At 41.0% G+C, this 72,089-nt stretch overlaps 1 long non-coding RNA gene and 1 pseudogene across 1 annotated transcript; both read left to right on the forward strand.

Moving 5' to 3' along the window:
• The first annotated feature begins 17,876 nt into the window (after positions 1-17,876).
• On the forward strand, positions 17,877-18,434 carry LOC118995923 (ferritin light chain-like; annotated as a pseudogene).
• A 7,055-nt stretch (positions 18,435-25,489) lies between these two features.
• LOC118995913 (uncharacterized) lies at positions 25,490-40,143 on the forward strand. The gene is made up of 3 exons (XR_005068391.1): positions 25,490-25,576; positions 35,698-35,779; positions 40,080-40,143. It is a non-coding gene; the product is annotated as an uncharacterized LOC118995913 (long non-coding RNA).
• Positions 40,144-72,089: the final 31,946 nt, after the last annotated feature.

The raw sequence follows: 72,089 nt of genomic DNA on the forward strand, positions 1-72,089 counted from the left end.
GTAATGCATGTTAGGGAGGTAGTGAGTGACAGGCAGAGAGACAGCACCTCAATGTGTCGTGACTTGATGAGACACTAGAGCACCAGAAGGTGAGTTTCTCTCATCTTCCGGAGGGAGGAACTTCAGCCCAGGGAAGCAGAGAGTTTGGTCCAAGGTCTCCCATGACTTACCTGTGTTTTTGATTCACTTTCCTGAGTTTCTGCACCTGACTAAGCTTTAGCCCCTCCCTCAGGCTTACTGGCTGTCAACTTAACTAATCTCCGTGAAACTCAGTCTTCTTATCCTAAAATAACACCTTTCAGGATGATTGTGAGCATTATGGGAAAACCAGGTGTTCAGTGCTCCTGATACCGTCACGTTGGATATACACCCTCCTGAGCGACCCCCAAGTTAGCAATCTCCTTTGGGAAGTCACGGGGACTATTAGGAATCACGTGCCCTTCCTTAACTGTGTAGGTTCTCCTTTCTCTGAACCCAGATAGGTGAAGATACACTTTGCTGAGGTTGTTTGGGTGTTTATCTCAAATGCCAATGATGACTGGCTCTGATAAACAGATAAACAAACTCAGGCCAGTTGTTGTCTCAGAATACTAGTCCTGTTAGTTAACAAAAGAATCAGTCTGTCAACAGGACCTCCTGAGCAGGCACCTCATCCAGAGGACCCCAGAGGCACAGGTGTGGCAAGTACTAGCCTCTCAGAGCCCAAGAATCAGAACCATCGCTCCCTTCTCTAATCTAGTAGATGGCCCATGGTCTTCTGATACTCATTCCCTTCTCAACTTTGGCTCTCCCCCACCCATACATCTTTAAAACCTGATGCTCAGAAAGGGAAAATAATTGTCCAGTGTCATAGAGCAAATCAGTGGTGAAGGCTGCACAAGAAATCTGACTTTCTAGAATCTGGGGAAAGTGATTTGTTTCTCAGTCACAGACACTTCTGTGCAAAGAGCTAACCACCCCCACTGTTCAGTGGGGTTGACCACCTCCTTGTTAAACTGTCTTAGGACTGTGGGGGTAAGATTTCATGTGTTTCTCTGCAAAAGTAAACATTCCACCAAAGAATGGATGAGGGTGTGTGACAGAAGCTGTGCATCTGAGATAGAGCAAGACAGGAGGGTAGGCATAGAAGATGGGAACTGAGATATAGGTTGAGTCAGGAAGAATACAATCAGAAACTGAAGTTTAGAGAAGGAGAGAGGTGGAAAGATGCGGAAACACAGATGTAGGGAGCCAGACACAAGTGGCACAGAAAAATTGTGAGGAAATAGAGCCAGACGCTTAGAGAACATGAGAGAAAAATGTACTCTGACTAGAGAAAGAAGTAGCACAGACGATGTGGAGGCAGAAGACACAGAGAATGGGCGAAGCCAGCAGCCAGCAGCAGGGGGCATCAGAACTCCACGGATATCCGAAGATAGTCTGGGGAAAGAGTGCTGGGAGAGAGTGAGGAGCATGAGAAACAGGAGAGAGAAAAGGGATGAGAAACCCCTTTTGTAACTCTGACGTTAGAACAGTGAATGGCTCTTCTTCAAGGGTCCTGTGTGCAGCAGAATGGCTAACTCCCCCAGGCATCTTTCTGCTTCAGATTGGCACTACAAGTGTAGAAGTGGTTGTTATAACTGATATCACAGCCTTTCCCCCCAAACAAAAATGTGTCCAAAGGACTAGGCCTCTTCTTGGGTCACCTGATTTGCATATTCACTTACAAATGGGATATCCAACTGGAACTAGCTTAGCGAAACATTCCCCTCTAACTCACCTCCCTCAAAAAGAGAGTTATTAAGAGCATACTTGGAAAGTTCACAGAGAAGGAAGTGATTTTTTAAAAAGTGAGCCTTGGGGAGAAAAATCCAATCAAAACATTGTTTTTTGGTTTTGTCTCCCCCCTTGCCCAGTTCTTGTCTAAGTAGGCCTTATTTTTTTTCCAGCCTTCTCTCTGCAGACCTCCCTTATCTGAGGTATCTTTCTCAATCTCTGACTACTTTCAATTTCGGTTTTAAAAAATTCCAGAGAAGGTTTCTGACTGGCTTAGCAGTTGATCATGTGTCTACCCTTTGAGCCAATCAGAGTCACCAAAGGGGGGCATATTTAGATTGGCCCAAGCCTGAGTGACACACCCACACTTATGTAGGGCTGGAGATGAGGGAAGATGCATGGGGTAAAAGGATCTGCTGTAGAAGGAGGGATTGGAATCATGACCCCTGAAGCCCCACCAATGCAGGTCTACTAAGTACATCTTGAAGAAGTAGGTTGACTGTGTTAGCTCTTTTCACCATCTGTCAAATGGAATCTGTCACCTGCCTCGCCCACCTCCAGGAGTCATTACGGTGGTCTGACTGAAATACACACCAAATCATAACTCCTCCTCCTAATAGGTGTGCAGATTAGGGCACCATCTAAAACAGACTGAATGTGAGTCAGAAGACTTGGGTGCTAATTTGACTGACATACATATGACCAGCAATATGAGTATGAGGAAGTTCCTTATCTTGATGCATTTAAATATACTTAACTGTAAAATGCAGGGGTTTCCTGAGTCAGCGCATTTATTTTAACCTTTTTGTTGTTGTTAAACACCTCTGACTTTCACAACAGAGGAAAGATAGGTGCGTTTACTGTCCCACTGCCTCGGTGTCAGGAGGTTCATGAATCTTCTACAAGCTTATCCTTAGACCCCAGCTACAAGAACCCCTAGATTATATCACGTTCAAGGCGATATCTGACTCTATTCAACTGAGTGAAAAAGGGGGGCTGCATTCTTAGTGGAAAAGACAATTCTGCAAATCCAACAAATGTACATCCCTTTTGGGTTTAAATCCTATTACCAGAAATATCCTGTGCATGTCTCATTATCTCCTTCCCCTGGATTACTCCTTCTCTCCCTGTTTTGCCTTTACCACCTCATCCTTCCTTCTCTACAGGTAGTCAAGTGTTGGTCTGATTGAAGTTTCTTTTCCATCTGTGTTAGCAGCAGAAAGTGTTGCTATCAGGGAAATGGATGGGACATATATCATCTCTTATCTCCATCTCCAAGAGCTTAAGTGATTTTGTCCCCCTAACCAAAATAAATCAAAGGCGAGGAATTTTAATTGTAGTCACCGGGTGGTGAATTTAATACTTCCACCAGTCTCTGTGCTGACAGCATTGTCAGAGCTGCTTGCCTCCCTGGGCTGGAGGATAATGGGATTGCGAGAGTAGGGACAGAGGGAGAACTCTGCAGATTATGACGGCAGCTCCCTAATGGGTGGAAACTGTCAGTCCGGGCCTGTTAAACATAAAGGCCAGAGAAACGCTGCCTGTGTCAGGGTTGTTCCATCATGACCAGTTTCACCAGGGGACTCTAGGGGGCTGTTCACACAGGCATTGCCCACACAAGTCTGAGGCAGATGCTATGCATCAATAATTTTCCTCTGATCAGTCCGTTTGGAGGAGTGGACAGAGCTCAAGCTTGGACCTCAGAGAGATCTGGACTTATAGCTGCGCTCACTATTAATTGCTGAAGCTTTTCAACTAGTAAACATCTATCTAGTACCTATTGCATGTCTGATGTTCTCTAGATAGTGTGGATTCAGCAGCAAAAAATAGCAATTCAGAGACAAGTTAAACACACACTTAGCCTAGCAATCCGACTCCAGAGTATGTACCTAAGAAAGAGAAAACAGATTCACAAAGACTTGTACCTGGATGGTCATAGCAGATTCAACCAAGAATTAGTAATAGTCTGGAACTGACTGCAACCCAGATATCCATCCTAGGTCCATAGATAAATAAATGGTGGTATATTCATTAGAGTGGAATACTATTTAGTAACACTAATATTCAGAAAAACATGAATGAAACTCGAAAACACAATTTTGAGCAAAAAAATCAGATACAAAAGAGTACATATTGTGTGATCTCATTTATATGAATTCTAGAAAAGGCAAGATTAGTCTATAGTTCTAGAAAGTAGATCAGTCTGTTGCCTGGGATGGGGAAGAGGAAACAGAAGTTTTGGGGGTGATAAAAATGTTCTACATCTGATTATAGTAGATTTGTCAAAACTCATCTAACTATACTTTAAAGAAAATGCATTTCCTGTGAAGTATAATTCTATAAATTTGGGTAAAAGAAATTTATTCCTAGTCCACACAAAGCTGTGTTCTACTATTGCAAAAAAGTAAATACATTGAAAATGTACCTAATAGCATAGCAAGTGGCAATAGGCATTGAGATGAAAAACAAAAGGGCTTGGTGGGTGGCAGGAAAGGGAGGGTTGCTTTTTCTGTGGAGTGATCCGAGGAGACCTCTCTGGTAAGCTGACATCTGAGAAGACCTGGATGAAATGGAAATGCGAGCCATGTGAGGAAAGGTGTTTTGGACCAAGGGAGGAGCAAGTGCAAAGGCCCTGCGGCAGAGACACCAATGAAAGGCAAAGACATGAAGTAATAGGGTTGAGCAGAGTGGGCCGAATGGAGAGTAGTGAGGCTTGACTCAAGGTCTTGGAGGTAGAAAATAATCAGGCACAGCAGGCCTTTGGGACCATTGTTTGACTTTAGCTTCCTGACTGTCATGGAAAACCATGAGGATGTTTTGACTGGAGGACTGACCCAAGTTAACTGAAGTTCTAAGAGCTGCATAAGAGATGTGGTTAGGGAGACTATATGGAAGGCTAGGCGAGTGATAATGGGACTTAAATGGAGGTGATGGGATATAATCAGATTCTAGATGCATTTTGAGGGTAGAACTAACTATAATTTTTAGAAGGACTTAATATGGGGGGAGGTGAGAAAGAGAGCCATCATGGGGGCTTTCCACATTGACCCAAACAACTGGAAGGCTAGAGTAAGATTGTGTGACATTTGTCAAGACACTTAATTATTGCCATCTTCAGCTCTGCTTCACAGAGCTCCACAGTGGGGTCAGAGAGAATATAAGTGGAGCGCCTAAAAGAGGACGACTTCAATATCTTAATACGTATTTGTGCTCCATTATTGAGTTGGAAGTATTCTATTTTGTAGAGGACTTCCAATTGTATTGTTTCATGATTATAATTCCCAAATATCTGAGAGCATCATTGTATCCATTTTGCAGGACTAATTGGCACTTAGTGAGGTGAAGTAACTTACTCAATGTCAAATATTGTTGACCAGTGCTAGACCCCAGCTCAGGTCTCCTAAGGTCACATAAAGTAAACGCTGGTGTCCTGACTCCAAACTAGCTGCCTTCTCTGAATTTCCAAGGGCTTCTGTAGATGTTTGGTTGAATTTAAACAAACATTTCTCAAACATCAAACTTATCAAATGTCAATACTAGGGAGAAAATAAATAAACCATTGTCATTGAACTCCATGCATCTCTCTTCGTTTACTCTTCTTCAGAAGAAAGTCATACTGATAGTAACTAAAAACACACTTAATATCTCTTGACCAAATAAATTAACATCCTGCATTTTTTCTGGCATAATATCATCTAATACTCACAGCTTCCCTATGAAGCAGATTTTATTATCCCTGTTTTATAAATGAGAACAAGGTTTTGAAATTTTAAGTAACATATAAGATTAAACATCCAGTTATCAGAAGGATTTTTAGATTTGTTTGACTGGAAAACTGTTTACCTATCACACAGTGTCGCCTCTATCTATTCCCTAATTATCCATCATAGTAGAATATAAGCAGAGAAGAAAGAGGATGCCCATGGCATCCTTAGGTGAAATGCCAGCCCAAGAATGTTGAAGAACTCAGTGGGTGATGAGTGTCTGAATCCCAAGAAGTTCTCAGGTCTGTGGCTGACCGCAACCAGGTCAAGCTTTGGCGAAATGGGATATCCTGTGAATTCTGAGTCTCCAGCACAGAGGCCAAGGGAGTTCCCATGGCCCCCCAAAAGTGAGAAGTTGCTCAGCTCAGATTTGGAGCTTCCTGCTGCCTTTGTGGAGACACCATTAGGCAAATGAGTTGGTCTGAGGGAGGCTGATAAGGCTCATGAACAGAACATGTGAGTCTTTCCAGAAAGGGTCTTTTGAGGTAGCCACAGAACAATATAGCTGCTGGCCTGAGATAGGAAAGGCCTTGTAAAATAACCAAATGAGGGCCTCTTCCTTAATTCCTTAGAGCTGAATTTTATCAGGAAGAGCACTTGTGCTTACAGAAAGCTGCAATCACTCATGGTAGGACACACATTCTCAGAGAGACTGCAGTTGCTGAGCAGGTCTAAATATTCAGGATCTTGTATGAAGACATGTTTCTCACTGTGCAGCCTAGCCTGCCTGTTCTGTTCTCACAGCTTCTTTTAAGTTTCATAAGCACCTGGACCACTGCTTGCCAAAGACTATCCCTTTGTTCCAGATGGTTTGAGCTTTAAGTGATCTATGAAAAGGATGACATTAGCTACTCCCGTCTCCATCATGCTAGCATTATCAAGTATGTAGCAAATGCACATGTTTGCCTGCCCACCCTAGCCTCTCAAGTCTGGTGGATGGAAATCTTGGTGTCAAGAGGATTGACTCCTCAAACGTTTTCCTCTCTCTGAGTTCTTCTCTTGATCAATGGAAGAACAATGGGTTTGGGACCAGAATACTCAAGTTCCAAACCTGGCTCTTTTATTTAAATTTTAGGTAAGTCATGGTCTTTAATTGGGATTCGGTTTTCTTATTCCTGAAATGAAGACAGTGGCCTTATGTCACAGGGCTACAGAAGGGTCTATTACAATAATTTTAAGGTGCTTCATGTAGTTTCTGGTATATACTCGTAACCCTAGCCATATTGTACTTCTAATTCTCAGATTTGCCAGATGCTCTCTCATTCTAAGGCTCCCCTTACTCCTGCACCATTGCTTCCTCTCTGCACCCTCAACACATCTCTTCACCTGGCTCTCATATGTTCATCTTGCCTGTATAAATTTAGACATTATTTCCTCTGGAATATCTTGCTTGATCATTTCCCTAAGTTTGGCAGAGAGGCTGCCAAAGTACTGTGATCTTCCCTATATAACTTTTATTAAAATGATAATATTCTTGGTCATCTTCTGCACTAGATATGAATCCATGAGAGCAAGGACTGACTGTATCTGTTGTAGACTTATGTCAAACATATGTGTTTTTCAGAACTCTTCCCATGTTTTATCAACTTTTGACTCTTCCAATTAAAATAGCATTCTTATAGAGTTGTATTAAACTAATCATAAAAATAAAGAATTATGTTCAAAAAGGTTAAGAAACTCACTCAAATTACACTAGCTATTAGATGCTTTGATTACCTAACACCAGCTATAATTCCATCCCAGTTATGTGTAATTCCAAATAATAAAAGTAAGCATTCATTAAGAACATTTTAAAAGTGCCACACATTGCGTTAAGGGTTTATACTACAACCATACTATACAGGTATCATCACAATCTGTATATTACAGACATAGCTATTTTTAAAAAAACTCACACAAGGGTACTTGGATGACAATAGAACCAGATTAAACTTGGTTCTATCAGACTCTGGAGCCCAAGTTCCCCATCAGCAACTCACACTCTTTCAAAGCCTTGGTAAGTTCCATTGCAGCAAAAAAAGTATTTCTTTGCAGCAACAGAGGTTTTGATTTTTACACTTAGAAATAAACTCGTTTTCTCTTATTCAACTCTCAACAGATAATAATTTCCTGTTCAATATCCTTATAAATAAAATCCCTGTCACTTGAACGTGGCTGCCAAGAAATTTGAAAGTTTTACTAAGAATTCCATGAAATGGGAAGGTTCTGAGTAATGAATGAATCACAGAGAATGACTTAGGTATCCAAACTTTTGGCATCCCTGGGCCACACTGGAAGAAGAGTTGTCTTGGGCCACACATTAAATATACAAACACTGATGAACACTGACGAACAAAAGAAAGGTTTAAGTAAATTTATGATTTTGTGTTCAGCCGCATTCATAGCCATCCTGGGCTGCATGTGGCCCATGGGCCAAGGTTGAACACCCCTCTCAAAGGCTAATTCTCACCTTTGATTGAAAGTTTATATTCAAAGAAGGGGATAGCCAAGGATAACCAAGAATTCTTCAACTCTTGCACCCAAGAGATGTTTGGAGGGTTTGGAACTTGAGACCTAGGGGAAAAAAGCCACTGGTTGTGTGTGTGTCTATGTGTATGTGTTCATTCTTATGTGAGGTATGTGAGTTGAGTTTAGTGATGGGAGAGAAGTTGGTCACAATAGCTGTCCTCAAATATTAGAGACTGATAGGTGGAGGATATGAACAAACAGGTCTTTTCTTAATATAAGGAAATCGTTTAAATCGGTTGGCGCTCCTACTCCACGATGGAATGGGTGGGATTCTGAAGTCATGAGCATCCTATAGCTAGAAGTATTCAAGCAGAAATTACTAGCCCTGGCTGGTGTAGCTCAGTGGATTGAGCACTGGCCTGCGAACCAGATGATCGTGGTTCGATTCCCAGTCAGGGCACATGCTTGGGTTGCAGGCCAGTTTCCGGCAGGGGCCAGTTCCCTGCAGGGGATGCACGAGAAGCAACCATACATTGATGTTTCCTTCCTCTCTCCTTCCCTTCCCCTCTAAAGATAAATAAATAAAATATTAAAAAAAAAAGAAATTACTAGAGATTCTCCATAGAGTGATCACATGTTACCAATCTGGACTTCTTACATGAGAAGGAGGCATATAAATAACTTTATGAATGCTAAGGGACCAAAAGTCACCCTATGCATACACTTAGTGACTTCTCAGGTTCCTTTCAATTCTAATATTCTGCTATTATATTAAGTTACTAACTTTGAATGATATTGTGGGTAAACAATTTTGAGGAGGAGTTGGCTAGATAAAAGTGAGAAATGACCTAATTTAAGAGTTTCATTGATTTGACCGGCTGGTGCACTGTTAGGTTGACTGCGGGGTTGTTTCATGACCTCACTCATGTATAGCAGTTCTTTGGGGTTGTTAACCTAGGCCCTTCCACTCTCCTCCATGAAACCTCCCCACCTGGCTACCTTAGGCTTCTGCACATGGAGGTTGGGTTATAAGAGATTGTGAGAGAAAGCTGAAAGCCTTCTTGAGACCTTCTTCAAAAATCACACAACATCTAGTCTTTTGGTCCAAGCATGTCACAAGCTAGTGCATATTTAAAGGAGTTCAACATCCCCAAGCAGTAGAGAAACAAACTCCACCTCCTTATGGGTAGATGGGCAGTGTCACATTGCAAAGGTACATGGGTAGAGGAATTTGTGCCATATTTTTAAAAACACCCACACTGGAAAAGGGGACATCTGTTTAGCATGTTACCAAAATTCCTCCTGACCTTGTACCAGTCAAAATAATTATCACTATGATAGACTAATGATGTGTTTTTTTCCCCCCAGTTTCCAGGGTTCTGTAGTATCTACCATTTTCTCTTTGGCCGACATAGCATTACATCTTATTAAATGCTGACTTAGGGTGAATTGTTTCATACATTTGATCTTCAGATTCCTCATTTATAAAATAGAGAAATTAATCATGGTATGTTTTATGGTTATTGTATTGTTGCGTCGTTCTCACTATGCCCAGTATGGCCAATGTTATGAGATTTTAGTGACCTGATACCTGATTTTAGGTGTCAACTACCAGGAAAGGAAAGAGCAGAGGATCATATCTTCTGAACACCCAATCCTCAAAAAAAGGATTAAGAACCATTTCACTGTGTGAGTTGTGAATATAGTTAAGACTTTGAAATACTGGTTTTTAAAGAATATCGCATTGGTTTGTTATAAAAGAGTAGATTCTTAAGATTATCCCAGAAAATCTAGCTGGTCTAATTACCATGTTGATTTTGGTGTCAATCAAAAGTAAACAGTCTGAGAATGCTGAACTGCTGTTTAAATCTTAAAGCATGCTTCCATGGTTTGTCTACTCACCGAGCACTAAAATTATTTAAAGAAATTTAAAATCCCTTAGGGAACTTGTTTAAATTTCTCAGGGACAGCAAAGAGTAATGGGAAAGAATGATCATTTATCATACTGTTCCTCTGTCCCCAACACCTTACCTTATAGGATGGCTCACTAAATCTCCTCAGTGAAGCTGTTACAAATGCCGAGGCTTGTCACCACTTGCTCAAGGGTTCAAGTAGTGGGTATCAGATCACTGATTCAGACTTAGGTTTCCTAACATCAAAGCCCTACATTCCCAGTATTCAATGCTACTTCTCAGAAAAGCAAAGGGCTTCAAGATGTTACCCTCTTGTAGAAGAGAAATCCTGGGAAATTGAGTATGAGGTGATGACTGTCAGGATGTGGTAGACCGAAACCTTTGGGATCTGTGGGAAGAACAAAGTGAGTACCTAGTGATACATTCTGTTCTTCAACAGCTGAAGTAAGAGCAGGAAAGATAACAGTAAAAGATCCCTTGATTTTTTTTTCAGTGGCCTCGTGGTATCTGCCACATTTTCTTCCCTCTCTCTACATCTTAGGGAACCAGAAGAGAAAAATCTTTTTGAACAGAGAGCTCCCCCAATTCTATTGGTCACATACATATTTCACTTCTTAAAAGCTGCCGACAAACAGCGAGATGCGTTTTAGTGCCAGCCTACCATAAATTTATTTGCTTGTTAATGCAGCCTCCTCGGTTCATGTTTTTGCTAACTAGGAGCATCGAAATGTCAATCTGTCCTCAGGGATGGATCAACCTCATGATCTGAAGTCGGTAACAAGATTAGAGTATGGACTGTTCGGGGACGCACACTGCCTCCAGAATCGCGGCATGCTGAAATGTTAGTATCATAGAATCCTACAGTAATAGAACAAGATTTGCAGAACCACAGACTGATAGAATCTGAGAGGTAGATGGAAACTTAGGGTTTACCCTGCCTTGTTTTGTGTTTTCTTCACCCTCCCCATAGCTTTAATCTCCTTTTATATGGACAGATGAACCCCAAATATGGCATTGCCTTAGCATAATAGCAAACATCCTAATTCACTGAAAGACAGAAAGAGGAGATTGGGTGAAGTTGCAGGATTCAATTTAACACTGAGAGGCTGTTGGTACAAAACAAAGACATAAATATTTTTTGTTTGTGTATTTAAGTGTATGTTTGCTTCTCTCTTCCTTATTTTGGCAGAAGGATCTTTACTGCTCTTTATTTGGAGAATTATCCCTCCCCAACTCTCTGAGGATATCACATAGGAGAGCTGATCCAGTTTCCTGGTTCCCGTCTGACAATTGGTTCATTTCACGTCCTTGGTCATAGTTCATGAATAATCATGGCGTCCTAGTCAGTCAAATGAGAGTGAACATTGGGCTTTGCTAGAACATGTAAGAAAAAAAAATTTTTTTCTTTTCCCTGAAGATACCGATCTAGTGAAATATCAGCCTGATATTGTAGTGACCTTCTGGTCACCTTGGAATGAAAGCCTGACTAAGGATGAAGCCCGACTACCAGAGAGGAAGGCAGGACTGAGATGTTAAGAGACAAAAGCCTGGTGAGGAGGAGACCCCCACACTCTGCAGCCCTCCTCAGTGAGGCAGGGATGTGTGGCTAGGTCAGGTTGACACTCTGTGAGCAGAAGTGACATACCCTTCAAGGAAGCGATGACTTGCATATCCAAAAGAGGGGGTAACTGAAAGTTAACCTACGAATACCATGTAACCCAGCCACTCGCATCCCAGGTATCACCCAATACAAATGAAAGCATATGTCCATACAAAGACGTCTATGCAAATATTCATAACAGTAAAAAACTGGAAGCAACCCAAATGTTTATCAATAAGTGAATGGATTAAAATTTTATACTCAGTTTATAAAATGGGACACTATCCAGCATTCAAAGGAATAAATAATTGATACACAATATGGGAGTGAATCTAAAAATAATTATGCTGATTTAGAGAATCCAGATGGAAAAGAATACCAGATGAATGATTCTATTTATAAAAACTTCTACAAAAGGCAAACCAAACAGCAGTAATAGAAAGTAAGGTCCATGGTCACCTGAGGACGGAGGTGAGGGGAGAGGATTGAGTTAGGGAGAGATGTATGATTAACCTTTGGGAGGCAATGGACGATTACTGTCTTAATTGTGACAATGGTGATTGTGGAAATGCATATGTCAAAATGTATCAAACTGTACAATTTAAGTGTGTGCAGTTTACTGTAAGTCTATTACACTAAAATAAAACTGTTAGACAAAGGAGGTGGAGCCTTCGTTGGCCTGAGTCCCCCAGCAGAGCACAGGACCCCTCCCACCAACAGCTAACCCATATTTGCTATGTGTCTTGCTGCAATAAAGCTGCATAACAAATCATTCCAAAATTCAGTGGATTGAACACTGACCACCTATTATCACATTTAAAGGTCTGTGGATTAATCACAACTTAGTTGGGTTGTGCTGAACTCCAGGATCCAGGCTGAAGTTTGGGTTTAGGTCTGTTCCATGTGCCTCTTATTCTCCTTACAGCAGCAGCTATTCAGGCCACGAGACATGTTCTGTGAATCCCAGTCTGGAGCCAGCTACATGGGCAATAGCTCCTCAGCCATATTCCTTTCATGGCACATCACAGGAGTGTGAGAGCCCAAGCTGAACTGCATACATGTGTGTGTGACCTCTGCTCATGTGCTGTCTGCCAGTGTTGCATTGGCCAAACAAGTCATGGTTGAACCCAACTTCAGTGGGATGGAGAATACACTCAACCCACAGTGGGAGGGGAAGGAAAGTGACTATTTATGGAATGATAATTGAAACTATCGGTGTTTGCACCATAAGCCAAAAAGCAATCCTCTGAATGTTAAACCACTGAGCTATCTGGGGGTTTATTATCACATGAATTTCTTTCCATCCTAAGAATAACACCAAATGTGCCCTGGAATCCAATGCTGAATGGAAGTTTTAACTTTTACAGCCAATACATGTATTTACTTGATTCCCTTTTGAGTTAGTTTTTTTTTAAATTTGAGCCCAAAATCTCTTTAATATTATAGTTGCATAAAACAATATCTAAGGAAGAGCAGAGCTCAATAAAATAAATCATATGTATCATTATTTGAGCACCTGCTATGTGCCAGTCACCCCCATAAATTATTTCATTTAAGCCTCATTATATGCAGCAAGGTTGGTATTATATACTAGTTTTTTGTTGAGAGGACTGAGGTTCAACAGCTCAAAAAAAAAAAAAAAAAGATGGAGTTGAGAAGTAGAAGCAGGTCTGTCAAAACCAGGATATATTCTCTATCCAATTTACCATGATTTTTGCTCATGAGGTGAAACAAAACATAACACCCAAAGGCATTTACAATATTTCTGTCTCCAGACAAAACTGTAGCTAGTTTCTTTCCAAGAGATCAACATCTTTTCTTTGTTTGACTTTCTCCTACCACCTTTCTCAATTGTTATTCAGTGCTTAACTACCCTCAGACCCTCATTCTTCCTCACTGAAGAGGAAGTGAAGTAAACAGTGTCTCATGCAGTAAATGTGCTTGCTGTTCGGTCCCCAAGCCTGACCTTCCATGTAGTGGCTGTGAGAACACCACCGGAGAACCACACGCACATTCAGTACCTCCGTTGTTTCTTTTATAAAATCAGAGTACAGTTGATCTCCTGCCTGTCTGGTTTGACAGTTAAATATAATAAACTGAAAGTAGTTTCTAAATTGTAATGTGCTTTAAAATGTTATGTAGAATTAATATTGTCATCTTAATTAAAGTTACTAATAATGATTCAGAGAAACTAATCTGTCTTGGTAGACTTTTAATTGTTAGGATAGCTGGTTTTGTTCAGGGGGCACTTACCGATATGAGATGGCATTCTTGTCAAACAGTTCTTACTTTAGATCATAGAGACGGACACTGTCTCTGCCTTCATATAAGACAGTAACTTCTGCTATATCTGGTAGGTTAGATACTGTATCTAGCCCCAAGGTCTCTAATTACCCACAGCTCTCTCCAGCAATCTGTAGCTACTCCATGGTCACTAGAAGGTCTCCCCATAATGGCTTGGATGCTTTTTCTTTTCTGTAAGAGGTCTTTATTAACTCCTCTGCCTCTGCTGGGTCCTGGAGGCCAGGTAGGTGATTAATAGCCCCTGAATTATGATCTAGCTAGAAAGGCTGTTGGTGGAAATTTATACTCAGAGTGGTGAGCTAGAATTCTTTCAACCCAGGTACTCGACATTCATTGCACAATTTAATTGTGAAGAGTAGTAGTTAATGAGAGCACAGGGGGAGAGGGTAAGACAGGAGCTGAGAGTCTGGGCTGAAGGCCAGTGCTCCCTGCAGTAAAGTTACATCTGGGAGGGATGAATGTGTCACAGAGTGGACAAATTGCAGCATTCGAAGGGGGTTTTCATCATCGTTGTGTTTTATCAATAAGGGAACTAAGGGACAAAGAGACTAAAGAGTAAACACAATGGTAACACCACCACCAACTGCCTTTTTGCTTTAGTATGTTTCATAAATCAAGCTCTAGGTAGGAATCTTTACAAGCATGGAAGCACACGAAACTGATCTCAAAACCAATATGGGGAAATTAGACACTATCATCTTTATTTTACAGATGAGAAATTTGAGGCTCAGGAAGATCAAGTGAGTTGCCCAAGAGTATGGAGCATGTCTTGGTTTTGGGATTGTAAGCAGGGTCTATCTAGACTTCAGTATCTCTGCTCCTTCCAGTGTATTCAGACATGCTTTTCCTATTACTCTTTGCTGCTACCACCAATATAGAGTTTGTTGTATGCCAGGCACTACGTATACATCTTATCACTATTGTGTCCATTTTATGAATGAGGAAACTGAGATTTGGTATGGGTAAGCAATATTCTTCTTGCTGTCCTGTGGGGAGCAAGAGGCAGACCTGGGTTGCTAACACAAGTCTGTCTGACTCCAGGGATATTTATCTCAGCCACTGCCATGCCCAGCTTCAGCTGCCACTAATCCACAACATTATCACCATATACCCAACACTATGATTGAAAACTCATCTTTTAAGACACAAGACTATTGAAATGCTGCCCGAAGATGTTAGGATGAGATGAGTTGGGGGCAACAAGGGCAGCATGTAAAAGGATGCCCATGCCTCTGTTACCATTGTGCCAATATACACAATCCAATGTCATGACAGAAAACCTATTTTGATAATTGACCATAACACATCAATTCATGGAATACACAGAAATCAAGAGGTCAAAGTAAACTCACTTCCTCCATTGGATGAATCCTGGTGCTCAATAAAACCACATTGTCCTTCTAGCTGATTGGAAAAGTGGGTGAACCAGGCTGCCAAAATGCATGCAAACCTCTGAGCCTTGTTAGCTACCATGAGTAAATTGCAAAAATAAAGTGTCTTTTTTACTTGCATATGAAAACAAGAAAATGAATGTATTTTGCATAATTGCGACAAAGGGCCCCCACTAGCCATTTCCATTTGCAATTTCATATTTCTATAAAGTTTTATTCATTCTCATTTGCAAATGAATTTCCTGTTTGTGAAGAGAAGACTCAGTGCTCTGACTGGTGCCAGATTGTTAGGAGGAGCCTCTGCTCCCAGCAACGGCCTTTATGCTGACCGGGAGACCTCTGAGCTCGTCTGCTGGTGTTCCCCTTTCCTAGCTGCCCCTGCCTATTATTGCAGTTATAATATTTTTCCTTCCCAATTGCCCAATTGCCTTACTTCCTCAGTAGACACTACAAATGTGCTAACATTTATATATTCAACAAATATTTAAGAAATACCTAGTACATGCCAATAACTGTTCTGAATACCAAAAGTACAGCAGTCACAAATCAGACAGGAATACTTGCATTATTGAATGAAAGATCCAGACAAATATTTGTGTTGTTCAGAGTAGATGTTTGGGGGAAGCATAAGTAGCATTAACACTCCGTGACAGTGGAAAAAGCAAGCACACAGGTCCTGATGTGAAAGACCTCAGGGAGCACTAATGAAACAGGGAGGTGCATGGCTGGAGTGCAGTGGGCAGAGGAAGAGTGGTGGGAGGTGGGTCTGGACCGGCAGCAGGAGCCAGAGACCTTGTGGCTCTTGCAGATTCTATCGGGTATATGAGAGACAGCATGTTCCCATGAAACAAACTAACTAAAAACTAAAGATCCATAGAACATTTCTTTGACAGGCAAGGGAGACTAAATTCCTTTGAAAGGTGTTTGGACATTAACCAGATTTCAAAATTCATATCACTTGTATTGTTTATTCTTCAGTGTCTGTAAACTGTGGTGGGGATTTACGTGACTCAGGGTCCGTGAATGCTCAAAGCTGATCTTGAGCCAGCCAGTGCTCAGTAAAGATAGATCCAAGGAAAAGATACTTTTTTCCCCGAGAGGAAAGACAGGGAGCAAAGTGCACTCTTGATGTTCTTCATTTAAAATCTCAAGGTGGTTCTAGGGTGGGCTAAGCAAGGCCACACAGGTGACTACTTTGCCCATGCCAAGAAATCCCTACTGTGGTAAGAAAAGGAAAGACCAAGGAGAATGACAAGAAAGGGTACATCAGAGCTAAAGTCTTTCACCCTCAGACCGAGACCTCAGGTGTTTGAACTTATCAGCAGATGAGATTTCCTTGGTTGTGTCAATTCTCCAGGTATATGAAGATGAGGAAATCTTAACTGAGGCTTTTTATAAGAAGAGTAGATAGAAAAAATGGAGGGGAGAAGAAAGAGAATAGATTTAAAAAACAATATTTGCTCTCAAGATCACAGAGAAAGGTATTTATCCTAGGCCTCGAAGGATGAAGTTAATCCAATAACCCATTGGAAAGAGCTCTGTGACCGTTTTATACCTTGGTCTAACTTGCCCCTTTGCGACACTTGGACCTTACAGTTTTGGTCAAATCGGTGGATGAGGGAATTTTCAAGCAGTAGATGATCATTTTCTAATGATTCACTCAAGCTTTCACCTGCCTCAGTAGCACAAATTCCCAGCTGTAGATACTAGGGATTTATGTTACTGAGGCAGGTGAAAGCGTGAGTGAATCACTAGAAAAATTGAAGATGAAGTCTTTATTTACATTCAGTTTTGTAGATCAATCCATTACAAAAAAAGGTATCCAATTTTAGTATTGGTAAGACCAAGTACAATTTCTTTATTTTATTTTATTTTTTAATGTGGTGTTCCACTGAACCTTTTTTAAAAACAATTATTTATTTATTTATTTATTTTCAGAGTAGGGAAGGGGGCAGAGAGGGAAAGAAACATTGGTGTGCAAGAGATACATCAATTGGTTGACTTGTGCAAACCCCCAACTAAGGACCTGGCCTGCAACCTAGGCATGTGCTATGACCGGGAATTGAACCAGTAACCTTTCAGTTCTCAGGCCAAGACTCAATCCCACTGAGCCACACCAGCCAGGACATCACTTCTTTAAAAGCAGAATTGATAGTTGAACATATTATTAAATGTTATAATGAGATAAGAAAGACTTTTTAATTTAATTTATTTTTAGAGAGAGGGGAAGGGAGGCAGAAAGAGAAGAAGAGAACCATCAATGTGAGGAGAGCGAAACCTATCCACTAGGGACTTTCAAACACACCCCGACTAGGGACTGAACCCACCACCCATCATGTGCCCTGACTGGGGGTCAGACTAGTACCCCTTTGCTTTGCAGGATGACATCCAATCAGCTGAGTCACTGTGGTCAGGGTGGGATCAGAGAAACTTTTAATCAGTCTTGCGGCCTAAGATTTATGGAGTGCTGGAAGGGACATCAAGATAAAATTTAATCAGCAGTGCCCTAGGTGATGCCCAAATCTGTTTCTTGCTTCAATAGTGTTTGGACAGAACAGATCCAGTGACAACCCTTTCTTTAGCCTCTGGCCACCCTCTAACCTCTTCCAATGGCCACCTTTGGAAGCATCTCAGCCATCCTTGGCCTCTGATACCAGCCAACACAATTTTTGTGAGTCTAACTGCTTATTCTCTAGCAAGCATGAGCTATCAAATTCTTCAGAATTATTCCACCAATGTGGAGGCCACCATGAACCACTCAGTCAACCTGCATCTGCAGACCTCCTACACTTACCTCTGTCTGAGCTTCTATTTTGACTGAGGCAATGTGATTCTGGAGGGCATGGGCCACTTATTCCTCCAGTTGGCTTAGGAGAAAGAAGCGTGAGGGTGCTGAGCATCTCTTGAAGATGAAAAACCAGTGTGGTGGCCATGCCCTCTTTCAGGATGAGCTGAAGCCTTCTCAAGATGAGTGAGGTAAAACTCAGGACACCATGGAAGCTGCTATGGTCCTGGACAGAACCTGAACCAGGCCTTCTTAAATCTGCATGCCCTGGGTTGTACCCCCATGGATACCTATCTCTGTGACTTCCTGGAGAACCACTTCCTGGATGAGCAGGTGAAACTCATCAAGAAAATTTGTGACCACCTGACTAACCTCCACAGGCTGGCCAGCCCTCAGCCTGGGCTGGGTGAGTACCTCTTCCAGAGGCTCACCTTCAAGCATGACTGTGAACCTTTGGAGCCCAGAGGCCTTTGAGAGGCCCCTCTGCCTTCCCTTGGTGTCATGTCATGCTTCTTCCTGAGCCTCTCCCTACAACCACTAGGCATCCTTTTAACCATCCTGCAACCTATCCCATGCTGTGGACCCAATGGAAACAAGAAAGCTTTTGGCAGAGAAAAAAAGATAATTTCTTTGAGCCCTCAAATCCTTTTAGCAGATTAATGTGTCAGAAGTGAATTATAACCTCACTGTTTCAGATTCCCTGGTCAGTGTTGTCTCAAAAGCACCATGTCCCTCCTTCCAAGAACAACTAGGACAGAAGGCATGTGGCATGGCGTTTGGACATTTTTCAAATGGTTGGAAACTTGGCCCAAGCTACATCAGTATGGAGTTGCTTACCTGGTGATGAATGTTGTTATTAGCATTCGTGGCACTTACCATTCCTTGCTTATAAAGAAGGATAGTAATTTATGGCTGTGTTACGTGTCTGGATTAAACAAGAGGAGGAAAACAAGTCCTGAAGACTTTGTTTTCTTTGGCTGTGGCTAATAGTAAAATTTCTCGCTTCCATAACTACCATTAGATTCCCCTCTAACTCATTTCTACTCTTTGCTCATTGCCCTCCTCTCTCCCTCTTCCCCCCTCTCTCTCTACTCTCCCCCTAATCAGCCTTGCTGACTCTTTACCAGAGGGAAGATAAGGGAATAAGAAGAGAGAGTGAATTTAAGTATCTTTAATATACTAGGCACTGGGCTAAATACTTTTGTGCTTGTCTTTCCATTTAAGCTGCATAATAATGCTGATATGGGTAATGTACCCCTACTTAGAAATGAAGAAACTTGCCCAGAGTTCAGAGAGTTGGTGGGTAATAAAGCTGGAATTCAAATTTAGCTCTATCTGACTCCCCAAAGTGGGCTCTTTCCATGTACCTTCATTTAGATCACTCTTCTCCATCTGTCCAACTTTGTTCTTGCTTCTTGTCTTGGGTATATATGACAGCACTATCATGTAATAAACACTGAGATTCTATTATGTGCTAAAAAAAAAAAAAGCAACTGAAGAACCAAAAATATAAAAACAGAGTGCCCACTTTCAAGCAGCTCGCAGTTGGTATATACATATATGCTTGAGGCTTGGGACTGATAAAGAATGCACATACATTAGTAAGCACCTCTTAAGAAAGAATGTTTGTTCATTTATTTATTCATTTATTCTTCAAATATTCACTAAACACCTATTCTACACCAGGCATTATTCTGTGCCAGTGTTCATCAATAGTGCCTGTATATTGAAATAACCTAGTACATTTAGAAATCAAACAAACAAACAAAAAAATCACACACAAAAAAACTCTCCCAAAAGCCAACAACAACAAAATCAAAACCAAAGCTCATCTCTGGCCCATTCAACTTATATTTAAATAACTCGAACTGGGGCCCTGCATCAGTACGATTTTGAAACCTCCTAGGGAATTGTAATGTGCAGCCAGGGGTGTGAAAACATTCTCCCAGGCCCTAGAGAGACAGCAGCAGACGAGCCGGAGAAGAAGCACTCAGGGCACTCACAGGATATTTGTCTCTCTATTCAGATGGAAGATGTGGTAGACAAATGGGAAGAGAGGAAGGTGAGGCTGGAATGTTCGGCTTGTACCTAAGTCATCTTCAGCCTTAAATTCAAGGCAGTTCAGATGATGTGAAGCAGGGAAATGACATAGAGCCTGAGGTACCTTCATGTTCTACATTTTTGTGACATGGACTACATTTCAATGGACTAGATAGAGGGATCTACCTTCCTAAAATTTTTGATCAGATTGACTGATGCAGAGATTCCTAACCTTAGCAGACTAACTTTTCTGAGACGAGGGGTCATTCATTTATTTAGTGTCAGTTCACCTGTAGGGAGGAGAGAAAACTATCTCTTGTAAGTTTATTAAGTGGTTGGGTTTCACACTAGACCAAGCCAACAGAGAGGACTGAATGAGCACATCTAAATGTCTCAGTTTTGCTTTTATTTGTACCATGAGTTTCATTTTGTTTACTCCCGTCATGGCTTTGGAATCAGACATATGTGGATGTGAGTTCTGGCTTCATTTTGACAAACTGGGCAACCCTGGACAAATGTCATTTCTCAGTGCCTCAGTGGCCTTATCTGTAAAGTGGGGTTTAAAGTAGTATGTACGTTCTGAAACTTCTGAGAAGGTGGAACAAGATAGTGGACCTACTACATTTCCGGCTTAGAGCAAATACCTACTTAATGCTGGCTGTCATTCTTATTATTTCAACTTTTGTTCTTACTGCACAACGTTGCATATAAGCAAATGTGTACAATAGGAGAGTGACCAAGTCTGTAAAAACAAGTGAATATGACAGTGCAAGGAAATGAGACATATGCATTTAATGTAGCTCAGTGCCATTTACTACACGGGAAGCACTCTGCACATGTTACATATTAACTTCTCATGACGCTGAGGGGGTGCATGCTTACATTTCATTACAGAAAAAAAATGGGAGAAAAATTTGTAATTTATAATGAACCTTCTTGTACACATCTCTCATCCTTAGCAATTACCAACATTTTGTGACTATTTTTCTGGAATGTTGTAAGAATAATCCAGATTGTTATGTCATTTTACTTACAAATATTTTAGTATGCATCTCTAATGGATAAATGCATGTATCTATCTATCTGCCTACTTACCTACCACTATGCTGTCATAACACCTACCAAAATGAACAATAATTCCTTAATATCAAAAACTTGTTTCATATTGAAAAGTCCTCAGTTGCTTCCAAGATATATTTTTATAGATACCAAGTGGTATGGATTTTATCTTCGATCTGTCCATAGCTTCCTACACAATCTGACACAAATTCTCCATTTTTCAGCTCTGAAATATCTGGTGCCAGCTCACTCCAAAAGGTGAGGGACAAGCTGATTTAAAATTTGTCTTCAGATTCTTGGAGGTGTGGTGGTGCATGCGAAGTTTAGAAAAATACACACCCTTAGATCTAGGTCTTTTCATTCATTCATTCATTCATTCATTCATTCATTCATTCATTCCAGGCATTTTCTGAGCTGTCCCTGTGGGTTTCATTCAGCACTGCACTGTTAGCTCTGAGTGCAGAAGTGAATAAGCAAGTGCCCGTCCTCAAGGAATTTCTAGTCTAGTGTATATACTGAGGGTGGGGAAGGAGGAGTTGCCAAGAAATAGTTCTAGCATCATAAGAAGCACTGAGTTAGAGGGGATGTCGGGTGTTGTCAGAACATCTGCTCTGTCACGGGAAACTTCTAAGAGCCAGTTTTGCAGAGTCACCCCAGGCCCGTGGTGACTGGAAAGGGAGAGAAGTGGAGGAAAGACAGTACCGGCCGAGGAGACCAGATTCGCAAAGTGCAGAGGAAGGAGAGACATGGGCCGACGCAGTTTCCTGAAGTGGTTCAGTCCAGCTGGAACATCCAGGTGAGAAGGGAGAAAAGTGGAGGTTCAAGGTCAAAGAGGGTGGCAGGGCATAATGGGCCCCACAGGACACATCACAGAGTCCCTTCTTTTGCAGGCAATTGTTTGAAAGGCTATACGGAGACATGGTCATGTCTGTACTGGAAAGCTTCCTCTGGTTGCTCTGTGGATAATGATGGCTATTAGAGGCTGGAAGCCAGGAAGTTAGGCAGTGGCAGTGACTGCGGTGACAAGGAGATGGAAAACCTGGTCAGGTAGAGCATAGGGATTGGAGGTATGGCCCTGGGGCTCTAGAAACTTACCCTGCCTCCACCCCGGAGAGCAACGGGGGTTCTGGAGGAAGCATGGGATGGTGAACACATATGGGACAAGGGGGCAGAAGGTCTGGGCTTTGGGCCTGCCGTCCTCACCTCACTTTCTGAATGTGCCTTTGTGGGTATATCTCTTTATTTTGCCGTCCTTATTTGTTAAGTCAGACCATGATAGACAGCCACGTTCCTTTCCAGAGAGTCCATGGGAGGGTTAAATGAGTCATACCGCACTGAAGCAATTTGCGAACTCTACAGAACTCGGCAGTTCGGTATCACATTCCCGGGTCTCTGAACCCGCCTCAAACCACGAGTCATATCTGTGTGGACTGCATCTAGGAATGGGGTTCTGGCAGATTCCATTTCTAGAAGAAACTTTAACATTCCTCGAAGGAGCTTTAACTGTGCTAGCAAATTTAATCTCAAAATATTCTCGCAGGCGACACGTAGGTCTCCGCAGTTTTGCGGGCACATCGGTTTCTGATTAGAGTCACAGTCGGAGTGGGGAAGTGACTTTGGAAGAGACACGCGTGCTGTCAGCAGATGGGAAAAAGGGTTAAGAGACGAGGAGGGGTTTGCTGTAACTCACCCCTGCTCCGGTTGGGACTCTGAGTGAATATGAAAAGTAAGCAGAAACTCAATTAGTAACCCCTGAACTCGCCCCATGTTATCTCAGAGAACACACCCCCTCCTCCTATCCTACGCCTCCGAGGGAGAGCAGGCTTTCTGTCAGGCTATTGCAAAGAAGGATGCGGGGCCAGAGGGATGAAGCAACTCGAGACTGCTTCTGCTTCCTCCAACATCTTTAATTCAGGGTTTTCTGTGAGGATTAGGAAGTTCTAAATTCTGAGAGCTTCAAAGACGATCATTATTTCTATTAAGTACCTACTATGGACCACACAGGCATTCCTTTAAAACTTTTATTTATTTTTAAATTATTTATCCTCACCCAAGGACATTTTTTTTTCATTGTTTTTCGAGAGAGAGAGAGAGAGAGAAAGAGAGAGGGAGAGAGAGCAATATGGATGCAAGGGGGGAAATATTGACTGGTTGCCTCCTGTATGCACCCAGACTGGGAATCGGATTCCCTGGGGATTGAACCCAAAACACTGGCATGGGCCCTGACTGGGAATCCAACCTGCAACCATTATACTATGGGATGACACCCCGAGCAACTGAGCCACACGGGCCAGGGCTCAAAGTTGTATTAAGTGCTGGTATTCTTGTCCCCACTTTATAAAAGTGTACCCTGTTTCCTAGAAACTGCAGGATTTTGAGGACCACACCCCCCGTGCACCACACCACCGATTTCACTCCTTCACAGGGGCTTACACACGGCTAAATAATGCGGTTGCTGGGCATTGTGTCGGAACATCTGTTTTTCTTGCATGAGAATCTTTTTGAAACTGCAGACTTCTTTCCATTCTTATTGTATTTTTTATGATTTCAAAAGTACTTCATTGTCATTATTAAAATTTTTGAAAATTTTGAAAAAATAGGAAACAGGAGTTCAGAAAGGCGAGCAAAGTATCAAGGACTTCTTATGCTTTAAGTCATTCAATTCTCAAACAATAATGTGCGGTAGCTACTATCGATCATTGTTTCCCTTGTCAACTGCATTGCCACTCTTCCCTGCTTCTCTTTCTGCAGTGTTTCTCCCCGTGGGAGGCCTCGTTTCTTGTTCACGGAAGGCAGGCTCGGCCATGTGGAAGGTGAGCGGAACTGACAGGTGTCGTTGTTGAGTAGAAGCTTTACGATTCTTAGTCTGCTTTGTCATTATCTCTTATTTTCTGTGCTGTTAGCAAAAGAGGGTCTTGGACGGGAACTGCCCAGTCCACCTGGGTCTTAAAGTAAAGGTAATACAGGGGGAAGTCAGCCATGTGTGGACATATTAAAAAGAATCCAGAGAGTTTAGGATCATTCGTTATACAGTGTAGACTAGCTTAAAACAACTGAAGTACCATCTGAAGAAAATGAAGTTAAGGGAGGATAATAAAGGGTCTAACTATTAAGTGGTAATGCTGACACTTGAAGTCAATTCTGTCCTATTCTAAATCGTCCACTTTTGACCACTGTGTTACTCTTCCTTGACAGTTCTGTTTTCATGACAGTTTCCTATATTTTATAGTGACTGCTTAAGAACAACAACAGTAGAAGCTAGCTTCAATAGACTGAAGAGTGGGAAGGTCCTTGGTGAGAATGGAAGTGAGTGAGAGCAATGATCGGTAATTTCAGTGAACAAACAATTCATCTGGGGATTTTGTTAAAATGCAGATACTGATCTAGTAGGTCTGGGCGGGACCTAAGATTGCATTTCAAACAAGGTTCCAGATGAAGAGTTTGCTGCAGGTGCATGCACCATTCTTTGAGTAGCAAGCCTTGGGGGTGCCAGTTATTCACTGTGGTGATGCTAGAAACGCAAAATAAAATGGTATTGCATAGTGGCTAAGAATGTGTAAATAGGACTGGAACTAGAGTCAAGCAAGCTAGGTGATGAGGGGACAGAATTTAAGGAAGCAAAGGAGAGCAAGTGGTGAGTTTGGACTCTCAGGGCCCTGAGGGTGGGTTTAATCTGCCATGATTTGTTCCTAGGTTGATTCTAATAGTTGAACTTGAAACCTCAGTTAACATGGAGGCAAAGAGTATGCTCATATACTTGATTTTCACCTACACTTTGGTTCTGATGTCATTGATTATTAAAGGCCATTCCAAGGAGGATGTTCTTATGTTGGTACAAATATACTCTTTCCTAATCAGAAAAAGGCTCAAAATCATGTCATGCTTTGGTTAGCTTCTTTCTTGAAACAAATTATTAATTTTGGGTTTATGTGTTTATTATCTTTTGTTCTTATGTTCTGTTCCTTTATTATGTCTTCAAGTTTTTCCAAGCTGGCAGTTATAGTATAGTCTCTATGAAGTCAATGTCCTCCACCGTCAATATCCCTCAAAAATTTTATCCTAAAAATTTTTGGCACTGTTTTTCTAAACTGGATTGGACATTTCTGTAGTAAGATGTTTAATAAAACACTTATTTTTTTTTCTCTAAATTGTAGCTAAATCTGAAAGCTAAGGTTAAAATATCCTGAATCACTTATATTCTGAAGAGAAACCTGATAACCACCAGCTTTGGGCACATTCTATTCCAGTGACCCCTAGCTCTTCCCAAGAAGCAGCAACCAATTCTACTATCAGACACCAGCGGCCCTTCTCCTTACCTCCACGTCTCTAAAAGTGGGGTAGGTAAAGGGGATGGGGGTCTTAAGTTACCCGAGCCACCGCTGGCCTTGTGAAAAGTCTGTCCTGATGAGTGGTTTTTCCTTTTCAGAAGGCAGGAAAAAGGAAATTCCCAACAGCCCTCAAGCCAAGTAATGGGAACATGAAGAAAATAACCCATAAAGATTTGGAATACCTACAAGGTAAGACTGACACATTCCTGCCCTGATAGATAACACAGAACTTGCAGGAACACCTGGAGGTGGGAGAGTTTGTGAGGGACGCATGCCTGTAACGCATGGGGCAGGTCAATGCCTTCTCCAGCCGAAGTCTGCTCCATGCTCACCCTAGGGTGTGGCCTTCTTACTTTGTCTTGTTAGTCAACAGTCACTTCTGATCCTGAAAGTGTCTCACTTCTCTGATCTCACACCTTTACTGTTCATCCCCTTTCACTTCTCTTTCTCCCTCACATTTTAAGTTTTCTCTTTTAAACATTCTTTACATTTATTACAATAGAAATCTCAGAGGAAGCTGCCATGGACTAAATGCCTGGGTGTTCCCTCATTTCACACCTTGAAACCCACAAATGTAATGGTTTTGGAGGTGGAGCCTTTGGGAGGTAATTAGGGTTAGATTAGGTCATGAGGTGGGGTCTCTAATGATGGGATTAACCCCCTCATAAAAGAGGGGGAGTCACAGGTTCTTTCTCTCTGTGTGCATAAACCAGGGAAAGACCATATGAGGACATACCCAGGAAAAAGGCCCTCACCAAGAACCCAAACTTGCTGGCTCCCTGACCTCACAATCTTGGATGCACAGCCTCAAGAACTGTGAGAAATAAATATTTTCTGTCTAAGTCACCCAAGAGTTGATGATTTGTGGTAGCACTTGAAGCTGGTTGAAACGGAGGGGAGCTTGGTGCAGGCTTTCTGTCCCCCATTTTCAATGGCATGTCTCTTGTAACATTAGGTTATGCATCTATCTCTTGAAGTTTACTTACACTACACATTGGTGTTTGTACATTGTTTACAAGAGTGGCGGAATGATTAGAAGGAAAAGAATGGGCACACGCGTTTCACAGACCTGGTTTAAATCCTAGTTCTCTCACTTACTGGCTACACGATTCGGGGCCAATTTAACTGTTTTCTTATCTGTGGTATGTCAATGACAACAGCAAGAAAAATAATGGTGACAATGATGATAAAAATCAACAACACCAGCATCTCAGCTGGTTTTTGCCATGAATAGATATTGCATATTTACCACACCTAGTTCAGGCATTAATTAATTTAATGAGTATATATGAAGCACTCACCATGTGCCTGGTGCTATAATGGGTACTGGAGATACTACAATGAATAAGAGAGATATTGTCTGTGTCCTGATAGAGCTTATGGTCCAGCGCAGAAGGTGGCCAGCTTACAGCACAGCCCATGGCCCAAATCTTGCCCTTGGCCTGTTTCTGCATAGTCCTTGAGCGAAGATTGGTGTTATGTTTTTAAAGTGTTGTTAAAAAAATAAATGTGTTAAAGACTTGTATGTGGCCTGCAAAACTTAAATTATTTACTACCTGGCCTTTTCTAAAAGACGTTTCCTATTCCTGGCCCGATGGAATATACACGAAGTGTTTAATACGTGCTTTTCATGTATCAGTTCTTAGTCAGACATTCCTTGTGTGGATTTCTGTGTAATTTATCTATCCCTTCAATTCTCTATATTCTTACTATTGCCCTTGAAGTAAAACCGAACATTTTTCTCCACAGTTACAGGTCCTGCCTGGGTGACCCAGGTCCCTCTGCAGCCTTTTCTAATTGTATTCTGTTTACACTCCTGCCACCCTGGATTTCTTTCTTTTCGGCAAACATTGCACATTTGCCTCAGCCCAGGGGACTGTTACTGTCCACTACCCCCTATTCAGCTAGTTTACTTGCCATTTATCCTTCAGAATTTACCTTTAAAGTCATTCTTTTTGGGAAAATTTCCTTGACCTCTTCTTGCTAGATCACCCTCCCCAACCCCTTTACTTGTTCTCATGGTTTCTGACGCTTATGACATCTTTATATTATATTTATGGTTATTATTATTATTATTGCCATCACCTCCACAAGTCAATTCCATGAGGGCAGGGGTTACCTCTCTTTTGTTTACTGATTTACCTCCAGCAACTACCATTCTTGTCTGGGGCCCAATAAAGATTAGGTAAAGACATGAAAGAAAGGATGAGTGATTTGGTTTCATTTTTGTTGAAAAGAAATAGATCAGAAAGCTTATAGAATTCTTGCAATGTGGGAATGCTTCCCTTTCCCAGGGAAATATACCCCCGAATGGAATTTCTGTGGCTCCATTTCATTCTTCCCATGTAATTAACAGAGGCCCAGGGAGCTGTTTGTGCTGATACATCATCGCACCACACAGCAAATGCATTTGTTCCCGAGCTATCTGGGCCAAAGCTAATGAAACATTTGCAAATGTCCTGATTTACAAAGAGAAAATTGGTTCACCTGAATGACAAGCTTTGTATGCAAGGGAAATGTACTTTGCAATTTTCTAGTTGTGTTCCGGGAAGCCTCAGACTCCCAAGGAAACACACATCAGCAGTTCCCTCTAGAAGTAAAAAATGAGAGGTCACCTTGGAGGTACACAAATGTCCTGAGATCCACATTGCTCCATGCGATCCTCATGTGAGCTTCAGGATGCCCGAAAGCCCTCTGAAACTGTACACAAACTGTATATTTGCATGTGTGCACTGTTTTAGAAAAAATATTTTTAAAACGATTTTATGTATTTATTTTGAGACAGAGGGGAAGGGAAGGAGAAAGAGAGTCAGAGAAACATCAGTGTGTGGTTGCCTCTCACGTGGCCCCCACTGAAAATTTGGCCTGCAACCCAGGCACATGCCCTGACCAGGAATCAAACCAGCAACCCTTTGGTTCACAGCCCACGCTCGACCTACTGAGCTACACCAGCCAGGGCTAGAAAAAGATGTTTAAAGATTTACTAAGTGTTCAATGGAGCCTATGTCAAATAGTCGAGAGCTGATGATGTAAGAAAATCCAGGGTTTCCTTAACTTTGAATCTTTAAATTTGTTTTCAAAAGATAAAGAATAAGGAGCAGAGATATATACGACCATAAATTCTAACGGGATCCTTTGTACTTCTAGTCCCAAACCTCCCTGATCCACTGTGCACATAAGGAGATTGATTTGGATCAGGCTGAAGAGATGGCTTGCCCAGGGCTTCACAGCAAGTGAGGCACGAATCCAGGACAAATATTCTGTCAGTCCAGGGTTCTTTACACCACCATGAGCTTTCCACCAATACGTTAACCTTTCCCTTTTGGTTTTCTCTGTGTCTGCATTCTGCACCCAGTTTTGTTCCCACTCAGTTATTCTTTCTCTCTGGCCCATACTATCATTTTCGCAACACGAACTTTTAAAACTATTTATCAGTTGTGACCAGATTATCTCTAAGAAGAATGTTGGCTTCAGTAAATGATTGTTCAATAGGGTTGATGAATTAGAAATTGAAATACAGTAGGGTAATATATTTATCATTTCCTTCCCAAATGTATCTCTCAAGTGATAGTAAAGAAATAAATTATATAAATCAAGAACTGAAAGAACTGATGATAAGAAATAAGAGAACCAAAGAGGAAAGGGTATTACGTGGGAGACATCAAATTTTAGAAATTGAAAATGGATATTGACTGAAAGAAGCCTGTCTAAAAAGGCTATGTTTGGTATAATTCCAAGTAAGTGACGCTATTTGGAAGAGGAAAAACTTTGGAGACAGTAAAAAGGTACGTGGGTGCCAGGAACAGGGGGAGGGGAGGGAGTGATAGGCAGAGCATATTTTTAAGGCAGAAAAAACACTCTGCATGATACTATAATGGATGACGTGTACGGGTCGTTGCGCATTTGCTTAAGCCCATAGGATGTGCAACACCAAGAGTGAGCCCTCATATGAACTGTGGACTCTGGATGATAATGCTGTGCCAATAAAGGTTCACCAGTTTAAAAATTAAATGTGTCACTCCAGTGGGGGATGTTGAAAATGGGGGAGGCTCTGGATGCGTGGGGGCAGGGAACATACAAAATCCCTGTAACTACTGTTCAATTTTTCTGTAAGCCTAAAACTGCTCTAAAAACTGAGGTTAAAAAAAGTGCGCCAGCCATTTATGCATATACTGCTTGTCAGCTCCAAATGCATCCACGCCAGCCTTCGCTGAGATAAGGAAGACGTGGGTCTCATAGATATTTCTCCTTTGCCAGTTGACATGATATTACATGATGCCAGTAAAGGAGTCTGGAGAGACACTGGAGGACGAAGAGTTTTTCTCTCAGGTTCTAGTTTATGCCTTTCCCCCTGCCACACACACGGTTTCTGCAGCATCCAGTTCTTGTAGAGCTTGGTAGCCAGTAATGTCCAGCAGTACCTGGAATGTCCCCACGCCCCTCTTCTGTGGTTTTGTGCCGTGTTCATAGGCAGAGTACCTCCCTGCAGAGGGCTTCCTCCCTCCAGAGAACAGACTGCAGCGTGTGATCCCGATGAAGTGCCTCAGTGAACTTCTCTACCAGCCACTGAACCACACAGCACACCCTCTCCAGTGAGACGGGGATCTCACCCAGGGCCTAGAGGGGGGATTCTTCCTTGGTGGGCTGTCATAGCACTACGGGCAGTGGTCTCTCTCTACACCAGCTATTCCCACATACTCTAGAGTTGTTTATACTTTTCACTAACCCATTCTCAATACTACAATGCCATATTGCAATTTGCAATTCTTTATATTAAACTTTCACTGTTAAAATTATTATGTGATTTCTGGCTCTTGATTGGATCGAACTGTTATGGTTAAGGATAAAAGACAAGAACATTAAAGAACCAATTCAGGTAGAATAATATATAGCTAATAGGAATTCTATTTAAAAAAACAAATTTTTTTGACTTAAAAGGCAGAGTTTTTATATTGAAAGTTCCTAATAAGTGATCAGATTTTTTAAGCTATAAAAAATCCCCCATAAGCCACATAATCATAAACTTTCACAATATGATCTCTGCCATAGGCAAAAAGAAGATTCTAAAAATTTCCACTTTGCATGAAAAAGATCATCTATTTAAAAAACAATAAAAATCAGAATGTATGAATATAAAAATAATGTTCAGTTTATAGAATGTTATAACAATAAAGCCAGGCCATTACTAACTCTAGTAACAATACAGTCCAGGAATATTCAAGAAAAGAAAAGCAAGTTCCATGTTCATTTATATAAACAGAAAATAATAACACAAATATTTTATTTAAATGAAAATTATATCATAATTATGTTTTATATTAAGTGTAGAGAAGCTAATATCTTACATTGACAAAACAATATCATTAGGAACCACATCTTTAGAAATCTTTCTACATGCTACAAAATCATGCTAACAACGATTTTAAGAAATGAGGTTCCTTTGAGCAATCAGGAATAGGGAGAAAATAGGGTGTGGAACTCTGGTCATCTTATGGTCATGAAATGTTTTGGTCATCTTTTCCAACTATGGGCATGTATATATTTTGATTGAATTGTAAAGTAGGAGGCAAAAATAAAACTTTCATTGGGGAAATAAATGAGATAACAAATAGAAGAAATCAGCCAAGTCTTCAGCAGGCAGTTATTATTCAATAAGGTTGGTGAGTTGAAGAAACAAGTTTTGGGAAAAATACCTAGGACTTAGCATTAACTTATGACTATCGTCACTTCAAGGAAGGTGGTAAAAGAACAGGTAAAACTTGGCTTGACATAAGGAACCATACCCATTCTTGAGATTACAGAAACTTGTTCTGGTATTCAATTTTAGATAGGTGTGATGACATGGATGGCTCAAAAAGTCAATGAACAGCACTTTAAATGGCGTCTGAGACAAGATTTTCTCTGGAAGAGAAAAATCAATCTTTGCAGGAGCCTATTTTTCTTATACACTTGACTCACCACTAACAAACACAACAGCAAATGTCCCTTCTGGCACCCACATAATTACACAGATAATGGCCTTAAAATCTTCATAAATATATACACGTTTTAAAAGCTGTAAAAGACTATATCAATTTATGTGGATGGGTTCTAAATTAAAACTAGTCTGAGAGCCTAATTAATAAAAGATCCGAAGATAAAATATCTGGAAGACTGGATCAATAACAAACTTCTCGACTATCTCCATTCCAGGACCGAGGTCACTTGAAAACATTTTGACATCATTTGCACTCAGGTGATTGGCCTCTTTTCAACAGAGGTCAGGCGTGGGCTGACCACATACTACAGCATGCCCAGGGGTTCGGAGGCTGGGTTGCCCAGAAACCAAGGGCTCCCCAAACCTTCAGAATACGCTATTGCCAAAACCAGTTTGGTGCACCCACATTTCACACAGAGCTCCGTACCTAAAGTCAGTGTGACGTAATGTGATCAAGTTGCAGCAGCCAGTTCTAATGTGAGGCTGGCAGGTTAAATGTTAGTAACAAGAGCCTCATTATGAAGTGGCATTTGCATAGGAACCTATCCAGGGGACTCCGATCAAAACCCCTACATATATTTTTTTTAGTGAGAGAGAGAGAGAGGACAGAGAGATGGACAGATAGAGAGATTAAACTCACACACGGACAGCAATGTCGAAGGACTGAGTGGACTGCATCCTCACTTGCAGTCCGTGAAAAAGTAGAACATTGTGACAGGCATCACATGGCCGATTAGGGCCGGGAACGAAACTTCAATGTGTGGTCTGGTCATCAGACCTCAGGATGACTCTGGTGAGAACTCTGCCTAAATCGCAGAAAGTTTAATTTCTCTCTCAGCTGCAACCACAGTTGGCTCGTCCAACCTCAGCTGCGTCATTCCTCGTCCAATTTCGGGTTTTTTTCCTCAGGTGGAATTATAATAAAATACCGACTGATCTCACAGCAGTGTCTTGAGAGGCACACAAGATAATGTCAACAAAATGGTTTTGAAACAGTTGAAAATTCTGTGCATATTTAGAATAATAGAATGGGTGTATAAAGTGCCTGTATAAAAATTTCAAATTTGGAGCAAAAATGAGAGTTTATTGGCTCATGTAACTGGGAAATCCAAGGGTACAGATGGCCCCAGGGAGCACTAGGTACTTTTAAATTATCCAGAATCTGTTTATTCTTTATCTATACTATCTGCATTACCCAAAAGTTTGACTTATTTTTTTTATACCAGTGAGGTTTTCCATGCAATGGGTATTATTACCCTTTCATTTCCACTGCCTTAAGTACAAATTTTATTTCAGAGTGGAAGGGCCAATCAGCATGTATCTCCTGGCTTATGTTAAGTGAGTTTAGCTATATAGAGGAAAGAGAGATTTCTTATCAGCATTTGCTTATAAATTTCAAGACAAGAACTCTAGTCAGACCAACTGGAATCACATAGCCATATTTGAATCAGTAATTATGACCAAGAAGAGGGGTTTATAATTAGTCAGACCTGGTTGTGTGAACATCATGGACTATGCAGAGTAATAGATCTTCGGCTTTTCAAAGTAAGGAGGTGCTATTACCAGAGGAAGGAGCAAAGAAATATCAGGGGACAGGTATCAGGTGTCTAGTATCTCAGCACTCCCAAAGTGCCTTGTGTACCCCCTCTTATCTTGGTGATTATCACAAAAGAATGGGATTCTGTCTTTACTTTTCCAGATTGCATATGAGTGTCTAATTTACTTTTGTATTCCCAGCACACAGGACCTAACATAGATCAGTTGCTGGTGTAGCTCAGTGGATCGAGTGTGGGCCTGCGAACCAGATGATCGCGGTTCGATTCCTAGTCAGGGCACATGCCTGGGTTGCAGGCCAGTTCCCAGCGGAGGACAAATGAGAGGCAACCATACATTGATATTTCTCTCCCTCGCTCCTTCCCTTCTCCTCTAAAAATAAATGAATAAAATCTTTAAAAAATATATTTTTTTGTTAAAACTGCAGAGGACTCTGCTATGCCAGTTCTTCTGCATATATGGAGAATCAACTCTTGGTTGTCTCCACCCCCAAATTCTCCCAGGCTCAAGAGTGCCACTTGAGAACTCCTTCTGCATATAATTTGTCAAATATTTAGTTGGGATCAATTATGAGCAAAGCCCTATGCAAAATTCTTCGGATGATTCAGAAGATGGTTTTCAGAATTACTTCTTGATTTCCTAAATGGTGAATAAGAATCTCTGCCTCAAGAATCTTGCAGCCAAATTACAGCATTTGGCCTAATATAGATAATTCTTAGAAACAGGTGGTAGATGCTGGAACAACTCATTTACATGATATACGACATTGAAGCTCAGAAATGAGATAAACTAAGACCAACTGGAATCCATGGAAAAGCTAGAAGGTCAGGAGGGAGAGCAAGGTTCTTGTGAGAACAAGGAAGGAGCAATTACACTGGGTCTACTCTGATACAGGCACTAAGCTCAGTATCTTACAAACACTATCTTATTCTATCTTTCTGAGCCCTTAGAAGTGGATATTTGTATCTGTGCTTGGCAAGGCACAAAACTGAGGCTCAGGGAGGTTAAATAAATCAGTGAAACAATGCCAAAATTGCAAGGTTTATAACCATGCACGGGTGTTTACAATGGTGCAGCATTTCCCCCTATGATGTAGTTAATCATACACACATCACATCAGCCAGTGTTTCCAAGTAAAGATGACCAAACAGAATGTATAATCGATAGATACATTATACATACATTAATACAGATAATTATAAAAATGTTAATAGGTGATGGGAATCGATCATAGGCAATAAATTACAAAGATGCATGGAAAATGAAGACACATGAAAATAAAACTTAGATTGATCGATATGTGCATATTCACATGGGGACAGTACCAACCCTGTTTTGTGAAAAGTCCCTTTGGCCAGGTGTAATGTGCCCTGGTGCAGAGATAACGGAGTAGTTATGGGGGAGCCATGACCTGCTCCCGTCTTCTCCACTGCTTCTCTGGCCCTGTGTCCTCGTCTTTTCTAATCCTCAGTTTCATTGTCTGTAGAATGAGAATTGTAAACAAAGCCCAGCCTACTCTCACAGGGTAGCTTTGAGAATTCTGCAAGGTAATTGTCGGGGAAGGACCTCAGAAATTGTAACATGCTCCGTTTTCTCCTTGGGTTTGGCCCGAGGTGTTTTGCAACTTCCTTTGAAAAGACAGTCACTCCCATCTCACATCTGGGAATAGATTATTTTTGGAGAGGATGCGTATGCTTGGCTGCTGCCTGCCCATCCCTGGATACATGTTTTATCAGGTTTCACATTGCCTCTACCTTACAGCTCAGCTTGTATAATCAAAAACCACTCTGGTGCTTTCCATGTCAGCAAACGATTCTGCTCAATCTCTTGCACAATCTCCAAAGCTAAACTCAGGAACAGCCTGTTTTTTGATGCCAGATGATCTGAAAGCAAGATGAAAAACCAGTAGACTGTTTCCCACTCAAGATCAATACTCCTTTAACCTTCCTTTCCTCTGTCCTAGGGGACCCATCTCTTCTCACCTCACTGGCTTCTGCCCTCTCACACTCCTTTTTGATTTTTCCCTCTCCCTACTCCCCTACCTCCAGCACAGCCTGGTTGCAATTCAGGATGTCTTCCTTTGGAGCTCCTCTGTTATTATCCATCACACCAGGTTCTGCTGGATGGCTTTACCCAAACACAGAGGCCCTTAAAACCAAGGATTTACTCTCCTACAGCCAGAAGACAAAGATTTGCGTCTTGCTGTGATGATAACCAACATGACCCAGAGAACTGATTTCACCCCAGTCGTGATTTCCTTTTTTGCAAATTGAAGGCAACAATACCCGCCCTGCTTTTATCCCCTGCAAACAAGAAGCATTGAGAATGAAAAGGCCCTAGGTGTTAAATCCTACATTTGAAATTTTTAGTAGCAAGCAGTTTATTTAACTTTTTTTATTTAAAAATGCATATGGAGTGCTTTTAAAGTGCTAAAAGTAATCTAAATTTAAAAAATACTATTCTAATAATTTAATCATAATGATAGCCTTTTAAGGCACATATTAGCAATATCCCTATGTTATAGATGAAAAATCAGAGAACAAAGAAGGTAAGGAAACTTGTCCCAAATTATGTATTTGGCAAGTTGGGGCACAATAATTTGATAACAGGCACTTGGGTTCAGAAACTGTGATTTAATCACTTTGCTCTGTTACCTAAGCAATTCAGTGATCTAATATGTGTCCTCTTTTGGATTATATCATGGTGTACTAATACAAAGATAGGCTAGGTTATTCCAGGGCAATAAATGAGCACTAACAGAAGTTTATTTTTCACTCAGGCAGAGCGCAGCAAGTGTCTAGACAAATTCTTCAGGGCAGCATTGATTGTCTGATGGCCCAGAGAACAAGAACCTGATGTTGGTGAGTTACTTACATCTATCACCCCCACTATAGAGTGCTATTCATTAGTTAAAAATAGTAAACTGGAGGGACAGATTACAATAAAAAATGCTGGTAAAGACAGAGTACTACTCGAAGGGGGAAAAAGAATATGATATAAAATTTAGTTTTATTTAAAGTTGAAATATGTGCAATAAGACAAAACACATTCTGCAAGAATATGCACAAAGAAAAATATTCATTGAATATATTAAAATGGATGTACCTGTATCCATTTTCTATCTATCTACCTGGTGAATTGGAAGAGGAGAATAGATACATAAGGAGTATGTATATGAGGTCTGTCTAGGAGATATCTAGCCGTGTACTATGAAAAATAGAGACACTTATTGAAGAAGAAACAAGATACAAGAAACATTGTACATAGGACAATGGCACCTCAGTCCCTTCAAAGTAGGCACCTTGGGACCTCACACAGTTCTCTCAATTGTTATCAGCTGCCCTGTCATATTTTCCTGAATCTCATCAACAGTCTGAAATCTCTTCCCTTTCAAAGGTGATTTTAGTTCTGGGAAAAGCCAGAAGTCTCGGGGCAGTAAATCTGCGCTGTAGGGGGGCCAAGTCACCTGGATGATTGACTGTTTTGAAAAATACTCTGCATGAGGCATGATGCATGAGCAGGCATGTTGTTGTGATGAAGCTGCCAATGACCAGTTGCCCATAGCTGTGGCCTTCTGAAGCATCTGGATAGTTTCCATGGAGGAATGTTCAAGCTTAATGCAAAATTTGATACAGATTTGTTGCTCTATTCCCTTATTCGTTTTGAATGTGACAGTCACACAGTACATATGCTCATTCATTGGAGTCTACTGCTCCCACTGACTGGGACAGTGAAGTCATCATTGTTCATACATGCACATTCCAGTCCATTGACCTTGATTGCCAGGTTACATCAATGTCACACAAACCATTCTGGTTATATTAACAGTGGTTAGACTTTTTATGGACAGACCTTGTATGCTACCAAAAAAAAAAAAATAAGCAAAGGACTTGCATGGATAGATGGTGACCATCAGTTATGAAATGAGACGTGGATTTAGCTTAATCCTCTAAGCAAAATGTGGAAAAGTATAGCCCCTGGGCCAAATCTCACCTGCCCCTTTGTTTTATAAATAATGCTGTATTGGAGCATTCACTTGTCCTCATATTTTGTATGGCTGCTTTTGCAATATAATAGCAGACCTGACTAGTTGCCGCAGGTACAGACTACCTCACAAAGCCAAAAATATTTACTGTCTGTTTACGGGAAAAAGTTTGCACTCTAGAGAACAGTGAAGAAAGAATGTATCTTTCTGCTTATGAGTTCAGTCAAGTTCAGAGTTCAGTCAAGAAAATGGCATCCGCTCTGTGTATTCTATGTAAGAATGACTGAATATGAAAATTGAGGGTTTACCCAGCCACTGAGAGCTAAGGCAACAAAGGGGAAGGAGTCATCCCAGAAGAACTCCTGAAATGCAGAAGTGGGTCTCAAACATCTTCCAGGGTGCTACTGTGGTTTGCAAAAATCTCAGAGAAGCTCCTGCCCTGCGTCTCAGGGTGCATTGGTGAGAGCACATGGCTTCTGAGAGCCTTCTGGCAAGCCACCATACACCTCATGACATCCCCACCTACCTGGATGCAACTATCCCAGATGATAATATCTTCCTTTCCCATTCTGCTTTCCAAATGTAGTGTCTCCCCCACACCCATCGCCAAACTTTAAGTGAGAACCATACTGTGCAAGGGTGTCCTAGGAAATGCAGTTTGGCTTTTCCTCCACAATGCAAAGGAGACTTAGAAGGAGGGGGTGGTAGTTGATGACAGTCAGTGGAACCTTGCTCTCTTATCTCCACTGCCCTGAGTTTGGCAGGAGGACAAGAAATCGTTATTTGTTCTAATGATACTTTGTTCTAGAATACTTTGACTTGAGACTTACAGACTTCTAGGAAGACAATGTTTAGTCTTAAGAGGGTTCGAATAGATTCTTATATCCCAATCCCATCAATGTGAGAGTATGTGTGTTAGAGTGTTCTGTGTGTGTTTCTAGGAAGACATACTCATCTTTATTAGCACCAATTGAGAAGTTCCAGGATCCCTCAGAGGGGTTTAGACCATTGTGACCACGGTCTGCTAGACTCTGTGCTCCTTACACGCAGAGGGCTTTGTCTTTTTCATGTACCTCAGAACTCTGCACAGAGCCTGTTACAGAGTAAGCTTTCCATCAATGTTGGTGAAATCAGTAATTAACAAACACATAAAACACTCTTCTCAGTGAAAATAGACAATATATATCACTAATTAATTTTTTAATACAGCTACCCATAGTTAATAACATACTCAAGTGTGACAAACCCTTTCAAATGTGTTTCAGCCAAATTTATCTCAGTACCTGGTGCTGAAAGAGATTTGATTATTGTACAGATAACACAAGCAATGCTGTCATTCCCGATAGGAAAATGCAAGAGCCAGCAATAGGAAGGAGGAAGGGAGCAAGCCAGGGGGGCAGGCTCTGGCCCCTGTGCTCTGCCCACAGGGTCATGTTTTCATAGCGTTGTTCCATCTGGCCAATGGGAGCTTTCTCTCCCATTGGCATCCTGCCCCCTGGCTACCTCCCCCCACCCTCTGGATCAAGATGCCTCTGCTACTTCAATACCTGGAAAATCCTAAAAGCTGAGAAATAACTATCGATGCATGATCTCCTTAAGCCACACCATGCTAAAAGAATCCCCTTAGCATTACTGGAATTTAGAACGTAGAGGCCCAAGTCCTAACACTGACCTTCCTATTTGTGTCAGCTTCGGAGAATCACTTGACACGTCTGCATTTTAGTTTCCCACTCTCTAAAATGGGAGTGCTGATGCGTATTCTAGCAAATAGGCAGACAGATATAAAATCATCCTGTATAGTGTTACATGTCAATAAAATGTAGAGTGTTAATAACTTTATTTATCACACACACTCCAAGAACCTCATACATGTCAGAGCCTGGACATTTTAATTCTGGGCTTAAATGAGTTAGTCAACAGCTAATTTTGAGACCCAAAATGTCAATAGTTACTGAATAGTGAGCCGAAACTAACATCTCCCCCACAAAACTGTAACTCAAGCCAACATTTTTTCATGAGCTCAGTAGCCTCTGATTAGCTGGCTTTCCCTCTATTTTTCCCTCCTTATTTCCTGGTTTATACTACTTCCATTGCCAGCTAAAAACTAAATCCCTGAAAATCTGAATTGAGTGTGCCAAGCACAATTCTGACAACTCTACACAAACTCGGGGTTTAGTTAAGGCCCCTCTGGGCTAAGCGCTCATCCTCTGGGATTCCAGGAAGTCCCTAGACAGTCATTTCCTCTGCCTCCTGGGTTCTCCAAATCTGCTCTCCTTGAAATATAATTAGATGGTCAGCAAGGCCAGAGAGTATGCAGAGAGCCCACGGTTATTCAAAGAGGTAATTTCCTAATTCTTCCTTCTTAGTCCATCTCTTTCCAGACCTCAGTTTTCTCACCTATTAAATGGGGATGATGGTTACAAGGCTGATGACCTTGGAGGCAATTAAGAAAAAAAATGAGTAGCTTTGTCTGGAGCATTAGAAAATGCTTCATAAATATTCCACTTCAGTTGGAATTTAAAAGATAAGAAAGAAATGACCACTAGCGAAGTTGGGAAAGATTTCGCCAGATTTTTATATTCTGCTAAAGGTAGATCAAATAACACTCCCTGAAAAGATCAACAAAAGAAATAGCAGAAATCAAGGCATGAGAAGGTGAACATTTAAAGCACATTCAGAGAAGAGAGAAGACTTTGATATGCTTGTGTTTTCTAGTGATACAGGAAGGCAATGGGAAATAAGACTGGAATATTGTGAACACTCCAAACTGTAAAGGGTCTTGAATACCCTGGTAGGGGAGTAGACTTTATACTGAACTGGAGAACCCTTTTTAAAGAGCTTTAAAGACTTTGACTTTTTTAAAGCTTTTTTAGAGCTTAAACGTATCTGTATATGTAAGTACATCTAGTCTTTAGAAAATGACTTTATCAGCTGTGTGAAAGATACAATATAAAAGTAGTCCACAAAGTGCATTGTGAAGGCACAAATTCAACTGGTTGTTAAAAGCTGTCACACATATATAACTAGACGCTCATGTCCACAGATATTGCACATAGGAATCATACAACACATATTGTTGAAAGAACAAATGAGTTGGGATTAACAAATTTTAGGTTCAAGCAAACTAATTAAGGTTTTTGTTATCGATTTTGTTTCCTTTGCCTATTTAACCATAGAGCTTCCTAGGACATCTGATACACTGATATGCTTCATGTATCTCCAAAAGGAAAAAGAATAGGTAAGTTTTCATAATGTTATTTGTCATAAAACTTCTTTCATCATGCAAGCCATGGGGACTAGTGTTCTAATATGGAAAACACTGTGGGGAGCATTCGATTAAAAAGAGAGATTATAGGCAGTGAGCCCTTGCAAGGAGCAATTTAGATAACTCAAGAAAGCAAGCACAGCACCTGAACTACAATAGTGCCAGATGGGTTGGAGAGAGAGAAAGGCTTAGGGGACTCACTATGAAAGAAACATGGATAAGACTTAATGATTAAACTGATGTCAGGAAAGACGGAGATGAAGAATCAAAATGATTTCTGGGTTTTTAATCAGGGAAATTGTGGCCCTATGCTATTTATATAACTTGACCCTGAAGTAGTTTATGAAAATCCATTAGAATTGAGGTATTACTTTTATCTTTGCTTTCAAGAGGTATTCAAAAGTGGGAAAAGTGAAAATTCTTTGAAATTGTCACTCACCTGCATGATTCAGTGTAGGTATGTATGTGTGCATCTGTCTACCTATCTTATATATTTATATGTATATAGTTAAAGATCTATGTGTATCTTAAACATTTTAACACAAATATTTCCTATAATATGCACACAAATGAATAAAGTCATTGTGACATCTTTATTTATAATTTAAATAAAACTTTTAAATGTTAGAAGAAATTGTTAATAAATATCAGGAAAATTGTTAAATACATCTGAATATATTAATACAACATGATACTGTGAAGCCATCATAAGTCATGTCTTAAAGAAGAAAAACCTCCCACTGTATAACATAAGTGTCAAAAAGAAAGGGGGGTCATAAAGCAGAATATACTAGCAATTTTGTTAAGGAAAATTTGTTGGCTTTACATGCATAGGAAAAACAACCATATAGAAATATAGCGATATTTTAACAGTAATTTTATTCAGACAGGGGAATTAATGGTACCTTGGTTTTGTCTACATACACTGAATTTCCCAAATGCCTATGTGGTACTGATTAAATAGAAAAATATTTGTATTTTCAGCGAGATATATTTTAGCAGAATATAATCATGATTATTATTATTGCAGAAAAGATACAGTAGTTTTGCCACTCACTTTTCTACTGGAGGAAGTTATTGAGAGGATGTGACCGCTGGTTACCTGTGAGCTGGACCTGGGCAATCAGAGGTTATTTGTGCCCTCACTTGCCCTTGGAATGTTCATTCCGTCCACTCTTCCCATAGCAGGAGCCATTTCAAGGACACAACCTTGAAAGAGCAATGTGCTATCAGGACCACCTAGATGGTATACATGGCTGAACCCTGTTCAGGCCTCTATATAAACTTTTAGGATGCTGGTGGGTGGATGTAGAGATCTACTAGTCTAGTGGCTGCCCAAGACAAGCCTAGTGTCTAAGTTCACTTTCTTTTTAAAACGTTTACCTACAAATCTGGAACAGTCTGCCTCTTTCTTTGGTCTCTCCTTGCACTCCATGTATGGAGGCCAGTTTTCCTCAGAAAACTCCTGATGTTGCAAAACCATTTCTTTCATCCATCCTTCTATCCTTTCCACCCATCCACCCATCTCTCTAATCCAGAAACACCGAGGATATGCAGCACGTGCCAAGTTCTTTTTTAGGCTGCTGGGTTAGACCATGTCCTGTAGGCACTCCAGCCACCAAGTCAGTGGGGGAGGGCAAGCATCAACCAGGTCAGTATATTTTTGGTGCCCCGTCTTTGCTGAAGGCAGGAAGCAGGTCGAATGCAGCAGGAGAGCCATTTTTTCCTCAAGATACTTGTCAAAGCCAGAGCTAACTATGAAGAGAGAGGAAACCCATGGATAAATCCTTCACATGTATCTGGAGTAGGTGGGACAGGGTTGAGAAGGGTGAAACCTAATGTCTTTATGAAGTTGAGAAGTGACATATGGACAGTCACAAGAAATTGGGATAAATAATGAAATTGAGGGCTGTGGGAACCTAAGAGAAATGACTACAACTTGAAAAGTCAATAAAATCTTTAGAAATTTAAACTCTCCAAAGGTGAAGAAAATATGATGATTTGAAATTAGGGGGCTATAGATGGAGCTAGCAACATGACTATGGGATTCTTCTTCTGTGTGCAGGCAAGTTTGTGTGTAGGTATGTGCCTTTGAAGTGGGGTCGTGGGGAGGCATCGTGGAGAGCTCCAAATTGTGGGCAGCTCCAAATTAATGGATTAGAAGCTACTAATTTGGCTATGAAGAGGTCATATAGAGATATCATAAATCATGAAGGCACTGAGTAAAACTTGCTTTTAAGAGCCCTGAGATCTTGGGGAATTTGAAACTTGGAGGTATATCATTTTGAAAGATTAGCATTCCTTTTTTTTCTTCTATCAAATGTTGAAGAATTTATTCTCTTAGACTATTCCCTGGGTCCAAGTTATGAGCCAAAAGGGCTTTATTATTGACATACATGGAGAGCAAACCTTACCTCTACTCCTTTAAACTGGGGGATTTGTGGAGCTACTCCATGACAGCACATCCAACAATAAGCTTTGATCTTAGTTGAGAATGGTGGGGGCCATGGCAAAGCAGAGATTCAACTTCAGTCCTTCAATACACACACACACACACACAGAGCCAGACCCTTACCTGGGTCTAAGCCTTGATGGTTAGAAGGGTTTTGCCAGAAATGAATGCAATGTCTTAACAAAATATTAGTGAACCAAGTGATCTAGGCTTAAGCAGAGACGTTCAAAGACATAGTTTTCATAGAGTAGAAGGCAGCCACTATTCAGCTCCACCCAGAGGACAAGACTCTTTAGAGAAACATTGGGTATTAGCACCATAGGCCTGGACTTAGTGGCTTTTAAGGGGCATGACAAATATGGCAGCTTCATAGGCCACAGGCACTAACAGGAGAGAAAAGTTATGGGCCTCTTTGTGATGATGGTGGCTGCCAGACTGATTTGTGAACACATGTTAAGTCCTCTGAGAACTCAAAAAAATTATTAAGAGAGGGTGAAGGGCAATCAGAGTGGGTAGCATGAGTCACTGTGAGAAGGTAACTGAGCCCCTGTAATTGAGCATAAATGTCAATGCAATTACTATTGTCCTCCTGGGCTAAGAAAGACCCTGATTTATGAGCTCTGTATCTAGAGCAGGAATGAAACCAAAGCTGAACTTCTGTTCATTATTTGCCCCTACAGATGCATGCATTCCCACATCCTAAATATGGCTCTTTTTCCACCATCTGCTCCTTTGCACTTGACAATAAGACCAAGTTAGGGGAGATTACAGAATATTAATTCTTTTTCCTTTTCACAAACAAGCCTTTTTACTATCCAGGCAAGTAAGACTACTTCTTTTACTTTTTAAAATTAGTTTCTCATTCAGTTTTGCATAGGGCTTGGGGATTGGGAAATGGAAAAAATAGAAGTGGGATTAAAATATAGGTCAGCTAGTAAGTTATTTACAAACATCGAGGATCTCAGAACAGGGGGATGCTCAGTTGAGTCCTTGGAGAGGGCCTAAAAGATAGACATAAAGAAGAACAATTGCTTTGTGTGCGAGAGTCACCTCTTTGGGGGTCAAAGCCACTTTCCCGAGATGCTGAAGCAGATCTTTATTTTTTCCTAAAACTCAACAGACAGCATCTTCAGAACCTAATTTGATTTTGATTGATTTTTGAAACTCGAAACACTTCTAAACTAATTTTCAGTATATTACTCTTGTCAACGCTTAAAGATTTTGTCAGGAAGAATTTGCTGAACAGACATAGTAATTTTGTTTCTCACTCTGGCATATCACCCCTAAAGAGGAAACCCGGGGAGAGGGTGGCCCTGTTACTACAGCTGCTGCTATTAGAATATCCATTACAATTACTTTGCTGCTATTTGGGGGGCCTTCTCAAGGAGTTCATGCTGTACCCATGGGAGCTGCAAGTATTTAAATAAGAATTGCATGGAACCATTGACTCCTCTTAGGTCAGCCCTGGGATATAGATGAGGGAATTGAGGGCCGAGGAGAAGAGATTCACCCAAGGTCAGAGAGCAATTTGGTGGCCCACCTGTGATCGAAGAGCATCTTCCCCTCTTTAGTCTGTTTCTGTCCCTACTCTATCAAGAAGCACAGAAGTCAGGCCAGCCCTGCATTGGTCATTGTTAGTAGGATCTAGTGAATAAATACATCAGCAATAACTTCAATGGCAGAAGGAGTGTCAAACTGAGGTCAAGTCACCAATCGATAGGCAGTAAAAGCCACTCGGAAAGCCCAGCACAATGCCGCCTTTACAAAACACTGTGTTAACAGTGTCTCCCTCTTTGGTCAAGCCAGCAAGCAGATCTATCGGGGGCCACTGGAAATAGCAGCAACATTACAAAATAATAACCTCGGCTGATGTCAACATTATGCCGGAAGGGGTGTCAAAGAGTGGTTTTCTTTTATTGCTTTTGCCACCCAGGGCATGCGGCACGTGGGCATCTACGAGCTCATCCTAACAAATAAGCAGCAGGGACAAACTGTGCGGGCTCAAGCTGGTGATCTTTGTTCGACGGGCAGGCACCTGTGATTGCCTGGGTAAAAATATCAGCAGAGGCAAAGGAGAGCGTTATTCGGGGGAGGGGAGAATTAATAGTGATTCCCCCCAAATATAACCATGCGAAGCTTCAGCCTCACAGGAACCGTAGCAAAGTGTCTGTGTGATAGCATTTGGGGGAACGTGAGAGATTTCTGGGGTGGAGTTCATTGCGGAAGCTTTTTGGAAAATACGGGAAATGAATTCAACGTTACAATGTAGAGCTTAGGTGAGACAGAGGTCCTCCGAGCATGGGCCAGGGACCTGGATCGCCAGCATCATCAAGGAATTTGCTAGAACTGTACATCCTTGGGCCACACCCTCTCTGTCCTACTGGATCAGGAACTCTGGGTATGGGCCCCAGTCACCTGCATTTTTCAAAGCCCCACAGGTGATGGCGAAGGCCATTCAAGTGTGAGGATGATGGGAGCCGGGAATGTGGTGTGAAGAAGGTTAACAGAAGTTTCGGTCAGTTCTTCTGCCAGCAACTCTGCTGCGGCTGTGAGGGTCCAGCAGCTAAGATATAGTGATTACTACACTGCACTTTCCTACTGCAAGGCTCCCAAACATTTGTCAGCTACTGCCTTTTGTCACTGTTATCGCTTTGTCACTTGCAAAGTATTACTGGTGCACAAATAGTTCACTTTTATAGTCAAAACAACTAAGGATTAAAGAGGTATATTCTTGTCCAAACCACAAGAGAGGAAATAGAAGCCCCAATTTCCGAGAGTTAATCAATCCTCTTTCACCTATACCACACTGTCATTACATTTCTTTCCTGTTGATGAGAAGTATTTTGGAATCTTCTAAATGTTCAGGATTTCTCTAGCGTGCGGCTGGCACCTTGCAGGCCATTTCTGAAGACTGATAGTGACATTTGGAACCTTCTTTTGAAAAGAATTCTGAGACTTCCACCAAGATGGAGGCGTAGGTGGAAATACTGTGCCTTCTCCCACAACCAAGTTTGAATACAACAAAGATTTAGAGAATAAAGACACAGCCAAAGAACAGAAAATTGAATTACATGGAAGTCCGACAACGAACCGTTCAACTGGGATGTGTCACAACCCAGTGACTGAGTTGCCTTGCTCTGGTGAACACCTAAGGCTCTGATCCTTCTACGTAACAGACACGAACAGCCCAAAAGATGGCACAAGAAGAACTCAAAATCCCAGAGCCGATAACTCTAAGCAACCAAGAGATTGCCAGCCTCTCAGATGCACAGTCCAAGACACTGTTTATCAGGATGCTCACAGAACTGGTTGATTATAGTCACAAATTAGAGGAACATATGAAGGCTGAACTAATTGAAATGAAGGGAGATGCACAGGAAACCAATAGCAATGGAAAGGAAACTGGGACTCAAATCAATGGAATGGACCAGAAGGAAGAACAAAACATCCAACCAGAAAGGAATGAAGAAATGAGAATTCAAAAAAAATGAGGAGAGCCTTAGGAACCTCCAGGACACCTTTAAATGTTCCAACATCCGAATTATAGGGGTACCAGAAGGGGGAAAGAAACAGCCACGAGTGGAAAACATATTTGAACAAATAATAAAGGAGAACTTCCCCAGTCTGGCAAAGGAAATAGACTTCCAGGAAATCCAGGAAGCTCAGAGAGTGCCAAAGAAGTTGGACCCAAGAAGGAATACACCAAGGCACATCATAATTACATTAGCCAAGACTAAAATGAAGGAGAGAATCCTAGAAGCAGCAAGGGATAAGGGGACAGTCACCTACAAAGGAGTACCCATCAGACTGTCAGCGGATTTCTCAAAAGAGACCTTACAGGCAAGAAGGGGCTGGAAAGAAGTATTCCAAGTCATGAAATCCAAAGACCTACAGCCAAGATTGCTTTATCCAGCAAAGCTTTCATTTAGAATGGAAGGACAGATAAAGTGCTTCTCAGATAAGGTCAAGTTCAAGGAGTTCATCATCACCAAGCCCTTATTATATGAAATGCTAAAGGGACTTATATAAGAAAAAGAAGATGAAAAATATTAACAGTGAAAGGACAGCAAACTTACAGTAATTAACAACCACACCTAAAACAAAAGCAAACCAAGAGGACAGCTAGATCAGGAGTGGAACCATAGAAATGAAGAACACATGGAGGGTTAGCAACAGGGGAGTGGGAGGAGGAGAAGAGGGGAGAAGGTACAGAAAATAGCATAGACAATAGGTAGAAAGTAGATAGGGGGGAGGGCAAGAATAGTAGGGGAAATATAGAATCTAAAGAACTTGAGACATGTGGTTATAAACTAAGCGGGGGGAGAATGGTGGAGGGGAGTTTGCGGGTGGAGGGGAATGAAGGGGGGGATAGAACAACTGTAATGGTATAATCAATAAAAAAATAAAAAGAAAAGAAAAGAATTCTGAGCATGCTTCTGGAGTCAGTGGGGAAGAGCACTGTGGTGGAGTAAAGATGTATGCTGTGGGCATCAAATGGAAGATGGAAGCTTATGTGCAATACCTGCGAATGTCCCCTGCTTTGAAAATGGTCTTGGTCTGGCTCTTACTCTATTCTTTACTTGGGTTATGACCCAAGAAGTGCAACCTACACAGGAGTCAGATTTGGTTAGGAGAATTATTAAACAGGGAGGAGCTGATGAAGAAAGAAATGCTTATTTTTACTCACTTTCCTATCATCTCAGTAGTCATTGTGGTTCATGTTAATTCCAACTAGCATTCTCCAGTTTGAAGAGAAACTATCAAAAAAGCTGGCCTTGGCTGTGTGGCTCAGTGGATTGAGCACTTGAGCACTGGCCTGCGAATCAAAGGGTCACTGATTATTTACCCAGTCAGGGCTCAGGCCTGGGTTGCATGCCAGGTCCCCAGTAGAGGACATGTGAAAAGCAACCACACATTGATGTTTCTCTTACTCTTTCTCCCTTCCCCCTCCTCTCTAAAAATAAATAAAATACATTTTTAAGTTAAAAAAAAAGCTCACACTCTGCCTTCATTTTAAATACACTCCACTGCCCTAGAAATCCATGCCTCTAAAATGCTGGACATGTTCTTAATGACCCCTTTTTTTTTCATGGCAAGTTTCTTGGAAAGATTTCTATGTGTTTGGTCCGCCAATCCTCTCAAATTTCCCTGATACTGTTCTCTTAGGAATGAAGGGAAGCTTTCCAATTTTCTGGCTTTGTCCTCTTAACCCCTGCTGCCCCCTCTAAAAAAAAAAATCAAACCACAAAGCAAACAAGCAGACAAAGACCATACAATCAACCAACCAAAATTTTCTAAAGCATCAAGTGCTTGGAAACATCTGATTTTACTGCTGGGTGTGAGTCGCTTGCAAGCTCAGGCTCAGTTCTTAATTGCTCCCAGTTGCCGCGTTGTGCTGAACCCACAGACCAAACCTTTGTCCAAATCCTCAGTGATGGAGCAATATTTTCATTTCCTATAATGCCAGCAATGAACATTAGCTTTCCCTTTGGCTCTTGCTGATTTCTGGGGATTTCACAGCAATTTGGAGAAAGGCCTCTCCCCTTGGTTTCCAGCCCCAGTTGGCTTCCTTGGCACTGCTCTCCAATGGTCCCCCTACCCTTTGCTAATATCATATCTGCAATCATTACACATTTTGCTGTGATTTTAATTAGAGGACATGTGGTATCTTTTAATATTCTTCTGCACATTGAGGCTCCTGAGCACTTGTTACTAACCAATGCCTCAATATAATTTAGAAGCTGTGGCTTCATAAGCAAGTCCTCCAATCTTTTGATATTAAATTTGCAAATTAATCTCTGCTGTATGCATCACTGGTGATTATCTTGGCCTAAATTATGCATCCTTCTTAAAGTTGGAAAACAACAGCCCTTCCCATCTGACAGTGGATCTATATTCATATATCCTTATCTCTAAGGAGAGGTTTGTTTTTAACCCTCTGTAGTTATACATGGGGATCTCTGGGACTCCTGCCTTGTCTGCCATCCCGTACAAGGTTATAATAAGAGCAAAGCTAATCCTGCAGGTCTCCACTTAGTCCCTCTTGTGGCTTCCCATTGTCTCTAGGAAAAACCCAACCACCCATTTAGCTTTCCAAAAATAGTTTAAATATCAAGTGAGAGTTATATAATCATAACTCTATTACTAAAAATATATTTAGGATTATCTCATAATGTCATCCTGTATTAGTCCTCAAAGGGGAGTTGTATGGTATAGTGGGATGTACACAGTCCCTGAAATCTCAGGGACTCCGATGGAATTCCAGGATTCAATATTTACCGCCTGTCACATTCCAAGAAAAGGTCTTTCCTTTCCTACACCTCAAATTTCATTGTCAGTGCTCACGGAGTTGCTATGATAACACATACTAGGTTCTCAAAAGGCAACCTTCCATTCCCTTACTTTTCAGGGCAATCCTCAGTCTTAAAGGACTAAATTTAAGTATGGACTATCAGGCAATGTAAATTAAAATACTGGGAGTATTTGTAGTTTTATTTTTGGAAGTGGGGTTGGAAGGAGCAAATAATCTTTGTAGACTGAGCATGAAGAAAGAAATCATGAAATTAGATCATGTATCCAATATTTCCATATGTGGTTGTGTGGGCTCTTCCTATTGGGAATGGGATCTGTTCTTTTTCATTTAATTTGAATCCCTTGGCTCTTGCTTAAAAGTGGGCTGCACAAGTTAATCATAATTCTTCTCTCAGCATCTGTGTTAAAGTGCCCAGTTGAAGCCAGTGACCCACCAAATGATCTGGCAATATTCCAGCAAAAAAAGAATACTATCTAATATTTTATGTTGGAAACTACCTATAACAGCACAACAATCATTCAATGGTGGAAATCTGGATCAATAAAGTCTCCAGAATATTATGGTCTATCTGTCCTGGCTGATGTGGCTCAGTTGGTTGGGCATCATCCTGCACAGCAAAAGGTCGCTGGTTCAATTCCCAGTCAGAGCACAGGCCAGGGTTGTGGATTCAGTCTCCAGTTGGAGTGCATCCAAAGAGCAATAGATTGATGTTTGTTGCTGACATCGCTATATCTGCCCCTGTCTTTCTCCCTCCCTACCCCTCTTTCTATAAATAAATAATTTAAAAAAAATATGGTTTATCCTAAAGCTCAGAAAACTCAGACAAAACTATAACCAAAAGGTGGGGACTAAGAATTCCAACTAAAATAATTCCCTGTCTTGATGTTTGACAGTACTGGGAACAGGCATACTTTCATCTTTCTGGGCTAAACTACTCTAGGTGAATGCATACATACCTGTTTTCTTTGCTAAATAATGCTGGTGATAAACAAACATAATTTAACTGCTCTAGGAAATACCTGTTCCTGGAAGATAAGACTTTGAACTAACTAACAGCTTACTTATCAAGATTAATACTCTACCCATCAAGAATTACTTTACAACCCTCACCTCACTATGCCCATCAGTATGAGACTATTACATCACAATCTCTGCCCAATCCCAACTCATTTCCATTTTACAACACTTACCTTAAATTCACCCAGTGCAGCTATATATATATATATATATATATATATATATATATCTGGAAACATTACTGAGATCTGCAGTAAACATAATAAAAAACTTAGCTTTTCTTGACTCTTCTGGTTGTCTTTTGGAGAATCTGCAGTTGACTCCATTAAGTATTTTATTACAAGACTAATTACATTTAACTCTTTAAATCCTTGTTTTCTATTCTTTCATCTTTTTAGTTATTTCCCCAGGGGAAAAAAATGAATTGTTGAACACTAGGAACTATCCTAGGTACTGAAAACAGACTGTCCTGGTCTTCGTGGAATATCTGTTCTAGTAAGGAAAGAAATATATATATTTTTAAGATGACGAAAGTAATGATACCTTTACAGTTGTAATGAGCGTGTTAAAGGTAAGTTTTTTAGTGCTGAGATAGCATGTGGAGGGGGGATTTCTTTAAGCTTTGTTTGGGGGTGTATTTTGAAGAGCAGGAACACCAATCCTGAGCAGGTAGCATTTGAAACAAAAAGAAATCCAAGTGGAGAAATACCACTGACAGAAATGATAGCATGTCCAGTGACTCAGTGTCATAAAAACCTTTATTTAGGGTAGGGACAGAGTGAAGGTCAGTCCAGCAAAACCACAGATAGCAGCAAGGAGGTTCACTAGAGTCAGGCTGGTATTCATCGACTTGTCATATATAAGAAGTATTTACCTTTGTAAGTTAGTTGCTGTAAGCCGTTTCATCAATTCCAGCAAGTCTCTGACTCTAAGACATGCAGCATCTCACATCTAACATCTGAAGATTTGTCCATGTTAACATCTTTTTTCTGTTCTCTCTTCTGCAGCCATCTGCTTTCTCTCAGGGGAAGCTACTTTTACCTTCTCATATTTTACCAAATGTTTTCACCCCCCTGTGCTGGTTCTGTTCCCCTTGCTATGCTTTATCTAGGACAGAGCACCTGCAGCCAATATTCCATGACATTTGGGGCCTCTGAAGGGCTGGAGGAGATCTTGCCTCTCTGGCATTACGTCCCTTGAAAACAGGTTTTAAAAAGACATAGTCAATAACGTCTTTCTACACCTTAAGTAACATAATGCATTATTGACTCCTCCAGACATAGAGTCCCCACTGCTGCCAGCTGTAATGAAGGAACTTTTCCTAGTTCACCAGAGTTAATGGGCCCCTGGCCTTGCTCAACTTATCTCTGGAGCCATTTACTTCCTGGGGAAGTGTGATTGCCTCAACTGCATCCCAAGTTGGGAGGTGGTTTTTGCTCCAGGACCATAAAGAGAGTGTATGTTTGTTCATAGAATGATTGTTGCAGTTTGGAGTTTGTTAGATGTTCATGCCATTGGGCAATACAATTCATGTTCTTCATACCATACCTCCAAGTTTTCTATTACAAAATGTAATGTAGGATTCAAAATGTTATTACACCCATCTATGCAACTAATTCTCATTCATAATCCCAGGGTAAACAGATGGAAGCAAAGCAGCTCTGCTGGAAGCAGGGGTGGGACTGAGAGCCAACACGCTGGACACCAACAGTGCTGCTCACTCCCCAGGATCAATGAAGGGCTGTAGGACGAAACAACCCAGCCTGACTGTGGGTTGGGCCAACATGGTCAACAATAAGGCCCAAAGCAAGAAACTCTTAGACATTATCAACAAAATAATGCAGAAGTTCTTCTAAAGGCATATCTCAGCTTGTCAGAACAAAAGGCAAGTCTCCCATTGCCATGAATTAGAAAGGAATTACAATTGAGGGTAGAAATGCATGAGCTTAACACTGTACCTGGGAGTGAGGGTGGTCCCTAAACTAGACACTGGAGGCTTTAACACACATTTAGATAGATGACCTTGAGCTCACCAGGAGGTGAGATGAGAACTGTTTCTTGGATCCATTAACGTGGGACTCCCCCATGGAAAGAAAATAGTATATAAAACCATTGTTCACATAGTATAAAGTCATACTGTATGAAAACATGTAAAGTTTAAAAACTTGTCCCTCTGTCTCTAGTCTCTGGGTGAAAAAAATCCCTGAGGAATCTGTGAAATCAAAATCATAACCCTATTTCATTTTTAGTTGTTGGGTTTTGATCTATATATCATTATGATTTGTGAGATAATAAGCTTTGCTATTAACATACTAATGACCCCAGGTCAATGGTCCTTTTTTTTGGCACCTGGAAAATTTCCACACATTTCCTCCCTAGAGAAATATGCTCTCAACTCAGGCTGTACAGGAAGAGGAGCTTAAAACCACAAATCAGAAAACAAGAAAGGAAATGATCCAGAATGAGCAAGAGGCAACAGATGAGGGGAGCAGCTGATACGACTGCCATTTCAATTAATAGAACCATATGATGTTGTAAACTATAAAATATTTTTAAATAAAGACATAGAAAGTGAATTAAGCCACAAAACATCACTCAAATACAATGGAAATTAGCAGGTAGATAAAAATAAATGTTAATATAGTAATTGGATAGCAAATCCTTGTCCCAGTTTCAGAACAGCAGGTTAGACTAGCCAAAGAGAGACTTGAACATGGCCTGGGCCCCTTATCTATAAGCTATAAACCAAGCTTTGTTATGCTGTCTCAATTTCTCCCACATGCTTGAAAATAACCGGGGCCAAGGAGCCCGAGATCACAGCAAGCGCTACTTATTGCATGCATTCTTGTAGAACTGCTCTAAATCATACACGTAACAGAACAGTCTGCAATTTTTTTGATGTTACAAGGGGTCTACACCTTCACAGAAACAAATGCCCACCTGCTAATAAACTCTGAAATGGCAAGATGTGTCTTAGATCAGGTAAGACTTGGTCTTTTGTTTTAGTATTTCTGACTTAGGAACAAAACATCTCCTTGTTTATAACATGTTCTGTTGCCTCTTTAATGGACAGAAGGTGAATTAACATCAGGATGGACTCAAAATTTACTCAATGGATAAACCCAAAATTTCCCATTCTAGGTTAGCAATGTGATTCAGCAAAAGCTACTAAACTCTGTCAAATTTCATACTTTCCTGAAAAGTAAGTCTCCTAAACCAACAGCATAACAAATATTCTGCATTATTTTATTTAATCTAAATAATAATCTCCATAATTTAGCACCTTTTCTTTTTTGTTTTATAGATAAGAAAAGCAGGGCCTGTAGAGGCCAAGTGAATTATCCAAATATAAGAAAATTTAGAAAAAATGCAACACAGATTACATTAAAAAATAAAATAAAATTTGAAAAACAAATATGAGCAAATTTTAGGCTTTAACACCAACATCAAAACTCATGTGTTCAATCATTATACTACTTTATATGTCTTTCCTTGAATTCTGAATCATGATTAATGCTTTACTCAGATTTAAGGTTGAAATTCTGAGCACCTGCGTTGGAGTTATACGACCAGCTGCCAAATGAATTTGATGATGTGTTCTTTGCTTTGTTTTATTTTTACCTAATCTAGTAGTAAAGAACAGAAACTAACAGTAAAATCCAAGCCTACCAACTCCTACTAGGGTCAGCTGTTCTGCTAAAACACAGCTGTTAGAAACCCTCAATTCAAATGTAAACCAAGGTTCAACTTGTGGCAAGAATTTGTCTCTCCCCAGACTCATCCGAGACAGCCCCAGCTACACAAAACAGTGGTTGTGATGAAGGACACTGAGAGATCATTACGGATATAGGAACAGTAGGACAAGAAGGACACGGGATTATAGAGAGCAACTTAATTGTCAGTGTGAATATAAGGGTAAGTAGCAGAGAGAAAACAGAAAACACTGTGGACTGTTGTATGGAAGGCATACTGGGTGCAGAGAGTGCTCCACTGAAGAGGAAATAATGAAGAACTCCAAGGAGTCTCTCTCCCCTTGCTCTCTTTCCCTGCCTCTCTTCTTCTTTCTCTTTCTCTTCACCCCCTCCCCACCACCCCCTCCTGGGTCCCAGCAAACCTTTTCAGGGTCTCTGTCCTCAGTCTACTATATCTCTAGGACCAAATCCAGGAAGAATAAAATATCCATGAGTTTACCACTCTATAGTCTTCCAGGTCTTTCTTTTGAGAAAAATTTTCATTGTTAGCCCTGACTAGTGTGGCTCAGTGGATTGAGCACTGGCCTGTGAACCAGAGGGTCCCCACTTTGATTTCCAGTCAGGGCACATGCCTGGGTTGCAGGACAAGTGCCAAGTTGGGGGCATGCAAGAGGCAACCACACATTGATATTCTCCTCTATCTCTTTCTCCCTCCCTTCCCTGTTCTCTAAAAATAAAAATAAAAAAATCTTTAAAGATTCTTTAAAAAATAAAAATTTCCATGATTACTACAAATTTCAGCATGATAATCACTGCTTATTTTATTCAGCTACTGTTTTCTAAGCCTTCTGTACTTGTCTGGTACGGAGCTCATTTCTTTAGATGCATTAGTGTATGTAAACCTAATAATTCTGCAAAAGTAACTCTTATTGTTTTCCTTCTACAGATAAGGAAAGTGGATTGAAAGATATTACCTTACAAGTGGAAGAACGAGAATTGGAAATTGGGTCCTTCTTTCAATGGCTCATGCTATTAACCAGTAGGCTATACTACCTGTCTATACCAATAGATATCAAATAACCTTACAAAGATAAGCTTACAAAGACAACAAAATGGGTGCTATAGTAAATCATTTTGAGAAATGCCAGACTAATATAATTAAACTGCTGAATATCATAATATGCATGTTAAATTTCCCAAAGAAAGATTGAATATAAAAAGCACTACCCCAATTTTTTATTTGACTAGTGGGTCTTTTTTCATAGCACATCTCACAAGACAAGTGCTCTGCAGAACACAGATTGGAAAATGCCTTCATAGACTGATATTTCATTGCAGCAAATTCCACTTAATTGTAATTGCCAAAATGTAGGTGCTCATAGTGGGTAAAATCAGGCAATCAGCCCCTTTATAGAATATTATTTTGGCCAGACTTCTTTCTGTCTGCATATGTTGTAAGTTTCACTGAACATCTGGAAAAGATGTGTCTCATGTCACTCCACGTTGTGTGGGGAATGTTAATGACACTCACACTCTTCTTTCCAAGAAACTTCATGACTCTTTCTCACTTTTTTTCCTTGAACACCACAGGAACATTTTATTTAACCAGAGGCATGTAACAGAACCACTCATTCAGAGTCCTTTTCTTGAACTCAACTTTTGAAACTAAAATGTGTGGAAAAGTTACTTAAAAAAAGAACAAAATTTAACTCAATAACTTTTATCAAAAATGAGAAAAAATTTACCAAGCTTCTCACAAGTGTCAAGCCATTTGTAAAGTAGTTTTCCTGATCTGAACAATTGATATTTATAATTTGTTTCTGTCTGCATTCCTCTCAGTCTATCAGCAATTATCATCATGGAGATAATCAATAATGAAATAAAATGGGAGAAAGATTGATTGAATGTAGAATATGGAAAGAAAATGGCAGATGTGGAGAAATGTTGGGAACTGCCCTGCCTGGTTTCGGGAGCTGTAACCCCCTCATGGCTAAGGCTGAGTGAGCGACCTTCGGACCAGAAGCCACTAAGGAGACAGAGCTTATCTCCCTGGCAGGAGCCCTGCTTCTGCTCCTTTTTCCATAACTGGCCTCCAGGGCTTGGTTGGTTAGCCAATGACGGGTAAGATTCCTCAAGGGAGAAATGACCTAAGACAGGCACGATCACGTGGAGGCCCCAGGGAAGGACTTGGGGGGCCATGAAGAAAGGGGGGTGATGAAACCCTGCCCCTTGGCTTTGATGAAGCCTGACTCCCCTGCGTCTGGGAGAAGTCTCCAAAAATTCCTTGGCTATCTGCCTCCTCTGCCTGACTTAAGCCTGAAACAATGACAGAGGGCAGTGCTGGAAAGGGCAGGCTCCCGGGTGATCAGGCCTAAAAAAGGATATGTAAAATCCTGTGAAGCCTGCTGGAATGTTTTTAGTTAAATGATAAAGGCCTGAGCAGGAAATGAGTTTGTTTCCCAAAGTTTTATAGCCTTTTAGCTGATAGACCCTAACTCAGAAGAAGCCCTAATAGTTCTTTGTATGCTATCTATCTGCCTGACAATGATTAATAAGCTGTACCTGTATTCCTGAGCAAATTAAACCCAACAAAAGCCTGTCTAGGCAAGGGTCAGCATGCTGTCCCCTTGGGAGGGTGGCCAAGCCGCTCTGAAGTGCTGCCCCCTTGAGGGAGTAGCCATGAGGTCCCTTTTCCTCCACAGGACTCAGTAGTCCATGTGAATTTGTCTCATATGTCATCCACGACGCCGCAGGCACTGCGAGCCAGTGCACAAGTCAGAGAAAGAGGTCCAAAATATTAAAGGGAAGTGAAGGTGTAGTCTTTGTTTAACATTAGACCCAGGAAATAGCCCTTGGGATTCCTCAGCTGTATAACAGTGTGTGTTTGTGGACTAGAAGGGAAAAAGGGAGAATTCTAGTCACACTGCCTTTTGAGGCTTCAAAGTTCTTACAAATAACACAGTGAGTCCTGGACCCTGGGATCACAAAACACATGAGTGAAAGTGTGTCTGAAGATTACCCAAATACAAGGATTTTACACATGGTGTTCCTTGGAGCAATAGGAGAGAAGCAAAAGAACCTGTGGAGATAAAAGCTTCAGGCCCACATCTTTTACGTCAATGAAAGCAGCCTCATGTTTTCACGGGGGGGAATGAACATTTAATTAAGGTGAGACTTCTAGTCATCACAGTGTTTGGAGTTCTTTCCATTATCTTCATGATCTATATCTAAGACCTGAAATAATAAAAAATAGTGTTTTTATTTTGGTGAGTGCAGAGGCATAGTCTAAATAGAGGCGGAGGGAGAAGGCAAGAGAGACTCAGAGGAGGTGGAGTTTGGCCACCAGAAGCAGAAGCTCCAGAGACTCATTGGCAACTATGGGTTGTACTAGCAGGTACAGGGGCAGCACAGTGGGCATTTTAACTCTTGGGTGTGGATGCCACGTACACACTGGGGATAAAGGAATTGATATGGTTTGAGGAGTAACCAGGTTCTGTGAACCCTCCTCTTTCCAGTCCAGGCTTTAGAACCAGCAGTAATGATCAGGGGGACCATTTTTTCCCAGGTGGGATACAAGGCAGAACCTTCTGGAGAGATCAGTGGAAGAAGCCTTTCTCCTGCTGCTACATTTCACCTATTTCTTAATCTTATTAAGAACATCCAAGGAAAGACCTTAGTAGATTCTTCTACCCTTAGAAGAGTCCGCTGTTGACCTGAAGTTACACTCAACTGTAAACATAAGCTTAGAGGCAAGAATTATAAGATATGTGAACACTAGCCCTAAGGTGGGGAAACAATAAAAAGAGAAAAACAGAGCTAATAAAAAAGTAGAAAAAATTATAATAAACATAACTAACATTCCAATGAAAAAGGAGGGTGGAGATTTCATGATGCAAGAGGCCAGGCAAAAGAAGAAAATCTTAGTATTGAAATGGGACTCATTATATAATGGAAATAATAATAGGAACAACAGAAGAGAGGGACTCAACAGTAGAGCAGACAGGGTCAAGGAGCAATTGGTGACCGGACAGATCAAGCCGTAGCAATCTCCAGGAACTGTATCTCTGTCACACGAGATGCGCCCCTGCGCCCTTTTTGAGAAAGGGCTCAAAGTCCAGCTGCTGGGGTGTACTTACCTGACAGTCTTCGGCTGTTGGCTTCATCAGTGGCTACCCTGGCTTTTAAGACAAGGACTCTTCTAACAAGCCATCTTGGTCCTGGAGTTCTCATTTGAGCTGGTAGGGACTTCAGGTAATTTTGGTATTCTGACAGGACAGCTCCCCACAACCCAGTCCTGCCACTCCCTTTCGAGATCAGTAAATATTTGTACTCCTGATTCTAGCACAACATGTGATTCCTGGGAAGCCAAAGCTGCCACAGCACCAGAAAGGTAGCAGAGATACAATGTGTAGAAGAGAAGTTAGATAGCACGGAGTATGGACACACAGGTGTGGTAGTCAGAAAATGTAAATGTGGTACAAAGTATATTTAAAGTAAGAATTGTATACACAACTAAATTATAATTTGAATCAGAGAGGAAATAACACTTAGAGGGAAGACTTAGGAAGTCACTAGCAAAAATATTTCTAAAGAATCATTAAAACCTGTATGTAAAGAATATTGAATACAGAAGGAAATAGTGCTAGGTGATATGAGTAAAGAAAAGAACACATTGGTGTCCGGATTAAATGTGAAAAATATATGTATTTACATATTTTGTGTAACAATCTGGAATTCATATTTTAATGTCACCAACCAAGTCGTGGGGGGTGGAGACAAGGGGGCAATTACATTCCGTATCTTGAATACGCGGGAGCTGTAGATGCTGATTAACCTTGGGTGTTGCTAGGAAAAAAGTAAAATGTCTAGTAAAAATTTAGGAAAACCAGTAAAACAATAGAAATGCAATATGTAACTTCCAAACTAAAAGAGGGAGACGTAAAAAGAATACATTGTCAATTTAACAGAAGGAGAAAAGGGAGAATTAAAAACAGAAGTGGATAAAGAAAGAACATAATAATAATAATAAGAGCCAATAATATGCTACTTACAAAACTACTTACAAAAATAGTTCTTTTAAAATAACAGGGGAAAACATATCCAGGACATATAAATCAAAGAAATTTGAATAGAGGTGTTACTACCAGATATATAAAAATGTAAGGCTAAAAATGGGGAAAAGAGAATGTCTCATATTAACAAAGCTAACAATACATCAAGAAGGTGAAACATTTATGAACTTTGTCTTCACCTAACAATGTAGACAGTTAAGGTCCAAAGGTAGTTTCAGCAAAATTACGTATAATTGTACGTTAAACTGACTGTATTCTCTAATAAAGGAAATAAAATTAGAAATAAAAGAAAAAGGTTGGAAAAATCTCAGTATCATGAACGAACATTCTAGTTATATAAAAAAAAAAATAACTGTTGTTTAGAAACTTTCCAAAGCAATGATTTGACCGTACGTCAGGGCAATTTTAGAAGTCTAGGCACTAACGTGGTTTAGACATGGCCGTGTGATGCAGTTCAGAACCCAGGTGTGCAACCCCAAACAAGGCAGCAAAGTCCAGCTGCTGGCATCGTTTGTCAGCAAAAGGCAACTGGAGAAAGTTATTTTTAAAAATAGACATCCTATATGGTAAAACATAGAATGGAATTACCCATATTTTGCTGTGTATAATGTGCACTCTTTTGCCCAAATTTTTGAGGGAAAAATAAGGATGCACATTATACATGGGTAGTACTAATTCTGTGTCTATATAAATGTTTTTAATTCTTTTACTTATGCTTCTGTGTTAAAGAAAGCAATAATGGCATCTGTATGCAAAACCATACCCTGAGATACAATAATCAGTTTTGTTTCTAAATATAAATAAGTAAATAATTGAACTAAAAATTAAAATGAACGTTTTTTTTCCCCCTGAAATTTTGGACCAAAAACATGGGTGCACATCATACACAGCAAAATATGGTAAACGAGCAAATAAAACCCAGACAGAGAAGATCCAATTTAGCCATCAGTGCTGTGTTTCTAATGTGGAATAAGAGTCTCTGATTTCAAACTGAGTGTCAAGAAGGCTGGAAGGAAATTAAACCCTGGGGTGAAAAATCACCAAATTTTGTAGGATAATCCCAGATACCAGAGAGTGGCTATGCAACTGGAGTGCTCACGTTCAACTTAAAGGATCGTGTTACCAGGATGCAATGCTTCAGAAGGAGACTTTTTTTCTGTGTTAGGCTTCTTCTTGGTAAGTCATACCAGTAAATTCTCATTCTACTTTTTCCCTTCATGGACACCTTTCCCCATATAAGGCTCCCATTTGTAGAGCTGCGGGCCTAGGGTGGTCAACAGGGCCACATGTTCTCAAAGGCAAAATAAATAAAGGATGCAAAAGCAGTTACCAGTGGGGAACTACTGCTCTCTTGGAGAGAGATCAGCATCACAGGCCGTGCCTTGGGGCGTTGGAGGAAGTAAGTGTGGAGAAATGTACAGGCAACTTGCTCTATTCTTTGTTGGAAACGTTACCCCGAAGAGGGGATAAGTAGATAGGATAATAACTTAGGTTATAATGAAGTTGGAGGAAGCCTTTTGAAAGGTATGAAATGACTCCTGTATCTCTGAAGGATGAGGAAAAAATACAATAGGTAGATCAGTTTAATGTGGAGGCGTCTGAAGAAGGGAGGCACCAGGAAAGCTGCAGAGCGGCCCAGTGAGAATGTGAGGGACGGAAGAGAGAACTGTGTGTGGGAATTGACAGCAGGATGGCCACGCCAGTTGTTGACGAAGGCCAAGAGAACCTGGTCGCCTGTAGGGTTGGGTAGTAAAGCAACTATGATCACCAGGTACTTTTAGGCTCTCACCATCCACCATGATCATCACTGACACTGATAACTCTGAGGATAATGGGGGGACATAACACCCCGCTGGTTGTTGCTGACATCCTACACCAGTATCACCGGGAGGCGACCTGAACACTGTGCATGTATGTGCATATGTGGACACACACACAAAGGATGAAAACACAGTGGTGTTTGATTTTCTGGAAGTGGAAAACATGAAAACTACTCTAACATCTTCTTCCTGTCTTGGGCAAAAATAGAAACAAACAAACAAACAAAAAAACAGAAGGGGTTTTATTTCTAACACAGCAGCCCACTAGCCTCTGTGAATGGAGTGAGAATGCATGGAAGGCAGACAAGTGGAACTCTGAGAAAAGGGGTGTTAAATGAGATGATAGTGCGCGAGATTTTAAGATGTTTAGTCGTCTAGTCTTGTTACACCCACTAGCTTTGACACGTTGCTTATCGTCTCTGCACTTCAGTTTCCTCACTTGAAATACAGGAGATGGGCCAGACTCGTCTCTGAAGTCCCTTGATGCTCCTTGTACTTCCTGCTCTAATTTGCTTTGTAATTATGTAGCTTTGGATTCATTTAGACCTATTACAAAGCCATTTTGCACTTCACATTGCACACACACACACACACACACACACACACATTTTATTTTGGGTCAATTCAGCATCGATATCTGATAAGGATGTCATATACGTCAATCATTTAATGAATGTATTTTGCGCTAGGCACTGTGCTAAGAACTTTAGCTACATTTTTAGCTTCTCTTTTATTCTGATGATAACCCCATGAGAGCTTTCAAGATTGATATTACTTTGTTCCTTGTTAAGGATGAAAAACTAAAGCTCAGTTGCAATCTGCTGTGTAAGGAAGACCCGGAATTCAAAAACTGGGTCTGCCTGGTCCCAAAATCCACTTCCAAACTGCTTGCTGTGTTAGTCTGCCAGGTCACAAAACTGGGTGAAATGCAATTTTTTTCTGTTGGCTTACGTTTCAGCTCTAACTAAAGACAACTCAGTAACCCCGACCTTTTTCTTACTCAATTATAAAAGTCTCGTGGTGGTGGATCAGTGAAGGTGAACAGAAAAAAAAAAAAAACAGAAATCCTCATCGAAACATTTTACTGACAATCCATTTTGAAGTGTGTTTTCCAGACACGTGTAGTAGATAAACGTATCCATACCTCTTAAATGAGAATATCTATTGAAAAATAACATGAGTGTGATCATTGAACGGAATGAAAATTCTGCACCAAATGGGCTCAAATTTATATAGATAAACACATTCAGCAATTTCATGGAAAATTGCTTCCAAAATTACATCACTAGAAGGGACCTCAATTAATAACGCTCCTCCAGGCCACATAGATTCCTTCCGAACCTTTTGCTATGTGCAATTGTATGCACTAGAAAGCATCCGGCTTTCTAGAGGTAGACTTAGTTAATGAAAGCATAGTGGAATTTTTAAATAACGACTCTAAGATTGCCATGGCCTCCGTGGATACTCCCAACAAACCAAGGAAGATAAGTTTCCAGTGAGAGAATGTGACCCAAATCTATAAAATCATGGTAGGGATAATGATGATAAATATTTAAACAGCCTTTTACTGTTTGCCAAATGTGTCCAATTCCACAAACTCTTGAAATCTTCAGAGCAACTCTGAGAGGTGGAAGAAATGTCTTTATCCTTAGTTCGTAGGAATAGGAAAGAAAATCAAGTCTCAGAGATGGTGATTGATTTGGTCAAGGATAGGGCCAGTACATAGTATCCCTGGGACTAAAACGTTTCTAATTATGAGAGGAAGGAAAATGGGGTTTTTAAAATATTTATTGTGGACCATGAGCTGGGTCAGGATTTTACATGTTATTTCATCCAATGCTTTAAATTATAATACTAATGAACTTTTGCCATGAGGAGAGAAAGACAGAGAGAGAAAGAGAGTGTGAAAAGGAGAGCAAGAGAGAGAGTTGCCCAAGGTCACACATTCATTACCTAATGAATATTTATGAATTGCCATGAGGTATTCTTGGTCCACTGAATACGGTGCTGGATGAGATGGACAAGGGTTAGTAAATGTAGGAACAGAATTTGAACCCAGTTCATGTGAACACCGAGCCTTTTTCTTTTTCCCTCACTGACCCACAGACATTTTTACTCTTTTCCATTGACTTTCTTAAATAAAATTATAGCATATACTGTGAAGAACCACAGATAGATATTCGTTTTGCTGCAGCCAGGTTCGTAGACTACAAAATGTCCAGGTCCAAAACGATGGCAAACTGGTGGGGTGACTCACAGCACGCTTGCAGGGACTGGGGACTAGAATGGGCGCTGAGTGCCCTGTTTACTGCCCCCAGGTTGATGGCATTCTTTCTGGGCCTGGGAAGCCTACTTGTGCCTTCTTCCCTTTGAATTAATTGATGGAACATACTGCCTGCACCCTGCGCAGTTCAAGTGAGAGAAACACGCAACAAAGATGGAGCCAGAAAATTGCTATCCAGAAAGAAGTAGGCAAAAAGAGATCTCGGGGTTAGACTGGGTGTCAGTCTCCTTGAACTTCCTTGATGATAACGTGCCTTTTCCAGTCAGAGCCCTCCAAATCTTAAGTTACCATTAGAAACAGAATTCAAGAAACTTCAGGGGGAAAAAAGAGTCTTGTGTATTTCTGCCTCATTGACTCTCCATCTCATTTCCAATCTCATCTAAAAACATCTTTTTCTCTCCTGACCGCATCTGCTAATTGCCCTCTCCCACAGCTATTATTTAACTGAAATATATGTGATCACTTTTAACAAGGGTATTTAACTTCATGGGGTTCTTGAGATGTTGTTCTTAATAGGTTTAGGTTGAAAATCTAAGTGGCTGAAGTTCTTAAGCAAGAAAGGTTCTTACAAAAGCCCCGTCAATCTCTTATCTAGGAAAGAGTTCCCTAGGCTTTTAAATTCACGATCATGAGGAGATTAGTTGAATTTCTTATTTTCCCATTTTATTCATTTTGATTGTGTTTTTTCCATTGCTATTTAGTGCCCTTACTTCCCCCTCCCCCCGGCAATCACCACACTGTGATTGCCGGGGGGAGTAGGGTGTAGCTTATATCATAAAATAAAATTGTTTTATTTTAGTTTCCAAATATACGTTGGTAATATTTAGTATTAATTATCAACCTAAACTGGGTTTTCATGCCCTTTATTCCCTCAAAAGTCTGTTATATCCGCCTCCTCACTCAGCTTCAAGTCTTGGCTTTACTGCTTGGCAGCGCTGAGCACCTTCACGTGCTACGTAGATCCTCGCGCTTTCAGTTTCCTCATCTTCAAAGTGGGTATTGTATCTCGAGGGTTCTTATCTTATCTTGAGGGTTCTCCCAGAATTAAATAAAATTCTGTCTCTAACACTGTGTGTATAATAAAAAGATTCCGTTTATGATAGCTTTTACTGAGTGGAGGGGCATGTGTGATTCTGGGCCGACTTGAAATCAGAGCGGCTCTTGTCACAACAGAATGCAGACTCCATGAACAAGAAGTTGTCTGAAAGCCCTGGCTGGTGTAGCTCAGTGGATTGAGCACAGGCCTGCAAACCAGAGGATTGCGGTTCGATTCCCAGTCAGGGCACATGCCTAGGTTGCAGTCGGGTTCCCTGCAGGCCAACTGCCAGCAGGGGACGCACGAAAAGCAACCATACATTGATGTTTCTCTCCCTCTCTCCTTCCCCTCTAAAGATAAGTAAATAAATAAATTAAAAAAAAAAAAGAAGTTGTCTGATTCATGCTCTATCCCCAGCACCTAGAATTATGCCAGGCAATCAAACCATCTGTGAATAAATAAATATCTTTTACCATTACGCAGTTGCTTCACAGCATACAAAATGCAAATCTGTGATCTCGTTTGATCCCCTCAACAGTATTATGCACCCATATGGTAAAATATTCTATGAATATCTGGACAAGCAAAAAAGAGTTTATAAAAAGGACTTGTGAACATGGACAACGGTGTGGTGATTGCTGGGAGGAATATAAGGGGACTAAATGGTAATGGAAAAAAACAATAAAGATTAAATGAAAAACAGTTTATTCACTACAAATCTTGTTGCCTTAGGATTCTGCCTAGAGATTCATGCATGCGGTTGTCGTCCTTTTTCTCACTACCTGTAGACAGTGAGTGATCACATCCTAGTTCTTCTGCCTCCCAGTTTTCTACCTTACAATATCACTGTTGCCACTGACGTAGGTCACATGGTCGGTAATCATCTCAACTGCTATAGCAGGTTTTGTTGTTTGCCTTTTGGATGCCACTGCCATTCACTCACTAGCTCATTCTGCAAATGTGTGTAGAGCATCAACAGTGAGAAAGCCATTCAATTAGGTCCCCACAGGAAGTGCTCAACCAGATATGCCCTTTGTATTTGTGCATCTTCTTATATTCTACTAGATCTTATTAGGACAACAAACTGGCCCTTTCTATTGTTGAGTGACTACACCATCCCGTTCAGGTGTGTCCAGTCTGTGGCCTGTGGGCCGCATGCAGCCCAGGATGGCCATGAATGTGGCCCAACACAGTATTGTAAATTTACTTAAACTATTATAAGATGTATTTTTGTGATTATGTGTCACAGTGCATTTAATGTGTGGCCCAAGACAACTCTTCTTCCAGTGTGGCACAAAGACATCAAAAGGTTGGATCCCCTGGCAGGATTCCTTCACATGGCATTCATAGTCCTCACTCTCAATTATCTCTTCGTCTCTCCAACCTCATCTCTTTAACAATCTATTAGACTTTCCACCATGCATCTTGACACGGAACACTCAATGCCCTATTTAGATTTTCGTTTTTTAATTCTGAGACTATGCTGTGCTTTGCCATGTTCCTAAACTTAGTGCTTTCTCTGTCTGGAGTGTTCTGCTCAAACCACTCTTGCCATTTCTCTATCAGAAGTAACCTTAATGCTAAAATCTACACTGAGGATTGCTCTCTGAAAAGCACAGTGCTAAGCATTGTACTGTGTGGGGGTATACTGACATACAGCCACACAGATAATTTCATCTTGCTTAATTCTTAAAAGACCATTTTATGTATGAGATAATTAAATGGACAATAGGAAGTTAATTAACTTACCCAAGGTCACAGTGCTAGCCAGGCAGAGTACCATTCCAAACCCTGTCTGATTCTACAGCCCATGTTTTTAACTGCTCTGCTTTGTAAGTCGGCTTCTAGTGGTTCTTCAAGACCTAGTCTAAAAGCACGTACTCTGTGAACTAGATCCTGACTTGTGTCATGGGAGAAGAGAGCAGTTATGTCCTTGATACTTATTTTATACATATCTCTATGGTGGCAGCTTTTGAATTTATTTTCTATACACAGCCCCCCTCATTATGTTTGGAAGTCTACCTCTGCTGTTAGCTCCTTTAGTGTCACTGATTCAGAGTTATTCATTCTTATATTTCCTGAGTTTATTATAGTATCCAGTCTATCCTAGGTGCCCAATAAGTGTATGATAAATAAAAGACTGAGCACTTATAGGAGCAGAGTGTCAATAATAGAGAAATAAGTGGGAGAGGTAGGTAGCAGTGGTTAATGAAGGGTCTGCCCAGCAGGTAGGTCATCATGCGTAGGTTTGTCTTCATTTGAGAGAAAAACCAATAAAAAATATTAAGATAGTGCAGATGAAACATAAAAACAAAACCTAAAATTGTGCTTTCTGCATTTTACATTTTTCATCCAGCTGTTTTGGTATTGGCATGAACCCTCAGAGCTTCAGGTCAGGGCTAAGTTCACCCGGGCTTAATTGAAAAGTACATAGGCTTATTTTGGGAGTGCTCTAGGGAGCAGCTAACCAAGAGACCTCTGCCATGAATTTAAAAGATAGCTGTATGAGGATATAAAAAATGAAACCCACTGTGTTTTGTAGCAATGTGCCTTTCATTTTCCTTGACTGGATTCAATATGTGTGTGTGTGTGTGTGTGTGTGTGTGTACAGTTTAAGACATATATATATATATATTTTTTAGTTTAAGATGAAGAATGAATATGACATACACTGATTTGGTCTAAAGGCTGGTTTGGGAGTGATGTGAAAAATACACAGTCCACCAGCAGTAGACTGACGACACTATTGGTCCCAACTCTTTGCTCTTCAGATCTGTACCTTTGCCTTATAGCTTTACAGGGCCTTCCACTCTGATTCTGGAGCAGATCACAGGACTGGGCAGGCCATTAACCATTATGGTTTGCTCTGGATTGTCTTGGCTTTAATAGTAAAGATCTTGCATTTTGGGAAGCTCCTCAATCTCAGGGAAATCCCTTAGATAAACCAGGACAGCTGGTCACCCTACGGGTCAACGGGATGTGACCCATGCAGAGGCTAGGAGAGAACTTGCCAGGTGGGCTGGACCTCTCTTTCGTGCCTCCTCTATCACCATGGAAACACTCTGTGTCCCCACATGAAGTGCTAAACCAGATATACCCTTTGCATTTATGCATCTTCTTATACTCTATTGGATCTCCTTAGGACACTAAACTGACTCTTTCTGTTGTCAAGTGATTATGGCATCCCATTCAGGGGTGCCCAGTATAACCTGATAACCTGACAGGATGAGAAACAATTGAGGGAAAGCCAAGTCATTCCAATTAGCCCCAACTGTGATAGCCTGGGTCTGCACCAACCAAAGGACTCTTCAGCCTGGCAAATAACACAGAGATGCACTACATGTGGGTCCAAGCCACAGAGACACTTAAACATGTGACTATAAGCAGAATAATGAGTGTAAGAATTCTGACTTCACATACCTGAAGGGTGTCATTAGAAGAGAGAGTAGGTTCCTTTTTCCTGTGCTAAATGTGTGAAATTTGACCAGTGTGTAGATTCTGTGGAAAGATAAATGTAGATAAAATTATGTTTCTTTATGAGAAAGAAACTTTTAGCAATTACAGCTGTTCAAAGCTGTCCAAAGTTGGCTACCTGGTGAAGTAATGAGTTGACCATCAGTCTCTGATGCTGAGACTAGAAACTGAAGTGACAAGGCTGTCATAAATTATTCAGCTAAGCTGATACTTATTGAAGGTCTCATGTATGCTGAGCACTAGACCAAGCTTTGGGTTCTTCTCAGCACAGGGCCCTGTGCACACATCACACACCAATAATGCTGGCCCTGGTTGGATATTCCAGAGGAACTAGTATATGCAAAAGCACAGAGATGCAGAGGCCTGATGCATTGGGGGTCTTATTAGACTGTGGTGTATGTACATGGATACGGTGTTTACATGGGTCTGTAGGTGTTACCAAGGGAATGAGCAACAAAACAGAAGTGGTAGTGTGGGGGGCTCTTATTATGTCAGTTTAGCTAGGCTAGTACTGACTCTCTAAGGGTTCCCTTTCCTGACTAGTTCAGTGTTACTGTGGGCAACAGGAATCATTTCAGATGACACATGAGAGGAGGAAGTAGGAACTACAGTCTGTATAGACTTGGGAGGTCTGTGCAGGACACCAGAGGCTGTCACAGGTCATCCACATTGTTGCTTATCTCCTACTTTACCCTGAGTCACAGGCAGCCGCAGCCCTGCAGCTCCTTCAGCTGCCGTTGTGCGTCCTCCTTAACCATCTTCAGACACTTAAGGACACCAGGCTCTCCTTGTGCCATCAAGTTTGGAAGGCTGGAGGCACTGAGAGCCCAACACAGGTTCCACTTCTTCCCTGTGGATTCCAGCTTTTCTTGGTGGTTTCAGTTTGTCGTTTCTCTACTTATCTTTCTTGGCTACCTGATGCACAAAGAGCACTTTAGGCCACGGCACCAGATTCCAAAAAAACAGCCATACACAGATGTTACAGCCAGAGTCCAGAACTATGCTAGGTCAACTTCCTGGAATAAATCCCTGATTCACAATTATCCCCAGTGCTTCTTCTTCTCTGCTCAAAGCCTGATGGGTACTGAGGGGCTTTACAAGGTAAACTGCATAAACAGACCTTTCAGGAAGTAGCCAACACACGGCGAGAAGCCTGGGCTATGGATTCGGACATAACTTGAGTGTGTAAATCCAGTTCCTCACTGCCACTTTACTGGTTGTACACCCTTAGTTTGTGTGATAGGAAGCCTCCAAGATAGCCTCATTGGACTCCACCTGCTGGTGCATATGCCCTGACATAGTCCCCTCCCATATTACATCAGTGTGTATGAGCAACAGAATACTGCACAAGTGATGGTAAGGCACATCTAAGTCAAGGTCATATAAGACACTGCAGGTTCTGCCTCTTTTTCTCCTTGTTTACTCACTGTAGAGGTAGCCTGAGATACCCATATGGTGAAGTCAGTCTCTTGCTGGCAACCACATGACTGAATTTCCAAGTCACTCCTCCAGGTCCAACTGAGCGTTCAGATGACTTCAGTCCTGAGCGACAATTTCATTGCAAACTCATAAGAGACTCAGCCTGAATCACCCACCTAAGCTGCTCCTAGCTTCCTGACCCTGAGAAACTGTTTGAGATGATATTTATTATTTTAAGCTGCTAGACGTGGAGGTAATTTGTTATCTAGTAATGAGTAACCAATACAGTAAACAACCATTTAATTTCCTCAAAAGTAAAATGATAACAACAATACCTACCACATTGGGCTGTTGTCAAGATTAAGGGCAAAAATATACATAAAGCATTTAGTGCTTTCGTTTTGCATGTGATAAATGCGTAACTAAATGCTGTTCCTGCTGCTCCTGCTGTTTGTGTTATTGTTGTTACTGTGATCTCCTCCAGACTTGGCCTTCTATGATTTCTTCACTTCAGGCACGAGTGGCAGGTACAACCTCCAGTGAGGAGGTGATATTGGATTTAAAAAAACGACCCCTTCATAAATCAGTGGTGTCTGCCACACAAAAATGACTGGGGTTGGGTAGTGTCGCAGGGGCGGGGCATGGAGAAAAACAGCTCTCTAAGGGGGCTCTGTTAGTGCTGGTTTTCTGAGTGCAGGGGGGCCAGACTCTTACCCCAAAGGAAGAGTCCTCCCTTGGATTCAGAGAGCAGCTGCCTACATGAGCTCGTGTAGGTCCACCAGAAGCCCAAGGGCTGGAGATTATTAAAGGGTGGGAATTAAAACCTGATGCCTGCCTGCTTGGGAAATTAGCTCAGTTGGTGATGGAGAGTTATTGGAAAATTACAAGAAGCATGGACACCTTCCCTAGACTCGATGGTGCAAACAAATTGAGTAGCATTTAACATAACTAATTGTTAATGAAATGGAGTATTAATTGTGTTATGTTAATTCCTTCCCTTCAGCAGTAGCTGCTTGCTTCCACTGAGAGTATTTGCATAGGAATAATAAAACACTAGGGCTTAAAGGGTTTTTCTAGGTGAGTGCAGCCCTCTACTTGTACAAATGAGAAATCAGAATGGGGAAAGGTTATAGGTATACAGAAAAATAATAGTACTGAATTTCGATCTTATTCTTTCCTGAAGGTGTCCTGAGGTGGGATGAGGGGGAGAAGAAAAGCGGAGTTTCTTTGATTTCCTAAACAGTGTCATTTAGTAGTAATGAGCACAAATGATGAAATCATGCAGGACTAGATCAAATTTCACCTTCAGTGCTTGCTTACTGTGTGATTTTTGGATGAGTTGACTTGCACTGAATGAATTACTGATTTTCTCTAAGCCTCAGTTTTCCCATCTGTAAAATGGAAATATCAACATGCATTTTTGTCTTAGGCATGAGGATTCAAGAAACGCTTTGCCCATGGGATGTGCCCTTTGAACTGCCATTTCAACATTCTTTATTTTTATGCAGATTCTGAATAAAATTTTATGGTCTGTAATACCAGGCAAAAATAGAGTGGGTACATATGGTTGAGGATGTTTACCCAAATTACGAGCTTTTCTTTAAAAAAAAAAATGCTTAACATTTTTCAGCGGATCAATTCTAATTGCAAGATATCAAGTAACAACATTTCCTACAATGGATGTCCTATTCTCACTGTACAATCCTTGCCAGGCCACCTTCATTGTTTTCTCCTGGTTGATTTCAACCTCCCCACCCCCCAGCAGGAAAATCCTCAGCAGGAAAGGGACATCCATCAACAGAGATCAAAGGCCACTCCCTATAATTAGTAACACGCAGCCTGAATGTTATCTGATCATTGACCCTAAACAATTGGAGAATTAACTCCCCCTTGGTTTTCTGAGTCCCACCATCTTTACTTTGCTTTTAGACATTTGGTGACAGAACTTCCCCCTCAAGAGTTGGGGTACCTTCACCCCATTAATGTTCCCCCATTTGGATTCTTTTTCTTTGGGAAATAACTAAAACTCAGGCTTGGTCAGCTTGTCAAGACCAGAGGCATCTAGTAAGATGGAATAGGAATTGCCACAGAAGGCAGGCAGAAGGTGAACCGAGGCAGACAGTGTTACAGGGGGGTAATAGAGAAGCAGGGGAGCTGGATCACGGGCAACACTTAAGCCACTGGGAGGATTAGTGAGACGTCTGGATGCAGTGCAAAGCAGCTGAGTCCTGGATTCTTTGCTAAAGCAGGAGCTCTAAAACTGGGAAGCAAACGAGATAGTGCATGGGAATATGGACAATTCATGGAATGGTCCACAATAGGGACAGCCATGACTGTCTTGCCCCGTTGCTTTTAGCTACTCCTCTTGAGACAAAGACTCAAACTGACATTGTTGAAGTGCAATATATATTAGGAATATTATTTACATGACCTCAGTTTATTCACCAGACAACTTGAAATAGGCATTGCTCTTAATCATCATCCAGTTAAGAAAATTAAAGCTCAAAATGCTTGGTTCCCCATGGTTCCATAGTGAGTAAATAGGGGAAGCAAGATCTGACTGTTGGACCTCTATCCACATGAGTATAAAGCCAGGACTCTATCCACTATGCAAAACTAGGCTTGGAGTGCAACTTTAATTGCAGATAAGAATAGAGTGGCTTTAGTCTAATACCCATGTGTAGTGGGTGGATAGAATGATAACCAGGAGAGTCACCTTGTAGCATGTTAGGAAGCCTATCTTTAGATGGAAGATGACAATGCCATTCTTCTTTGGTTAACCCTGTAATACTGCAATGGCCAGACCCTCCATCATCACTCTGCAACTTGGTAAATCACATTTGAAACGAAAGCTCCAAGTGCATGCCAGATTTGTACTTTTTAGAAAGAATGGACTACATTCATTTGAGTGGGATCCTGTACATTTTTTGTTCACACACTTTTCTCATGGAGGTAATGAAGTGGTGAAGAGTATTTAGAAAGAGTTTGAACATAGATCATGTGAGGACGGGTTAACTTTACTCTCAGCTGACAAGTGGCTAGAAGGATACCTGATCATTTTCAATAGGCCTGAGTTTGAATCCTGATTTTTCCACTACCCATCATTGAGGTTTGGGGCCCAGTCTCGTTTCCCTGAACTTTCTCACCTTCTTCTATAACATGTGGAACATACTTTCTCTGCTTCATACCCTAGAGTCGCTGTGATATAGAAGGAGGTATGTACCAAGTAACGTAAACTCTCTCTGCACATGTAGAGGCAGACAAATTTCCTTTAGGAATAATGGCCAAGGTCACCATTTGCCTAGAACTAGAGGATGCCTAGGAAAAGGGAAATCAGTTTTT

Source organism: Sturnira hondurensis, unplaced genomic scaffold, assembly GCF_014824575.4.
Source record: "Sturnira hondurensis isolate 20B ecotype Veracruz unplaced genomic scaffold, ASM1482457v3 Scaffold0010448, whole genome shotgun sequence".
Taxonomy (NCBI): Eukaryota; Metazoa; Chordata; class Mammalia; order Chiroptera; family Phyllostomidae; genus Sturnira; species Sturnira hondurensis.